This window comes from Ambystoma mexicanum, chromosome 2q (genome assembly GCF_040938575.1).
Source record: "Ambystoma mexicanum isolate Mex_15411 chromosome 2q, UKY_AmexF1_1, whole genome shotgun sequence".
Lineage (NCBI taxonomy): Eukaryota > Metazoa > Chordata > Amphibia > Caudata > Ambystomatidae > Ambystoma > Ambystoma mexicanum.
The window spans coordinates 737,062,282-737,134,370 of record NC_090924.1 but is presented as its reverse complement, the minus strand read 5'-3'; positions in this window follow the sequence as shown (position 1 = coordinate 737,134,370).

The following is a 72,089-nucleotide window of genomic DNA, read 5'->3' as shown; positions in this document are numbered from 1 at the left end:
GCCCCTCAACCTCCCACTTCAAAACAGATCCCTGATGGTCCAGTGATGTTGCTGGCCATGGATCGAGCGATCCGCAGCCAGGAACGCTTTAAGGCAGGTGCCGTTGGAAGGGGAGAGTCTCCCCTTCCAACGGCAGAGGAGCTGCAGAAAGGTGGTAGCCTGACCTGTAGTGGGCGTACCATCAGGTCAGACAACGGTGACGAGACTGCCTACCGCAGCCTACAGAGGAGCTGCTTAGGCAAATGTGTGGAGAGTACAAGAGACTGTGGTGGTGGCGTGGCCTTTTGTGGGTGGACAGAGGGGTCCAACAACTATACCAAGATCACCAGCGACCCCTAGATAAACCGGTGAAGAGTTCTCCAAGAAAAGGTAACAGGAACAGGTAGAAGTTTCGGTGGGGGCTAGGAAGATGTGAGACTGTAAGCTGTAAAAAAACAGATACAGTGAATCTCTTTGTAACCCAATTCCCTGGACAGTTCATCTAGAGTGTGCTGCTGGAGAGTTGAGAGGGACTCAGGGAACATCTTTGTCGTTCCAGTCATGGCAGAGTAAAGATAAAAAAGAAAGTAGAAAGCGTGAAAACCTCTGTAAAGGAATTACAAGTTTTGCTAAAAACACTATGAGGAACATTGGGGAACCAGCTAGGAGAAGGGAATTACTCTCCGAGCCCCATGAGGATCCTGTAGAGCTGTTTTGTTTGTATATCACGAAATCCTGGAAATGTATGGAACTTTTATTTTGAAACATCTTGATGTCTTTGGGGACACTTTACATCAGGAGAAGGGAGTCATTCTCCTGGGTCGTGAGCAAAACCAGAAATGTATTATTGTTTGCTGTAGTGACAGGGATAGCGTAGGAGTCTTTTTGACTGGGACAGTGCCTTTTGATTTGGATTTACACGTATTTCCTGACAAACACTCTAGTTTCTTTAGGTAGGGAAATCACACTAGAGTTAAGGACAGATAGGTTTAGCTTTCTTTTGAATACACGTCTATAGTCATCATCATTGCACCACTTGGTCAGTCTCTTCATCCCTTGTTTCCTTAATACCCATAGGTATGTATGCAAGGGGTATTTGTGAAAGTACACAAGAATTAAAGAATGCAGTGTGAATGGTGTGCATGGGTGCGTATGTGCGTGTGAATGAGAATGCAGTGTACATGTCTGGGTGCTCATGTAAATGGCAGAGAAGCTGTTACTAAGGCAAAGCCAACACGAGTATGTTGTTATGTGGGGATACTGGCATATTGGCAAAGCCAGCATGAACATGTTTTGATATAGTATTATCACTGGCATTATGGGCAAAGTCAACATTTAGACTATGCTTTTATGTGGAATAATGTCATATATAGGTGCAGCATGTACTTGTTGCTGTTATGTGTGCTAGGAAATAGATACTGGGCCTCATTACGAGTTTGACTGGCACAGTGCCTTTTGATTTCGAAATTACGAGTTTGGAGGCAGCCATGCCCTGAATAAGGGCATGGCTGCCTCCAAACTCGGGTCCGGATCCGGGTTCCCTGAATGGGGAATTACTACCAGGCCATTCTGACCTAGGAGGGCCCTGTAATTCCTCATTCAAGGAACCCATCCCCATTCCCATTCGAGCCCCCATTGGGCTCAATGGGAATGGGGATGATGCTAACAAAGGGCCCGTTAGTAACAGGCCTGCTGTTAGCATGCTGGTTCCCTTACGGGACCCACAAAGGACGTCTGGTCTGACCAGACATCCAGAGCAGGTCCCGCGAGGGAACCTCGGAATAGGGCCGAATGGGTTTAACGGCACCGGCATCTTTACCGGCGCCGTTAAACCCATTCTGCCAGGGTCGTAATGAGGCCCACTGTCTGATAGACGCGGAAAGCCGATCAAAGCTGCAGCTGAACCCGGTACGCAAGCTGGCACATAATTAAAGAAAACATTATGATGAGCCACAATTAAACCATGGGAATCTGCTTAACAGAAGTCAATAATCAGTTGTAGCCCAATAATTGGTATTTAAACAGACCACTGCCATAACACAATTAGAACAAATTGGCAACTTATGAGAACCACAAACTTCGACATAACATGCACCATAGCCGTGAGGAAGGTTGCATAGGTCAAAACAAGTGTTGGCTTATACTTTGCTAAGTTCTTCCGGCATAATTAAATGCGTTTTGGACACAAGGAAGAACTGCTTTCTATGTGAAGGATATCAAACACAGGTCATCTTGAGACTTAATGGGGCATATGCGCATATAGGCCCAATTACCCAATCAATATTAATTCACCATGTACAGTTATGGGCACAATCAGAATTAAAATCTTTTTACACTGGCAGAATACTGGCATGGAGTGGGCAAAGGCATCAACACAATACGTTGGAAAATACCCCAGTCCATTTTTTATGACTGGGCATCTATGGAATTTCTTCATTTCTTACCCTACAAAACTAATTGAAAACTGTGTAACTTTTCCTACTATGCTGCTCTCCAGGCCCCCGCTCACCACTCAGGCCTCCTCCAGCACACCAGCAAACCCACCTTGCAAAGATATGGGAATGCAGGTTGCATTCCTTGGGGGCCATATTATTTCTTTGCATCCACTGACTCCATGGCCTGTGATCTTACTACTGACCATGTTTCTTTTTCATTTTGATGGGAACACAGGAACTCAGGGGTTTGTAATATCAACAATGCCCCCCTCATCCTGCCATAGCAAGTGGTAATAACCCATGGACCTCTTTATAGGCTCTCACTGTACTCAGACCTATTACCTTAGCAATTGATCTGGTAATATCCAGTACAGACCTTAGCATGCAAAGTTATTGCCTAGTTACTCGGGGTACGTTGGCCAGCCAATACCCTACAGCGGAGCACAGGCTTTATCTACAGATCTGCTTAAGTTGGCTAATGTAACAGTATCTATAACGGTTTCTAGAAGAAAGACATTCAGCTACAACAATGATGTATAGCCAAGGCAGACCCCCTTCTGCGGAAAGCCATGATCAGAACTCTAAGGCGTTCCAAAAGTTAGACTGGTTCCCTTTCTAATAGACTTCAACACATTATGGAGCTTATTGTGGAATTGCCAAGCATGGCAAAAGGCAGATAGACCACGCATAAAAAGTTGGTTGCATGGTTTAACATCTCCTTTAACAGACAATTTACTAGCATTTCACAGGATCGAGAGGCCCACTGATTGACATTTACAATCCTGCCACCACCATCTGTTCTGCCTCAGAAATCTGGGAACAACTCCGCTGGCATTTGGTTTTTGATGCTGACACGGATGCTTTAGTTTCTAGTGGAATCCCCTAGCTATTTGCAGGTATCAGGTAATAATGTCCATATATATATATATATATATATATATATATATATATATATATATATATATATATATATATGGTTGCCGTACATCATGTTACTGGGAAAAGTTTGTGGCGACATTATATAGCTGACCATATATATAGGGACGGGGGGAGCAGGGGCTGTGGGGGTGTCCCCCTCTCCCCTTGAACAGAAAAAAGCTTTTGGGGGTTGCAGGGTGTCCCCTGCATGTTCCATGTAATAATGTTTCAGCAAATGTTTCCATGGCAACATTTTTGCCAGGACATTATCAGATGGGACCTATTTGCACCCGCTCGAAGCTGCAGATTCCATCGGAATCCAGGTAAATGTCTCCTGCCAGTCATGTACATGACGGGAGGTGCTTCCGATTGTATGCAATTCGTGGAAAATGCATGGAAATCTGTGGCTGCAAACCACCAGAATTGCACAGAGGGGACTGCACGCAAAGAAGTGTTAATGGATGCAGAGACCTCTGCAATTTACAGGGACTTCGAAACTTCTCAGCTGTGTTTGACCAGATAAGCTTACTGGCAAAGAGGACAACACATCAGGCCAGTAAGCTTAACAACTATACCACACAAACAATCCCCCACTCATATGCAGCGAAGAGACTGACCCAACTGTGTTACCAGAGGAATTTGTGGATACAGTGCTCTCTAGCCCAAAGTTTCGGAATAAGCTTCCTAATTAATTAGGTTTGTACCCGATGATACCAAAATCAGGAAGGCTTTGAAAATCGTACTCTTCCGAGAGGCCTTCCCTGGCTGAAAACATTAACCTCTTAAATTGTATTGGTTTTCACTGTTAAAATAGTGTGGAATTTCAATTTGATCAGCTTCTCCCATGACCCCCCATAACGCCACTCACATTCTGCATGCTCCTGTCCTCTTCCCCCTTTCACACTCTGAAGCGACTTTGAATGCATATGATGTATTACAGAACACCAAATAAATATAATTATTTTGTTTGTACTTTCATGGAGCTGATATCACTTTCTACAGTATCGACTGCCAATTGGCCGGCCCATACGTAATGCCATCCAAATCTCAATCCGGAATCTTTTAGAGTACAGCCATAAGGTCATGTTTTCTCCTTCCTGTATGCAATTTCCTTCCTGATCGCGCTTAATGTCCCAAATACTCTTACTGAGTGCATAAGTGTAAAGTGTGGCAATTAAAAGCATCTGAGAGTTCTGATACCCCATCACTGAGCACTTGACCTATGGTCGGCTGATCTGTGATGGCACTAATTCCTCCAGCGCCAATCAGCTAACAGCCTTTCTGTGCACATCCAATTTTCCATCCCATGTATTGTATATCTGCGCCAGCAGCTTGAACTCTAGCTCAAGGTAAAAGCACAAGGCTCTGAATATTCAGTTATATAGTCATGATTCCAAGGACAATGATAGCTAACAAGTTATATCACCTCAATAGCTAAGTAATAGTAGTATTATGTGTTGTTAATATGGCGGGGAGGACCCACCAATTCTTCAGAATTAGTTTATTCCCTTACTTAATACACAAGGTAAAAACGTGGACATGCGTTCCCTCCATCCCTGGTCCAGATTGTATTAATTGCTCTGGTGTCTGGAAAATGTTGCACCACTGTGAGGCAAATTGGCATTGACACATCTGTGATAACCGATTGCTGAGAACTGTTATTTTTTGGCCGGTCCGTTGATGCAAATGTTGTTTCTGAACTGGTGCATTGTTGGAAATGTCATTGCAAAACATGCATTCACCGATGCCTGACACAGGTGCTAAACTGCCTAGAGCCAACGCACTTTGTGCTATATGGTCCTGGGTGTAGGTCTTTAAGCACCCAAAACAAACATAGGTATCAGAAAATGTACAGCAGATGTACAATTAAACACGCCATACATCTGTGATGTAATTCTGAAATGTTTTAACTGTAACACCATTGAGGCGAACTTGCGGCATGGAACATGCATGGTTCCTAGATGTACCGCAATAAATACCCCATCTCATACTGCAATGCTGAATGCTTGTGTGGCCTACATGCACATAACACAAGTATGGTACACCACATTAGGAAAATAAGAAATATGCACATGATGGAGACTGAAGTCAATGCTACTCAAGCTGCTAAACTTGGGAAGCCAAAATACTTCTCATGAAAACTTTTTGTTTTGTTTTGTTTTGTTTTGCAGCTGAAATTGCAAGACTTATTACACAGCTGAGGAAGACAGGAGAACGCACAAATCTGCGTGCTTGCAAGAGTGTGAAGCTAGGAATATAAATACAAGCACATGTAATGACCCCAGAATGATGACAATATAAGAAAACAAACATCTTGTGAGTAGATGGTGTTACATTCGTTCGTCCTGCTCCCCCCACCCCCATACTAGTGCTCATCTAGCTCCCTCACACCGTCTCAGGCATCCCAGGCACTCCGCACCCGGCACTTGGACACAAATAATATGCAAAGCCAGAGGTTTGGGTGTAAAAGCTGTAATGTTAGCACACACACCAGGCTCTGGAGTGCTGCATCGACTCTAACCCCTCCCAGGCATGGCTCATACTTATGTACAATGCAAAGCTACATATTAATCTCCTCCCATTAGCCATGCGTATTCATAACAACAGGTCATTTCGCCTAGATGTACCGCAATAAATACCCATCTCATACTGCAATGCTGAATGCTTGTGTGGCCTACATGCACATAACACAAGTATGGTACACCACATTAGGAAAATAAGAAATATGCACATGATGGAGACTGAAGTCAATGCTACTCAAGCTGCTAAACTTGGGAAGCCAAAATACTTCTCATGAAAACTTTTTGTTTTGTTTTGTTTTGTTTTGCAGCTGAAATTGCAAGACTTATTACACAGCTGAGGAAGACAGGAGAACGCACAAATCTGCGTGCTTGCAAGAGTGTGAAGCTAGGAATATAAATACAAGCACATGTAATGACCCCAGAATGATGACAATATAAGAAAACAAACATCTTGTGAGTAGATGGTGTTACATTCGTTCGTCCTGCTCCCCCCACCCCCATACTAGTGCTCATCTAGCTCCCTCACACCGTCTCAGGCATCCCAGGCACTCCGCACCCGGCACTTGGACACAAATAATATGCAAAGCCAGAGGTTTGGGTGTAAAAGCTGTAATGTTAGCACACACACCAGGCTCTGGAGGGCTGCATCACCTCTAACCCCTCCCAGGCATGGCTCAAACTTATGTACAATGCAAAGCTACATATTAATCTCCTCCCATTAGCCATGCGTATTCATAACAACAGGTCATTTCGCCGTAGGGAGGGAATCAAGTACATTTCAGATTGTCTTTGCAAAGCAGGCTCTTATCGACCTTGGGACTTCAGCCAGCAGCTTCAGCTTCAGCGCTGTGTACTTCTCAGAAGGGAGGGCTGTTGATGCCCATCTGTGAGGCATGGCTGGCAGACATTCCACAGCTAGCTCAGCTGGTTGTGCTCTGGTGGTTCTCTGCAACATCTGCTTTCATGGCTGTTAGATGTTTAGGCCAGTCCGTATGCCAAATCAGTAGGCCAGCCTTCCTGCTTCAGATGTGATGTATCTCAAACCAAAAGTACAGAATCAAAAATGTGCCAGGTAACATGTGCCCACTTATTTTTCATCTCTTCTTATTTTATCTATGAATCGCTAACCAAAACCCTTGAACTACTTCTACATAAGCACATTGCAATAAAAACTATTCCTACTCCACAAGGAAGCAAGAAAAAATAAAAAACTTTACCAAACTAAGACAGCTTATTTATGTCTTTACTCATTTAAAGCCATTCACTTTACTATATTGCATAAAGAACCCCACCTATTAGCATCAGCCTCAATCTAGGTTGCATCTAAAACACCAAAAACAGGCATAACTACATGTCCCGCCCTTTTTAGCTCTGAGCATCCCTGTCACTCTCACATTCAGCAACACCCCATTCATGTGTCTATCATGTTTGCACTGTCCAAGTCAAAGGGGGTCATTACGAGTGAGGCGTTAAGGGGTTAACGGCGCCGGTAAAGGTGCCGGCTGTTAGGAAAGATTTCGTAATTGTAGGGAATTTTCCTTCCATGTGGCAACCCCTAAACTTTTTGCTATTGTTTTTAACCTTGTTCTTGACTTTGCCAGAGAAGTACAGCCTTCTGCCGCACTTCTCTGGGCTTTCGCTCCTTTCTTACGAGGAAACTGACATGCCCTTAAGACAGTCAGTACCGGGGAACGTGGTTTCCCGTAGTTTCTTTTATCGTGTCGCAGCTTTAGTGCAACACGACACAAGAGGGCACTGTAAGCTAAGTTACAGCTCTCTTGGGTCTCTAGCCTTCTACAGGCCCTAGATACTCTTTTAGGATGGTATTTGATCGGTGCAAGTCATTCAGGGACTGGAATGGTGGCAGCGATCGTTTTGTTTATTTTGAGCTCCTTTTGGCGTTCTGAGCACGTTTTTGCACTGAACCCAAAATGGTGGCCTGGCTCCCAAAATGGCCAGGCCGCGAGGCTCCTTTGTCCTGTCCACTGTCCGTCTTGCTCCCTTCACCTTCCCCAGGTCCGGCGACCCGGGGCCTTTCTTATTTGGGCATGTACTTTCCCGCGAAACGTGGTTGCTTTCGCGGGCTTCTACATGTCGTTTGCGTGCCTCCAGGGTGTGGGCTGGGATGTCTGGTCCCAATACACATCCTGGGTGCCAGAGAGTCTAGGGTGGTGTGAATGCCTGGGACCACCGTGGTCCGTGATTGGTCCACGTATGGTATGTGTTTTGATGAGCGGATCTCCCATTGGCTCCCCTCCGTTTTGGCGTGAAGGGAACCGTGGATAAGAGGGGGCTGGAAACACCACTACCATGTCGATCTCCTGAGTTCTCACGAACGAAGGAATACAGGAGCCAAGTATCCTGCAACTACGAGGCTGGACCGAGGAATCGCTGGTGACCCGCTGAAGGAATCCTCCTTTGCACTGCTGTCGTCCGGAGAGCCCCTGTCCTCCTTTGATCGAACCAGAAGGCCTGTACTGGTGCTTCGACCTTTGGAATAGCAGGAACAGCTATTCCCGGCATCTTCAACCATCTCCTGCCAAGTAAGCCTTCGGAAGCGTCTCTGGGCCATCCAGTTGACTGACCAGCTTACAAAGGAGTTTGGCTCTGCAACCGCCGCCAGGTTGTGTTGTATTGCGAGTCCTTGTCCCTCTCCCACGCTTCGTACGCTTGGCGTCCCCAGGTCTGAAGGGAGGAGGGTTCATTTGGCTCGAATACACACGGCCGCTCCGTTGTCCTCTGCGGCAACAAAACTGTGCCGGTTTCGTCGATTGGGACGTCTTTTTGCTCTACACGACTACAAAGCGTTCCCTGCTCTTCTGAACCTGCCAGCTGCTGAAACTATCGTGGAGAAGCCTGGGTCTGCTTGCTTCGGGGACCGGTGAGTAGTATATCTAGGATCTGGTCGCCCTCCTGCAGTATCCCATTGCTTTTCCCTGCTGTGTAAAAACAGCACCCTTTTGCCGCGCTCGCGCTCTGCTTCTGCCCGCTGTGGAGGCTGCGCTTGAGTTGCGGAACCTGTTCTTCTTCTGCTGTGCACTAACGTGAACCGCCTGACTTTCTCCAAAGAGCTTCCCCTTGTGCCCGTCGGCACCGGCGTGGCAGGTACTTTGAGCACAAGGCTCCACTCTTCGCAGGGCTCGGACTTCCATCTAGTTAGGTGCCTATGAAGGCGAACTGAGTCGAAAGCATTATCGCACTGCCTGTTTTCCTTCCCTGGCAGGTGGACTACATATTTCGTGCTTTAAACGCTTGCGACTGTGTATTTGTATATATATTGTGTTGATATGGTATGTGTTGGTTTAATATTGTGATATTGTGATTTTCTCGCTACGGTCATTATTTTAAAGGCCTTAAAATAAATGTGTATCTATTTTTGATATAACAACTGTTTGGAGTAGTTTGTCAGCGCTCTTGCTTTGTGTGCTCACTGCGGGCTTTCAGTCACCCTCACCCCTCTTGAGACCTAGTCTTGACCGCCGCGATCGCTACCTTGATTGGTCTGGCTTGTCCAGAGGTTACCCTGTTCCAAGTAATTAGGTTGGCCTTCTGAACTTCTGCGCCACCAGGACAGAGTTCAGAAATCCGTCTTAACAAATTGGTGTACAGCGGTGGGATACGACTGAAGGTATCCAGTGTTGCGCTCGAACTAGGGCATTTCAGGTTATTCCAAACAGTACACGTAGTGAATTGTTGTAATATAACTTTAAAAAGGCCATAGTCCTATCAAACATTATGGAAACAAGTACGTTGTTAACTTTAAATGCTTCCAAATCAGAAACGCTGAAAAAGATGTGTGCGGAGAGAGGTGTTTCCTCTCAAGGCACTAAATTGGAAATGATCCAGAGAATCGTGGCGTGGCAGGAAGCGCAGCTTGACGCTATAACTTCCGAGGACAGTGCAGAAGGTGGTGGGGCTGCTCTCACTGGTAGAACCGACGGTTCTGCCGCTGCACTGATCCATCGCGACCACGAGGACAGGGAGGACGAGCTGTCTAATGTTTCCTCTGCCAGTGCTGATGGGGAGGCTATGCTTGAATTCAAGAAGCAAGAGCTGCGGTTTAGGCAGCAGGAGCTTGAATTCAGCATAGCCAAACTAAAAATCGAACAGGCAGAAAAACAAAAAGACAGGGATCACCAGTTGGAACTGGCCAAGCTTCAGGTTGCAAATGGATCCAAGGGTCCTGGACATGGGTCTGGGGCCTCCTCTCATCCACGGTTTCCAAAAGATCTGCTCAGTGTGTATGAAGAGAGGAATGACATTATGGACTGGCTGAATGCGTTTGAGTATGCATGCGAGGTCCAGGAAGTTGACAATGCTGATAAGATTGCGTGGTTGCTCAGTAGACTGCCCCATTCTGGCTGTAGTGCCATTATGGAAATGTCGAAGGCTGAGCGGGCTGATTTCGCAATGTTAAAGCAGACTCTCATTTTAAAGTTTGGGAAGACTCCGGCCCAATATTTAAAGCGTTTTCGAGAGTATAAGAAAAAGGAAGGTGGTACTTGGATATCTTATGTCGCTGAATCTTTGAAAAACTTAACTGGCTGGGTCGAAGGCTATAAGGTTTCTACCTTCGACGGCATGATAAATCTTGTCATGCTGGAACACATTTTTGCTTCTTCTTCCCCGGAGCTTAAGCAGCATTTGGCCGATTCGAAGGAGATAGATCCTAAGAAGCTGGCCATTGCAGCAGACTTATGGGTGTCACATCGAGTGTCCCATAAGGACAAAACTCATCCTGGTAAGCAGGAGGAGGGGAAAAAGTCCAAAGATATGGAGGGTGGGGAATCTGCTAAATCTTCTTCCCAAAAGGGCCACAAAAAGAAAAACAAGGGTAAGACACAAGAGAACTCACAGAGTAGTGGAGGTGCGCCTCCGAAACAGAACTCTGGTTACAATAAGCCTCCCTACGTAAACAGACCCACTGGGGCTTGTTTTTCTTGTGGAGCAACTGACCATGTGAAGGGGGATCCCCGTTGTAAGGTTAGACCTTTGGGGGTCCACTCCGCTAATCTGGCCTTCTCCTCCTACGAGGAAGAAGAGATTACAGGAGCATCCTTCTCCTCGGACTCATTTCCCAGCGGAATAGAGGCCGAGGTAGTTTTAGTGTCCCTGGGTTCCTGGGAGCCTAAAGTCGCAGAGGCGTATGCTAGGATTCCGGATAATACCAAGCACTACTTTAAAGACAGTGTGCTGATCAATGGAGTGGATGCTCCAGCTCTTAGGGATAGTGGGTGCAGTCGCACTGTAGTGGATTCTACCTTGGTAGACTCAGAGGAAGTTGCCAGAGCTACTCTGATGCCCACTAAGTTGGCTGACGGCCCCCTCCGTATGTTTCCCGTGATCCCTGTAAATCTTACTTTAAATGGTACAGCAGTCAGGATTCCAGTGAGCATTCAGAGAAACGTCCCGGGAAAGGTCTTGTTGGGTAATGATCTCAGAGCTTTAGGGCTCGTAGGAGACACTGCCGAAAGACCCTACACACGGTCTCAAGCACGGGCAGCATTGGCCAAGTCCAATACGCCGCCCCAGCCGAAGGGGCAACCCAAGGCGAAAGGAGTCAACAAGTCAAGACGGGGGAAAGAGAATATTCCCCCGAGCTCGCCTACCACTGCGGTGGAGGAAGTTGGTCAATCGCCCGGGCCTGACGAGGAGGTGGCGATGCCTGAAGTATTCGACCCCAACGATCATCCTGAACTAAAAGACTTGTTAGTTGAAGGAGGTCCTGATAGGGACGAATTCAGTAAAGGCCAACGTGAGTGCCCATCTCTGGAAGGCCTAAGGAGACAGGCCTGCTCCCAGCTTGAGGGTGAACCTCCTGGGAAGCATAGGATTTATTGGGAAGGTGGACTCCTGTATAGTGAGCCCACAGAGTCTACAGAAGGAGACCATAGGAGGTTGGTGGTTCCCCTTGCTGTTAGACCCTTCCTCCTGCAGTTGGCGCATGAAGTTCCCCTTGCTGGTCACCTTGGTATGAAGAGGACCAAGCAAAGGTTATCCATGCACTTCTACTGGCCCAAGATGGGGGTGCAAGTAGAAAGTCACTGCAGGAGTTGCGCCTCCTGACAGTTGTCTGGTAAGGTTGGCGCGACAATCCAAGCTCCGTTGGTACCGCTCCCAGTTGTGGGGGTACCATTTGAAAGGGTAGGGATCGACATCGTTGGTCCCCTTGACCCGCAAACATCCTCGGGCAATAGGTTTATCCTGGTGCTGGTCGACCATGCAACCAGGTATCCTGAGGCCATCCCATTGAAAACTGTAACTGCCAAGTCAGTTGCAAAAGCTTTACTCGGCATATTTACTAGGGTTGGCTTCCCTAAAGAAGTTGTGTCAGATCGTGGCAGCAACTTTATGTCGAAGTATATGCAGGCTATGTGGAAAGAATGTGGGGTCACCTACAAGTTCTCTTCTGCATACCACCCCCAGACCAATGGTCTGGTGGAACGTTTCAACAGAACGTTAAAGAGCATGATTGGGGCTCTGGAGGAGCCTCAGAGAAGAAAATGGGATCTTCTTTTACCATGCTTGCTGTTTGCCTACCGAGAGGTACCACAGGAGGGTGTTGGCTTCAGCCCCTTCGAACTTCTGTTCGGTCATCCCGTACGGGGACCCTTAGCCATTGTCAAGGAGGGATTGGAGATGCCCACTCCCCCTGTTACTACCAATGTAGTTGACTATGTGCTAGGGCTCAGAAAACGGATGGTACTTCTGATGGGCTTGGCTAGTGATAAATTGAAGGCAGGGCAAGCGCTGGTGAAACATTGGTACGACCAGAAAGCTTCCCTCATCAACTTTACACCTGGTCAGCAAGTCCTGATCATGAATCCAATAAGGCCTCGCGCTTTACAGGACAAATGGTCAGGCCCTTACACAGTGGTGGAGCCCCTGGGTGAGGTAAACTATTTAGTGGACCTTGGAAGGCCTGGACAGGCTCCAAAAGTGTTCCACGTAAATAGGCTGAAGACTTTCGTCCCAAGAGTCGAAATCGCAGCACTGCTACTGGCGTCAGACGTTGAGGAAGAGGAGTCTGAACCTCTCCCCGACCTGTTCCAGAGCGGTCCTTCAGATAGCTCCGTTGAGGGTGTCCGAGTGGCCCCTCACCTGACTTCTGATCAGCAGGCGGAGGTGAAAAGTTTGCTTAGGCAGTTTTCCCCCCTGTTTTCACAGTCCCCTGGTTTGACACCTTGGTGCAAACATAACATTGACACAGGAGACAGTGTACCTACCAAAAGTAGGGGATACAGGATGTTGGATAAAGTACGGTCTTATATTAAGACCGAGGTCAACAAAATGTTAGACCTTGGGGTGATTGAACCCTCTAGTAGTCCTTGGTCCAGTCCTGTGGTTCTGGTTCCAAAGGCAGGCACTTCTGAATTGAGGTTCTGCGTGGATTACAGGGCTCTGAATGCTGTCACCAAGACAGATGCCTACCCCTTGCCTCGAACAGATGAGCTGGTGGATACTTTGGGTGCCTCCAAGTACCTCAGCACGTTTGACCTCACTGCTGGCTATTGGCAAATAGCTTTAGCAGAACATGCCAAGGAGAAGACAGCATTTTCTACTCCAGACGGCCTTTACCAATTCCGGGTAATGCCGTTCGGGTTGAAGAATGCACCTGCCACTTTCCAGAGGCTTGTGAATCATGTGTTGAATGGGTTGGACGAATTCTGTCTTGCATATCTGGACGATATAGCAGTTTTCAGTGCCACCTGGGAAGACCATGTGAAACACCTCGGGATTGTGCTCCAGGCTCTTCAGAAAGCCCACTTGACCATAAAGGCGAGTAAATGCCAGATTGGACAAGGCTCAGTGGTTTACCTTGGACATGAAGTAGGTGGAGGGAGGATACAGCCTCTACCCAGTAAAGTACAAGCAGTACAAGACTGGCCTACCCCCACTACGCAAACCCAAGTGAGAGCCTTTTTAGGACTCACGGGGTATTATCGCAATTTTGTGGCAGACTATGGCACCATAGCTGCTCCTCTGACTGCCCTCACAACTCCGAAGAAACCCAAGAAGGTAACTTGGACTGACGAGTGTGAGAAGGCCTTCAATGGCTTAAAAGACTCCTTGTGCCAGGCCCCTGTCCTAAGGGCCCCTGATTATCAAAGACCTTTTATCGTGCAGACGGATGCCTCTGACACTGGGATAGGAGCTGTACTATCACAAGTAGATGAGAAGGGTAAGGAACACCCTATCGGTTTTATTAGTCGCCAGCTTAAGGACAGAGAGCTCAGGTGGTCCACGGTAGAGAAAGAATGTTTCTCTGTTGTGTGGGCCCTAAGGAAGCTGAGGCCCTACCTCTATGGGACCCACTTCACTGTGCAGACTGACCATAAGCCGTTAAAGTGGCTAATGAACATGAAGGGGGAGAATCCAAAGTTGCTTAGGTGGTCCATAAGTCTACAAGGCTTCGACTTCACTATTGAGCATAGGCCAGGTGTCCAACATAGCAATGCTGATGGGTTGTCCAGAATGTTTTACCGACCTGAACAAGAGACTCATCCAGGGGTGGATTAGTTCCCCCTGTCCATAGTCTGGGAGGGGCGAGTGTTAGGAAAGATTTCGTAATTGTAGGGAATTTTCCTTCCATGTGGCAACCCCTAAACTTTTTGCTATTGTTTTTAACCTTGTTCTTGACTTTGCCAGAGAAGTACAGCCTTCTGCCGCACTTCTCTGGGCTTTCGCTCCTTTCTTACGGGGAAACTGACATGCCCTTAAGACAGTCAGTACCGGGGAACGTGGTTTCCCGTAGTTTCTTTTATCGTGTCGCAGCTTTAGTGCAACACGACACAAGAGGGCACTGTAAGCTAAGTTACAGCTCTCTTGGGTCTCTAGCCTTCTACAGGCCCTAGATACTCTTTTAGGATGGTATTTGATCGGTGCAAGTCATTCAGGGACTGGAATGGTGGCAGCGATCGTTTTGTTTATTTTGCGCTCCTTTTGGCGTTCTGAGCACGTTTTTGCACTGAACCCAAAATGGTGGCCTGGCTCCCAAAATGGCCAGGCCGCGAGGCTCCTTTGTCCTGTCCACTGTCCGTCTTGCTCCCTTCACCTTCCCCAGGTCCGGCGACCCGGGGCCTTCCTTATTTGGGCATGTACTTTCCCGCGAAACGTGGTTGCTTTCGCGGGCTTCTACATGTCGTTTGCGTGCCTCCAGGGTGTGGGCTGGGATGTCTGGTCCCAATACACATCCTGGGTGCCAGAGAGTCTAGGGTGGTGTGAATGCCTGGGACCACCGTGGTCCGTGATTGGTCCACGTATGGTATGTGTTTTGATGAGTGGATCTCCCATTGGCTCCCCTCCGTTTTGGCGCGAAGGGAACCGTGGATAAGAGGGGGCTGGAAACACCACTACCATGTCGATCTCCTGAGTTCTCACGAACGAAGGAATACAGGAGCCAAGTATCCTGCAACTACGAGGCTGGACCGAGGAATCGCTGGTGACCCGCTGAAGGAATCCTCCTTTGCACTGCTGTCGTCCGGAGAGCCCCTGTCCTCCTTTGATCGAACCAGAAGGCCTGTACTGGTGCTTCGACCTTTGGAATAGCAGGAACAGCTATTCCCGGCATCTTCAACCATCTCCTGCCAAGTAAGCCTTCGGAAGCGTCTCTGGGCCATCCAGTTGACTGACCAGCTTACAAAGGAGTTTGGCTCTGCAACCGCCGCCAGGTTGTGTTGTATTGCGAGTCCTTGTCCCTCTCCCACGCTTCGTACGCTTGGCGTCCCCAGGTCTGAAGGGAGGAGGGTTCATTTGGCTCGAATACACACTGCCGCTCCGTTGTCCTGTGCGGCAACAAAACTGTGCCGGTTTCGTCGATTGGGACGTCTTTTTGCTCTACACGACTACAAAGCGTTCCCTGCTCTTCTGAACCTGCCAGCTGCTGAAACTATCGTGGAGAAGCCTGGGTCTGCTTGCTTCGGGGACCGGTGAGTAGTATATCTAGGATCTGGTCGCCCTCCTGCAGTATCCCATTGCTTTTCCCTGCTGTGTAAAAACAGCACCCTTTTGCCGCGCTCGCGCTCTGCTTCTGCCCGCTGTGGAGGCTGCGCTTGAGTTGCGGAACCTGTTCTTCTTCTGCTGTGCACTAACGTGAACCGCCTGACTTCCTCCAAAGAGCTTCCCCTTGTGCCCGTCGGCACCGGCGTGGCAGGTACTTTGAGCACAAGGCTCCACTCTTCGCAGGGCTCGGACTTCCATCTAGTTAGGTGCCTATGAAGGCGAACTGAGTTGAAAGCATTATCGCACTGCCTGTTTTCCTTCCCTGGCAGGTGGACTACATATTTCGTGCTTTAAACGCTTGCGACTGTGTATTTGTATATATATTGTGTTGATATGGTATGTGTTGGTTTAATATTGTGATATTGTGATTTTCTCGCTACGGTCATTATTTTAAAGGCCTTAAAATAAATGTGTATCTATTTTTGATATAACAACTGTTTGGAGTAGTTTGTCAGCGCTCTTGCTTTGTGTGCTCACTGCGGGCTTTCAGTCACCCTCACCCCTCTTGAGACCTAGTCTTGACCGCCGCGATCGCTACCTTGATTGGTCTGGCTTGTCCAGAGGTTACCCTGTTCCAAGTAATTAGGTTGGCCTTCTGAACTTCTGCGCCACCAGGACAGAGTTCAGAAATCCGTCTTAACACCGGCGCCATCAACCCCTTAACACCTCATTACGACCCTGTTTGCAGGAACCCGCTAAGGACGCCTGGTTTTACCAGGTGCCCTTAACAGGTCCCGCAAGCAGACCAGAATGCTAACAACGGGCCCGTAATTAAGAGGCCCGTTAGTAGCACCCTCCCCATTCCCATTGAGCCCTACGGGGGCTAGAATGGGAATGGGGATGTACCGGGTCTTGTTTCCTTGAATGAGGAATTACCGGATCCTTCAAGGTTGGAATGGCCCGGTAATTCCTCATTCGAGGAACCCGGACCGGTAAGGGGGTAGCCATGCCACTAATAGCGGCATGGCTACCTCCAAACTTGTAATGACCCCCAAAGTCTCCCTTACTTTCCAGTATATAGTAACCCTCCAGTACCTCCCAGTCCCTAGGTGCACCCACAGTCAGTGTCAGCAGCAACCTGTCAGTGCTTGTCATATTTTTCCCAAGTAGAATTTTGCATGGTGAATACCTGGTCGCTGAAAACTTTCTCAGCTTTCCATGGAGAACGAATGACAGCCATTCTTCCCTCTGTGTGTCTTTCAAATCCATCTGTTTGAACTGCTCCTTTTTTGGCACCTCTTTCTGTAGATGGTGTTACATTCGTTCGGCCTGCCCCCCCCCGATACTAGTGCTCATCTAGTTCCCTCACACCGTCTCAGGCATCCCATGCACTCCGCACCCGGCACTTGGACACAAATAATATGCAAAGCCAGAGGTTTGGGTGTAAAAGCTGTAATGTTAACACACACACCAGGCTCTGGAGGGCTGCATCGACTCTACCCCCTCCCAGGCCTGGCTCATGCTTATGTACAATACAAAGCTACATATTAATCCCATGACTGTGTGTGCCAGCCCCCAGAACCCATGTAGAACAAAAAATGGGCCTGTATAAATACGTCATTTTATTCTCGATTGTCTGATGATTAAGAAATCAACATCAAGACAAATATGGAATTAAATCACTATCCATATGGCATCAACCTTTTAAAATTGTGATAAGTCACACGAAATGGAAGCAATAACATAAAAAAGTTACACATTGACTTCTGGGAGTAGTGTGCACCTTTTTTAGCAAATCAGCAAAGTAGTGAGAGAGGATAGGGCTAGATCTCTCTTCTATCCCCTAACCTTAGCAGGCGATGCACCAGCACACCACTAGGGCGAGAACATTCACTTGAGGGATAAAGAGAATTTCTGTAGGGACAGTGAGCTATCTGTAGGGAACCAAGTTTTCGGAATAATTGTAAAAAATATATTCTGTCTTTGTTGTGTTATAACGATGCATGGGTCGAGACAGGATTGCTAACCCATTGACTTTCGTTGTGATTTACTGGTCCTGTATGCTGTCATAGGTGGAGTATAATGGTGTGACCTGGGGTGATGCTGGGGGACTGGGTGTGTCAGGTATATCTGATGTGTCATCCTCCACAAGGACACACACCTGGCCTTGGCTCTGAGCATCCTCGTCCGTCTGGGGTGCCGTGGCTGCCACCTCCCCAACAGAGCTGCTTGTAGCTGAGAGGGCCCCATCGGCCACTGTCTCCTGTGCAGGCAACACAGAGGGTGTGGGGACTGTAGCTTTGGTGGTGGCCCTAAGATGCACCAGTGACGTGGCCTCCTCTGGTGCCTTCCCCTTCTGTGTCAGTCATGGCTTGCCTGGCCCTCTCGATGTTGAAGACCTGTTGCCTTCCTCCATGCCTCTGGCCCTCTTCCGGGGTGTTGTTGCCTGTGCGGCTGAGTCCCGGGCCTCGCTGTCAGGATCTGAGCCTGTGGGGGACTGAGAGAGGGACGGCATCAATGATGGTTCTACATGCATCATTCATACATTGGTCTTATTGCTGTTCTACACATTAGAGGGGAAATGAGTATTGGAGTCTTCGCAATCAGGTTGCTTGCTATATGGGTATCCCTCATGGGCATCCATCGGGGTCACACATGTTTGAGGTGGTGTATGCTGTGTGACATGCATTTCTGTTGTGGACTGCGTGCAGTGTGACTAATGCCGTTTCCATGTTTGTGGGGTGTGTGTCAGCTATGGCATTGGCATGCTGCATGCATGTGGATGTGTCAGTGCTGAGGACGGCATCTAGGCAGGGATGTGGCCATGTGTATTGGCCCATGCATTGCCTCATGGCACGGTTGAATTGGTGTACTATCATCATACAATGCATTACAGTGTTTTCTTAGGGCACTCACCTCCCTCTGCCGATGATGTGGCTCCATGTTCCATCTCCCCAACACCTTCGATTTACTCGATGCCAATGGTGGTGGTGCAGATTTCTTCCCACCGGCTTAGTTTGATAGGGGAGCTAGGGCCACCACCTGTAGCCAGGCCCTGGCTCCGGTTGGCCGACATTATGTTTCGGACTCTGAGGCGCAGGTCATCCCATCTCTTGCGCACGTCCTTAACTGTGCGGGGGGTGTTTCCGATTGCACTCACTTTTTGGACAACAAGTTGCAGATCTCTTTTTTTTGTAACTGAGCTTCTCGCTTGAGGTTGTTGGCAAAGACAACTTCAGCATTTTCTGCCAGTGTCTCAGGGAGCATTGTTAGCTTGTCCTCCGTAAAGCGCTCTTTACGCTGCCTGGCTGCGCCTTTTTTGACTTGTTTTGGCATGATGCTGGTTGTGATGTTATATTTCTGCTCTCGCAATGTGGCTCCAAGTCCTGTGTAGTGAGGATGGCAATGGATTGTGTTTTTCAAGATGGCCGCCAGTGCCCTTTCCTCTTATTACTGGGCACGATATTAGCAGACACCGCTAATAGCGGTGCCCACTAATGCTGTTTCTATTGATGCCGGTCAGGTTATTTAGGAGTAGACGGTGGCGGTAGTGCTGTCAGCGCTTTCCATGATGCCGCTAAGGGGCATTTTTGGGACTTTTGCAGCATGCCGGTACTGTCGATACCGGCATGCTGCAACACTCATGCCCGTGTACTCGTAATAGCCCACTGTTAGAGGTCCCTTTGCTACACGGACACAGTATTTGCTCCATGCCGGTAAATACTGTTTTTTACCTCCAACCTTGTAATGACCCCCTGTGTTTTATATCCAAGTTCTGTATAAAACTGGGCCTCATTACCCGGTAGGCGGTGAGCCATGGCGCTATTAGCGCCATGGCTCATGCCGGTAAAATACCGGCACCGCCTTGGCGGAAAGGGGATTTACCACCCCATTCCAAGGTTGGAGGGGCGGTAAATCCCCTTTCCGCCATTGCCCTTCCCCATTCCCATTTCTGCCCCATAGGGCTCTATGGGAATGGGGAAGGCGCTAATTACGGCACCGCAATTTTGCGGTGCCGTAATTAGCTCCGAGGTACCTTAGCGGGTTGGATTTTAACGCCTGCAAAAAGCAGGCGTTAAATCCCCCAACCCGCAAAGGGACCTCGTAGTAAGGCGGTAGGGATTTACCGGTACCGGTATTTTAGCGGTACCGGTAAATCCCTACCGCCATCGTGTAAGGAGGCCCACTGTGTTGAGAGTTAAATAGAGTTTTCAGTTTAGCAAGACATAAAAAGTCACATAGGCAAACATTTGTTCAAAACTAATAACAAAATAAGCCATGCCAGTTAAATAGAATGTAATGTAGTTTCTATCTAAACATAATAATTAAATTACGATCTTGTATTGATAAAGCCAATATCTGTAATATGCATGCCAACCCTATACCTGAGATGCCATCCAAAAAGCTGATGATGCAGTTCAATGGATTATCCCATTCTTTTTATATTCTTTCTAAAACTACATTTGAAATACATAAACTAATAGCTAATCACTCTTTCTTAAATAAATGACTTCAACTTCAATAATAATTAACGTTAAATTACTTACAGGTAGTAATCCTCTATACCGCCGAAGTTCTACAGCGATCTCTGCTCTGCTTGAGTTTATATGTTGTCCAGAAGGCAAAATGGCCACTACCCAGCAAGCATTATGATGCTCCAATCAACAAAAACAAACATCAATTGAATCAACCTGTCAGGGTCATTCATATTGTTCGCCTTCCAATGCGACATCCTAACCAATGACTGGATAAGGCACACTATAATTGTTGTTAATATTAATGTTAAAGGTATTTGTACTGTGCACCGTCACCACCGGAATACTGCCATTTTCTCCAATCCATTGGAATAAAATATGCAATGCCATAGCCCATTTCTCGGGAGACAATTTTAATAATGCATTACAGCTTCCGTCTGGGCCGACTGCTCTGAAAATACCCAAATTCTTTATCAGACTGATCAGGTCATCAAGTGTATATTTGCTCTTCCAAGTAGTGTAATTACAGAGAGTATCAATGTCTCCTGCCGTATTTGTACTAGGTGTGCTCTACACATATGACATCCAATCTTTCTCTGGAACCCCATTCACCGGCAGGTCTTTTTTCTTGGTGCTATTAATTACAGCCCAGATACCTTCACTATTACTGTTCTTCGCAAACATAGCCACTGTTCGCCATGTCTCATTTGCTTTCTTATTACGGTGAACCTGTACCCAGGCACGGTAAGCTTCTTTTTTCTACTTTGATTTTCTTTGTATCTTCTTTACTGCCACTTTTCTTAATTTCTCTTATTACAAATCTAAGTTGTTTTTTAGTCTTTTGTACCGCTGCGTCATATGGGCTCTTTTTATCATGCATGATTTCTATCTCTCATGATCACTTTGATATTTACGACGCTGAGAGGTTACAATTTTAATGGCTACGACTATTTCCTCAGATGCTGCTATCGTTTTATTACTGTCCACTTCTCGTACAGTAGACATACGATAAATACATTTCACTAGCTCTAGGTCAGCAATAATTTTACCTTTTTCTAATTTAGCTGGGTTCCAGTTTAGCCGGTTCCCACCATTATTTACGGCTATGCTACCACTCAATCGATGATCGCACATTGAATGCTTCGTTGGTATCAAAAGGAACAAGGGAAGATGATCACTTTCTCCCGGCAACCTCATGCCATATCTACAATCACAGTGTGTGCACTTTCGTTAGTGAAGATGTAATCTATGGTTGACGGACTAGCGCCGCTTACCCTAGTTCCACTCCGGTTAGGGTCACTTTTTGTACTGTCATTTAGCATTTTAAACTGATATTTAAGAAAAAGCTTAGCCCAGGATTTACCAATGGAATCGGGGCAGAAGTTTGTATGTCTGTTGATACTTTGACTTACATTCTAATTTGAGCGTTAAAATCTCCAAAAATGATAATTGGGATAGAGGAGTTATGTACCTCTAATATGCTTGTTATTGTAGCTACATTTATTTGTTATACGATCCATTAGGAGGATTATAGATGTTAACTATCATGATACTATTAACCATCAATTGAGTTGTATTCACCACTACTGCAAGAACCATGGAAGTGGACCAGGCAGTGTTCTGTGCTGTCCATGGATGCCTAACCAATGTCAGCAGTCCCCCTTTAGGTCTACCTCTTTCACCCTTAGTAGCTAGGCTTTGTATGGTAGTGCACCCGTCAATTTCGCATTCAGTATAAAGCCATGTTTCCTGTAGGGTTATTATACTGACATGCAGAATAAACTCAAGTAGGCCATTTTCTGACACGTAATGTGAATTTCCATGTGTATTCCGTGATACAATTATATCTGTATCATCGAGGCAGCGGGTCTCATTATGAGTTTGGAGGCAGCCATGCCCTTAATAAGGGCATGGCTGTCTCCAAACGCGGGTCCGGGTCCGTGGTCCCTGAATGGGGAAATACCGGGCCATGCTGACTTTGGAGGGCCCGGTATTTCCCCATTCAGGGAACCCAGACCTGGACCATCCCAGTTCCCATTTGAGCCCCCATAGGGCTCAATGGGAATGGGGAGCATGCTAACAATGGGCCCGTTAATGACGGGCCTGTTGTTAGCATGCTTGTCCCCTCGCGGGACCCGCAAAGGACATCTGGTAAAACCAGATGTCCAGAGAAGGTCCCTCCTCATAATGAGGCCCAGCATCTCCAAATAGCTCTTGAATTCTAGCGGTGACCACTGCCAGTATCCCTCAAGGGGAATTACTCCCTCTTCCGATGGTTTGGGAGTATTTTTAGAGTTTGACTATACCAGTGAACTGTTTTAGGCTCTTTATGATGAGGTAACACTCTACAGAGTGGATGGGGATGGCGAAATTACACAGCATTCGAATGCATGGGGCTAAACTCGAATGCATGAGCGCGTCGAGCGGGCCGAGGGTGTAGAGCCATCTGGGGTGCACAAAGGTGAATGAAATGCGTGACATATATATTATGGTCTGGAATGCAGAGAATGTTCAAAAGTACTTATATCACATCATAACATACCACCACGCTTACTCTCTCCTCACACCACCACTCAACTAGAACACAGAGATACTATGACACCATTCAGTATAACTGTTCTCATACCAACAGTCTGCCTCATACTCCCCATCACTGTAAATAAACACTGCTGGTTACCCACCCCCCAGCCAGGCGTTCTCTTCAGGCCTAACGCAGCCACAATCGATTTTGGATAAATCTTGCCAGAACGAACGCATACTCCTGACCTCTCAACCACCACCCCTACCGCTAAGAAGCAGCTATTACACTAATACCGCACCAGCTGCAGACATATCCGGTGCTCACACGCACCTTGAACCTCTCTACTTTCTGTATTGACCTGAACTTCGGTTCCCAAGGGCGTTCAACCTACCAGCGCCTTCAGACCATACCAATGGTATATAAGGCGCTATATAAATGCAAAGTAACATAACACCAATAATTCAATCGATTCAGGAAGTTGGCGAAAAACGTTGTCTGTTTTAATATCAATGATCTAAAACAGGGAGTACAACGGACATCATCCAACGTCTGACAGTAAGGTCTCTCGTTCGCATTTCATAAAAAACATGATTATATAGTAAATATTTGTCATTAGTGACGTCATCCTACATGGCAAACTAAGAAAATTATGGAGGGTTGTGGTTGTGTAACGGGAAACATCTAGCTGTATTTTCTATGAGGGTTGGTGTTGTGATTGGATCTCTACTGTCATGGGGAAAACTCTGCCCTCCTCTAGTGCAAGTCATTGTGAGCATCATAAAATACACAACGTCTTATTGGGTCTCTAAACTATAGGGCTCTTTGGTGCATGGCCGTTTATAATTGGTTGGCACGCATGTACCATTCTGAAATATTTCACTCGTGAGCAGCATGCATGCTGGTACCCCAGGTGCCATGGGGTCGGGCTTGACCATGCCTCCCCACCCAATTAGCCCATCATTCATCATCACTCTGCCATGAGAATAGTCTTGTGCACTGCCTTGTGAAGTAACACTGCTCCTGGGAATAAACGGAAGTGTGGATATGACTTTATCTTCATGTCTCGGTGTAGCTGTCCAAGAGTCTATTTTCATCTGACCATGTCACTGGAGACCACGTTTCAGCTTCCTCGCCGCATTTAATGGTATTAAACAAATAAAACTTGCCACCCAATGTCCTTCCGTTACACCTTAACAGGAACTCAGCTTCTTGCCTTCACGTACATTGTATCATTCCATTGTAATTGACTAGTTTCTTGGCTGCTTCACCCCTTGACACTTGGCCAAGCAGGCCTCTTGATGCCCCTTCTATTCTCAGCTGAGTTTATCTTGCTGTGCCACACTTTTCGAGCCCTTCTATTCATGGGGTCCAGTTTGCTCAAATACGATGTAGAACTTCCAGATTCCTATGCACATATATACCTTGGCGCATTGCCGCAATCTATTCATTACGTGTAGCCAGCTTTATGATTACTTCGTCTACTACCGTTACTGCATCTGTACAATTATAAAACGATTGTCATTTTCTTCTGTGCTTTTCACATGTGTGGTCCTCATTTCACACGTGAATGTTTCCTTGGTTCCTACTTCGTCATCAGATTCTATATGGTCTATACATCTTTTCTCTTGTCATCTCTTCTGGGGTGCGTCACTTTCTTCATGTGACATCACCAACCTCTTCTTTCATCCGTCTTTACATGCTCTTCAGGGATATTTCCCAAAAGGCTGTCAGTTCTTTGTGGGTACATAAAGAAAGGTCTTCTCAATGGATACTTTGCTTCAAAGGCTGCTCGTGTTATAGGCATCATTACAGGTGTCTTGCTTGTCACTATTTCCGGTTCCCAACATATGGGCAATTTAGGGGCGGGACTTCCGGTGGAGGCTTTTGGCTCCTCCTCTACACCATTTTTAATGCTTATGTATTATCTATACAAGAGAATAAATATATATAAATGATAAATCAAAGGGTTAAAGCTTACTTTATGCATTTCTATTTCTGAGTATAAACAAGAACTATATTGCAAGTATGAATGCTAGTTAATTTAGTGATAAAACTGTGTAGGCAAGTTATTGATGATAGCTCATGTTAATCATTTATACAAGGGTAATACAAACTGGTCCGTATGGGTAGGCTCACAACAACAATGCTCTCCAATAGTAAACCTGTCTGGTGTTCAGGGGTAGAGGTTTCCCTTGCACAAGCACAGACATGCAATGTAATGTTTGTAATGTTTATTTATATAGCGCCTACACACAGGAAGTGAACATGTTGCTTTCTGATTTCATTGACCATGCTTAGCATACGCTTGCAAAGGCCAAACACTCCTGCATTCAAGGCAATGACAGAGTCTGTGCTCCCACAGATACGTCAGCACACGGGGTGTATTCCACTGAAGGGCTTCCTGTGCCATCTAATGGATATGGTTAGCAAAGCCCAAGATATCTATGGCCTCCCTAGAAATTATCAAGGTGAAATGCACCTGTTGTTCATTTGCCATTCATTCTTTTTTGTCCTTCTTTCCTTCTTTTTTTTCTTTTGTGTTTTTTAATTTTTTCTTTCTTTCTTTTTTTCTTTTTTTGTTGTGTTACTTTGCCTCCTCAAGAGACAGGCCCCCAGGTAATGAAAAAGAGGGAATTGACCCACTCTATATCAAAAGGATTGTATGGGGTGTGTGGCCCATTGTGCACCCACTGTCCAGCATTTCAAAGGAGAGCATATGTATGAGCTAATCATAAACAACATTGATGGGCATATTCCTGGGGCTTCACCCCAAACCAGAAATGGCCAAGTCACTGGCGACTGCCCCTTAAATCCCAGATGTTTGCCCTCATGTGTCCCTTAAAGAAACACAATACCTGGAGCCAGACACAGAACTTTTTCACCAATGTAAGTGCAAAGTTAAACGGTAAAAGCACTAGGGAAAAGTTTGCATTAGAGCAAAAAACATAAGGTCCATTTTAGAAAACCTTTGCAACATGACAAGTGAAAATGGTTTCCTGGTATGAGCACTAGGGAAAGAAATTGCCCTACGCAAAAAACATACACTTTCGATGAATTTTTGTTTCAGCACAAAGTTTGCCCTAATGCTCATACCATCCGGTTTTAGCAATTAGGAAAACTTTGCCCTGGTGCAAAATAGGATCTAACGTTTTTATCTTTTGTTTTTGCCATAATACTTACACCTTGTAAAATTACACTTATCATGGTGCAAAGGCTTTCTGATATTCTAATATGGCGCCATTGTTTTTTGCACTATGGCAAACTTTGCCCTAGTGCTAATACCATGCAACTTTGCCCGTACTGTGCAAGGTTTCTGTAATCTGGCTCCTGTGTTGTGTCCTCGCCCCCTCCTCGCCGTGTTTTCTCCCTCAAACTAAAACAATTTCATGGGTATGTTATGTTATGTTATTTTGCATTTATATAGCGCCTTTTGTACCATTGGTATGATCTCAAGGCACTGGTAGATTGAACGCCCTCGGAAACCGAAATTGAAGTCAGTAGAGAGAGAGAGAGAGAGAGAGAGAGAGAGAGTCACAAGGTGCGTGTGAGCACCGGATATGTGTGCAGCAGGTGTGGCATTCATGTGATAGCTGCTTCTTAGCGGTAGGTGTGGTGGTTGGGAGATCAGGAGTATGTGTTTGTTCTAGCCGGTTGTTATCCAGACCGATTCTGGCTGCGTTAGGCCTGAGGAGATCGCCTAGGCTGGACGGTGTGTAACCAGCTGTGTTTAGTTAGGATGATGGGGAGTATGAGGCAAGTGATGGTATGAGAACAGCCATACCGAATGGTGTCATAGTACTGATGTGTTCTAGTTGAGTGGTGGTGTAAGGAACAGAGTAAGCGTGGAGATGAGATATGGTGGTTTACCTTAGGTGCTTGAGATCGAGTACACTCCAATAGTTCCATGCATTCCAACAATTCAATGTACTCTGACCGTTCCATGCATTCCAACCGTTATACCCACTTCACCCGTTTCGTCCACACACTTCATTCGCTTCATCCGCTTCATGCATTCCACCCACTCCACCCGTTCCACCCACTCCACCCGTTCCAACCACTCCACACGTTCCACCCAGTTCATCCGTTACACCCACCTACTTCCCAGTTCCAACCCCATACTTCGTCCGTTCCATCCACATACTTCATCCGTTCCATCCATATACTTCACCCGTTCCATCCACATACTTCACCTGTTCCATCCACATACTTCACCTGTTCCATCCAAATACTTCACCAGTTCCATTCATCCATTTCCTCGATTCATCCTCATATTTCACCCGTCCTTCCACATACTTGACCCGTTCCATCCACATACTTGACCCGTTCCATCCACATACTTCACACGTTCCATCCACATTCATCACTGTTCGCTCCACACTCTACACCCGCTCCACACTCTACATCCGTTCCATTCAACATACTTGAGCCGTTCCGTCTACCTACATCACTCGTTCCTTCCACCTGCATCACCCGTTCCTTCTACCAACATCACCCATTCCGTCACATACATCACCCATACGCTCCACACTCTACGCTCGCTCCACACTCTACGACTGCTCCACACTCTATGCCCGCTCCACACTCTACAGCCGCTCCACACTCTACAGACATCTCTATTGCCATCCTCCCCTGTCTACCTCATGTTAGCACCACCCTCAAGATGCAGAACAGTACCTGCCATTCTGCAGACCACGGCATGGTTGCCTGATGGTACAAGTGTCATGAGCCTGCCACTTTTCATCCTGTCACAGAGATCAGCGCTCGTTCTTGACAACGTGGGAGGCCCGACTCGCAGCTCCGGAACTGTCAGGGTTACGCTGTGAACATTGCGGGAGGGCACAGGACGCCTGCTTCCCTGGGTCTGAGGACATTTGGACGAAGCAAAGAAAATGCTTCATTCCACTGTGTTGATGGCATAGTGGAAGGATATAGCATTTTAGGAAAAACTATATATTTGCTCAGCCATATGCACCCAAGCGGATATTTCATCCCCCAGCTTCACCCCACTCTACCATGTCATGTCAGGCTATGTTCTGTTATATCATGTGATGCTTCGTGAATTTATATTCATATGCTCACCAGCTTGGTTTGTGAGCCAGTGGGATTTAAACTGAAATGGCTCAATGTCTCTCAATAGCTAAGGGGTTAATTATGAGCATGGCAGTTATTCCAACAAAACAAGTGGCATTTCAAATGTCACCTATTTCTTACAAATCACTTTTATTATGAGGAGTATTTCCGTATGCACTATTTGGGAAATACCACATATTGGTGAATATTGCAGTATTAGGGTATGACGCACTTCCTAGAAATCTGAGGTTATCCATGTGGACATATTATTACTATTTTGCCCACCCACTGCTTGTCAACGTTTTCTTGCCCCTTAAGTAAGAGTGTGCTAGTGACTTCTTGGTTAACAAAGTGACATGATATGATATGGCATTTATATCACGCCAATACACAAGTGTTTCAAGGCGCGACTCCTTTGGGTAAGCCTCAGTGTAACCTGCTCCTGTGGCCTCAGTGCGACGCCCCACTTGAAAGTCGCTCTGACTGAATAATTTCTCTCAGGCGCTTCTCTTGCGTCTTTGAGGGCCCGGCTACTTCAATACACCCGGAGCTTCTTATCTCAAAACGTGCAAGGGACCTGAAAGATTTCATCAACTCCCAGTTTAAATGCTGAAAGACCGCAACATTCATTAGCCACTCAGCGAGAACAATATTTGCTCGAGATTACACATATGTCTCTAGTTGCCCTGCTTTTGACTTTGGGAATGAAAAATGATTATGGTGTATGACATGATTCTAAGTGTACCTGGAGGTCAGGAAATGTAGTAGGCAATTACTCAAACCTCCACTTAATTTCAAGAGCTGTTTGTAAGTGAGGTCAACACGAGTCTGACTGCATTGCTGAATGCCTTATTTGAAGTAGGGGTGTATTATCTTTTAACAAAGTTATTAATGGTGTGACAAAACGCTCACAGAGTACACATTTCAAGAGCAGTCAGAAGGAGGCATGTAATGACACGTGAAGTATTAAACACAGTTGCCAGGATTAGAGTTTTATGCTGATGAATATGAATTGAGAATAACAGCGCATCAAAAAAAGAATACATCGCATTTGTGGAATCAGACTAAGTAAATGTAAATGTATTTAGCAGTTCAGCATGCAAGATCATGATCACTTATCCATTTTATAATGATCTATAGTTTTCGATGTGTACAGTAAGCATTTGTATCGATCAATGCACAAACGATCAAACTGGAATGTATTAGTTTAACCATGAACGTTGTATTACATATTTGTCCTTTTGCCTCCTCTTCAATTCCATAACAAACCCTGGATAGCCATCACTGACAAAGCAAATAGCTGCCTGACTAGGGCGCTTAACATTGATTTAGATTAAATAAATCAAGGTGCACTATAGTTGCATTCTTGGTTCAAAGGGCATCTCACTATAAAGAAACAAATGAACTGAAAAAATGGCAGAGAGCACTTATATTTGCACAAGGTAAATCAATGTGGTAGTTTCTTCCATGTGGTTTAAAGTGACCATTACTGGCATAGATAGGTTGTGGCAGCAGCCTCATGCAATCGATTTACACTGACCATCACTGGCCTAGATACATTTTGGCAGCAAACTCATGCAAGTGGTTTATACTGGCCACTACCGGGCTAGATAGATTGTGTCAGCCACCTCATAAATGCGATTTACACTGTCGACTAATGTCAAGGGTACGTTATGGAAGCAGCTTCCTGCATGCAATTTACACTGACCATTACTGACATAGATAGGTTGTGGTGCAGCCTTATGAGCGTTGTTTAAAGTGCTCATAGTTAGTGTACTATTGGTGAGATGGCATTTACTGAATTGTTTCATGTGTCACCCTAGAGAACCATCAGTAAATTGTATGGCTGCTTTACCTTGATTTTGTGAAACATTGTGCTGCAAAAAGCATAATTTTATCCAGGCTCAGACTGGTCTGTAGGGCAATAGGGCATTGCCCGAACCAAAAATGCAAAATGCTGATGTGTGGGCGTTTTTTTTTTTTTGGCCAATGTGTCCAGTTTGATGAGTTAAAATGCGGCTATTAGATTTGACCTGTATTGCTGAATAAATATCTTTAAAATGCACAATTTGCAGCACATTTTATCAAAGAACTCCCCCTTGGGTACTACTCAGTCAGTCACAAAAGAAATGATTTGCCATTTGCAACTGTGGGCCACTTTTTCATTGGGGCCCGATACAAGTGTATACCCCAGTTCGACCCTGATTTCATCACACTATTTTAAATAGTTTTCCCCTCTTAATTATTTTGGGCTCTCTCACTACCCTACACTCAGGGCCATTTTAAGCATTTTTGGGGCCCTGGGCATGGACATCTTTGGGGCCCACCTCCACCAAACCAAAGGAATGAAGTGATCAAGAGTATCTGGTGGCACCCCCCAACCATCATAGTGATCATAACGTATAGGTTGATATGCTGCCTCGCAACATTCGAAATAAGAATGTTTACTCCTTACCCTCATTTGAAGGCCAACATTAGCAATCTCCGAAGAGGTTACTTTTCTTCTAGTATAGAAACAGGATACTTTTTATCAATAGCATCAGGGAAGGTATGCAGCCTCTTGTATTAATGCCAGACTGTATGTAAAGGTACATGTAACCCAAAATAGGCAGAGAACTCACATCAGCTGCCTCAGATAATGCAAACGTGCTCAAGCATGGATAGAGTAGACCAATTGTAAGGAAGGAGAAATCTACACATAGCATAGAATGGATAGTGAATGCATATTAGAAGCTACCAGGAAGGTGTCTCTATCCAGACAGACCGAGATTAGAAGTGAGACGTGGTTGGTGTTCAGTATATCAATGCTCACTATTCTAGTGTAAGCAACCCTACAGCCAGTGAAACCATGAGTGAGGCTTTTATGAAGATCATAACCTGATAAGGAAATCACTCTGAAGGGCTGACAATTTTGAAAGGTTTAGGGACTGGCAATTTTGAGAGGTTAGGCAATAAAAGATTAAATGAGATGCCAAGGATCACACATTGCTTAAGGGGTGAAGCTGGGATGTGTGCTAATTATCTCATTTCATAAAACTGACTTGCAAAGTACACAAATCACATTTCCAGCATACCGATTGATGTGATTCAACAGATTTAATATAGGTGTGTCTCTTTTTACTTTTAAGCTTTAAATACTTCCAAAACAATGACTTGTGAAATTGTCATTCATAAACATGCAGAAAAACTTTTGACTTTTATACAAAAAAACAAAACGTTTTTTGTGTCAAATTAGTAGACCTTAAAATCTGCTTGCATAAGGCCTACAACATCTGGTCTGCTCTCTCCTGTCTACCACGCCTTCCACTCAAATGGCCTACATAAGAAGAAATATCAAGTAATGAGCTAAACGATGCCACCAGCATGCCAGACGACAGCACAGTAATGCAAGAGAGATTATATGATTTGTCCAGGATCACTGTATCATCTGTTGGCAAAGCCAGGCTACAAGCATGAACACTTTGGTTCCATAGTCTTGAATTTGGATACTTATTCACTTCTTGGAATAATAGTTTATGCTCTTCTTTGGTGTGGATTGCCTAGGTTTTAGAACGCCCCATCTGTACAAACCAATTTGTAGATCTTCACCATATGAATGACATGTTAGTTTTTATAGCAAACCCTATCTGGTGCAGAACATTGCTGATAATAGCACCTCTTATGCTGCAAAACCAAGTACGTATGCAGGCAGGTTTATAAACTTCAGACATAGGAAAGGTTCAGCCAGCCTTGCTGGAATGTGCTCTTCTAATCTTTCATATTAATACATATCTCTGCAATGAGTGCTTAACACACTGAGCTAACGTCTGAACCATTGTGGCACTCAATTTATCAATATGTATTTCGACTTTGGCTATTGCACATGATCAACATAATTCACACAGGAAGGAAAAAATGCTGCAGAAGTTGTGCCGTACGGAACACACAAACTATGTATTCCACAGTGAACACAGAAAGCATTACATCATTAATTGATCACTGGAGAATGAACAGAGGTTTAGTGCCTCAGCAGTATGTCATGAAATATCATGGCATGTGCTATTTAAGACTGATGAACAATGGAATCTTACTTTAGAACAAGCAGCCTTGAGGGGGCCCCCTCAAATGTGGGGCCCTGTGCAAGTGCCCCTTTTGCCCTCCCATAAAGACGTCTCTGCCTACACTGAAAATATATTCCAGGTATGACTGTCCATGAATCATGAAACACTCCAAGGGGGGAAGCTACAATAACAACACCAGCGATCAATTGAGAATATCCACCTCTGGCATTAATATTGCAGCACACAGGCTAGATGAGGAAGCCTCTTTTAACATTGGGAGAGTCATTGACGACTTTGATGAAATGTACTGCATAGCTTTCATGTTTTCCTAGAGAAACAATTGTCAATGGTAGTAATTTCAGCACATTATTATAAGTGTTCAAGAGGGGAAACCTCTGGAACCTTCCTTAATTATTTTGGGCTCTCTTGCGATGTTCGGTCGCACGTGCTAATTTGACGAATAATTTATGACCCTCCACTGAAAATATTCACCACCACAAGCTCACTCATGAATCATTTAGAAACTTGATGCCCCTTCTGGAGATGTCTGCCCCTCTGGCACAAAAAGGTGCCAGCCCCACTGTGAACCACCCATGATAAAGCAATCCACCTGCATTCTCCAGAATCTCCTTTTATTGAACCTGGATTTCGATAGAATTTGTGTGTCATAAAAAGGGCCTCCAAATAACGATTGCCTCAATAGGCCTTAGTAATGGCAATAGCCAGTCTGTAAAATTTCATTTATCATACCATGACATCCTCATCTAAACATTTGAAAAATTACACCTACACAAACAGAATTCACAGCTAGTGTTCTCCAGGCCCACTTGTAAAATTGTGTTACAATAGCTTCTTATAAATCAGGAAATAGATTTCACCTATCTTGGCAAACATTTTAGGACAACACCTGCAGCTCCAAACGGTTATCTAGCAGAGCTATGCACTCTAGCGCTGCACAGCCTCTGTCTGTGAGGGGCAGAGTTGACAAACAGGCTTACCATTCCTGCTCTTACCCCAATCTTCTTCCCCAGCTGTGAAGAGGAGTACCCCATTGGGCACTCCAGCACCTTCCTGCCCACCACCTGCATCCTTCAGTCCTTTTCGCCTAGATGTGAAGAGGAAATCCCCACATGTTTGTGATCCAACCTGCAGGTCATGCAGAGTGCCACTTATGCCATCCTCAGGCAGCCCCCATCATCCAATTTAGACAGATGGTCGACACCACAATTAATGAATAATGTTTTACTAATTTCTACGTATCCCTTCTTTCAAGAAATATGTGCCACCTTTCGCCGGCATCTTAATAACATTGGATTAAAGGTGGCCAATCTAATCATTTCCCCCACGGCTGAACACTTATTAAAGAACAGAACTGCTGTTTGGGACACTGATCATAGTTTATATAGACTTCATTTGAAAAATAATTGCAGTCAGTTCTCCATCCAAGGTTTCTCACCGAATACACTGTGTTCATACTTGACTAAACCTTGTAGTACTAAATTAAAATGATCCATTGTCTATCTGAAATTCAATATTCTCCCTACCAGGGAATACTTTGGTAGCTGGAATGGGACCTTATATGAGGACAGAGTCTGTCGACTATGCCATGGTGCTGTTGAAACTTCCTGCCCCATTCTTACTAATTGTCTGATCCTATTTGATGCCTACAGCAAGGGACACTCTTCTATGTGGTCCCACATGGCACTTGTTGAATCTGATTAATTTTGGAATGACATTTACTGTGCTAATTCACTTGTTGTGAGCTCCTCGGATTTTTTTTATTTGGAAAAAGTCCTTACTCTGGATCACACAAACTGCTATGCGGTATCTGACAGTAAATTGTGTATATTTTCCCATCTTATTTATGGTTTCTTCTTTTGCTCCTTTTTGATACTGTGTCTTAGATTGTATGTGATTGTATGCATTTCATTTTAGATGCTGATGGTACCGATCATGTTACCCCTTTTGTTGATGTTGCACTACTTTATTGATTTTGTGTGGTGTTGTGGTGTTTAGTGTGCTGAAGGTTTTGATGTTCAACCAATACACAATAAAATAAAAAAAGACAGTTAAGGTCAGTATTTGCGAGTTCAAGGCCTTTATTTTAAAGAGACCACAATGGGCATCATTATGACTCTGGCGGTAGCTGTGCTGGTAAAAACAGCACGGCTGCCGCCAGAGTAATTTTTTTCCCCGGCGCACGGCAATGGGGACTTACCAGGGCATTACAGCCCCGGCGGTCCCGGTAAATCCCCAATGCCGGGTGCTGGAAAATATTACTCCCCATTCCCATTCGAGTCCCATTGGACTCAATGGGAATGGGGAGGACGGTAGCACCGGCACCATTCATTCATGCTACCGTCAAGGGGCCTGAATAGGTGTTTTATAATGGCGCAATCCAATAGGAAAATGTTCCATGAATCAGGCCCAAGGTCTGTGAGCAGGGGCTGAAAGGCACCCACTCGCAGAGCTCGGAGTATGCCGGTCCGGTAACCACGGTGCCGGTAGCTTACCAGCACCGTTGTTACTGGACCGGCATACTTATAATGAGGCTCAATGTGTCTGTTTTGAAAATGTGCAAAGCCAGACCTTGCATGTAATTGTGTAGAATAGGTAAATGATTTTTATTGGCACTGAATTTTTAAGGATATACAAAAAATGCCAAAAGTATGCATAGACTTCAACTAACACAAAAGGTAAAGTCATTTATTCAATGGGTTGTCCCCTAAATGGGACCTCAGCCAGTTGCGCTGGCTTTTCAAATGTAGAGGCCAAAATCTTTTTCTTCATGTGTTGGATTTACAAACATACCTTAGCTTTTGCATTTACAGATCCATACATGCTGGCTTTGTCCATGCGTGTCTGCTTCTTCGCAGATGTGATGCTTCAGCTCATTGTCATAGGTCCTCCTCAAACCTTTCCAGATATTCTAGGTTGGTGTGGACGGCGAGGCTCGGTGCTTGCTTTATTGGCTCAATAAATGCGTTTTCAGTGTTTAGCTGTGCAACATGAAGCTGTTTGTTTAGTTTACACCAAAAATATGCAGAATGCATATAAATGCAGCACATTGGTGTAAAAATCAATGCGCTAAGTAGAGTGGACAAAGGGAGTAGTTCTGGATCATACAAAATGGCTGATCCTGTGACAGAGACTTCACCATGATGCACTCGGCAGCTGATCTGCTCATTTTCAGGGAGAATTCATGCTTCTCTTCTGTGATGCAGGTCCCCCTTTAACTTTAACCGGTGCAGTGTGTGAATGCTTCATCATTTTTCTTACCCATAAAACATTGTCATCATTTTAGCCACGCATCATCAAACAACCTGCTGCCTTTACAAAATAATTGGAAGGATACATAAAAATGTAGCTCGTATGTAGAAAAACGAATGAATGAATTCACTATGATGCATTTCAGAGGGCATGTGATTGGTACATGGGTCTCCCTACATTCAGAACAAAAGCTCTGGCAGCTGTTCCTTCTGGCCAGTACATAAAATTAACATCGTATGGTTGATATCTTGGAGATCTGTGCTGTATATCCTACATGGCACATTGCCAATTGTAGGCATTGTAGCCAGAATGCTTGCCCCGTTTATTTTAGTGATTATTATATTTACAATGTCTATTGCTTCGTTGCCTAGATCAGGGTATACACACCAGGACCAAATGCTTTGCAACTGCCATATACTAAGACTAATCAAATGAGCTGACCGTTGTAGAGAGACCGATTGTGCATGGAAAGCCACCCGAGCGTGTAACACGTTGCAACTCTTTTGTACTTATTTTGAGGCACATCTTCAAACAACGACTTGGAAATACAATGGCATGTGCCATAGATTTGGATAGCCTTACAACATCCGAAAGACTAGAGGAAATATTTCTCTAGACCATGTGTGAACAGCCCTCTACAATTTGGTACAATACTTTATGTTCACAAGGTCACTTGTTTCCCCTGTACCATTTGTGTCACTTTGCTTATTCTACATTAAATCATCACATACTAGTTAATATGTATGAAAAATATCTTTATTTTTAGTTTTGCTCTAAAAAATATATTTTCATAAAACAATGTATACATTCCTATTTTGTCTTAAGTATGTATACAAACATTTAAAACAAGACTCACTCTTTTTAGTTATTAACACTGTATTATAACAATTCTCTGTGGTCTTTAAACTCGTCAATTCTTTACTTCTTCTATTAAATAAATTCACAAATGGATCATTGATGAGGAAACCTTCTTCAAATAAGAAGGCCCACCTTAATCCATATCACTTAACTTTCTCAGTGCTCACTCAACTCATTCCAATCATTCGCACTGCATTCAACCACACTCCCAACATGTTTCTTTCCTTAACCTGTAGTTATTATTTTTCGGAAATTCATCAGGGGTAAAAACCATATACAGTAGTCTATTGTCTTGTTGGACCCAATGTGGGATCCGCATCTGGCCCCTTTCTTTGTTCCTATCTTCAAGCTAAGACACCGAATGGATATCCGGGTGTTCAAAAAATTCAATTGCTTGGTGTCCACTTTGTTAGTTTCTCATATTCTCAATCACTGAAAGTTCTCATCTTTTTCAGATTGTATGCTTTTACCAATCTCCTTATTGCATCTTTAAGCAGTTCCAGGACCAGGTGTTGTTCCCTACGTCTCGCTGTGCTATGGACTATAGTTCCTCCTCTAGTTTGAAAAACACATGTCTTCAAAGTTGTCACTATCCCAACTGTAATGGTTGGTCAACGTTTTTTGTATGATTCAGAACCAGGGTTTGTTGCATCTGGCTGGGTTATGGACTGTAACTCCTCCTTCAATCAAGGGGCACACAACAGCGGACTATTGCTGTCCCAATCGCAGTGGCTAATTAACTTTCTGTCCTGGCCACGTCCTTAGTATGTCGTCCTTCCTTCCGTGTGACGATCGCGTTCCAAATAGATTTGGATAGAACAGACTTGTAAATGTATTTACAGTATGCACAATCATGTTCACAGATAATAGAATACATTGATCGGCGATTGATAGTGCATCCATGCCGGTCCCCCCTAATGAGTCTAAGAAGAAGAGCATGTACTGTGCTCCCAACTGCTCATTTAGTGTTAATTGATGAATCACAACATGCTGAGTCAGAAGGAAACCAAGATTGGGCCTCATGATACAGCCACTGATCTATGGAAGAGATTTTTCAAGACCAGGAGAAATTGCACTATGACAATTATCTTGTTCTCTGCTTTCAGTCACCAGAAAACGCCCTAAGGCAGTTCAGCACTGTCACGCCTGCAATACAAGTATAACCTTAAAGTATTTTAAAAAAACAAAACCTACCACAACATGACAAGAGGGCAAATCCATGTGTAGAGAGTAAAAAGATGGTAAAAAGCTAATAGTGTTAATTATGGCTGCTGTCGTCTGGTCTAAGTTATATGTGAAAATGGAGGCATACACGGTGCAGCATTACAAAAGCTTTATGTATGGCCTGGCTCATATTTATAGATTGACTGACACAAGGATTTCAGAAGACAAGCTGTCCCACGAGATGCCTCTTCTCTTTGTCCTGTACTCCAGGCGATGACACCGATCACACTCTTCCATTTTACACACTCAGCCTCCCACTCATTCCCTAATCTGCACTCCGCTGACAGATCCTCCATGATGGGAGCTCTCCTCAATGTCAGCCTAGCAGTCAAAATTGAAGCAAATGTCCATGAACTCGTCATCATTACTGGTGCTCCACCACCTATATTCACCTACAATTACCTACCTGGCTCAAAGTTCCATCATTGGCATCAATCTTTGACCCTTGAAGGAGGGTAGGGACAACAATGATTTCCTCTTTGTGCAAAACACTCCTTTGTCCTACATATGCGTCCTTGGATCATTTGCTAATAAAATGCATCATCAGTCGAACGCTTTCATAGAGCTGCCCATTGCATATCTTCCACCCAAGAAATTATTTGAATCCTTCAAACCAGATGCCCTTTATTTCTTGCAGCAAATGAGCATTTAATTTGAGTCACGTCAATATGTTATTTGTATTTCTAAAACATGTGTCTTAAACAGAAACACAGAGAATCAAACTGCATCAAGCAGTCCAGAAGGCAGGTGGCCTATGACAAAATCACAAATATTGGCCATTTGTCAGATAACCTAGTACTGATGTGGTTTATTTAAGTACCTAGACTGGATCAAATACAGAGCAGTACATCTTGGGCAAGGCAGGGATTCTGCATGAAATAAGTCTATTTGCTTATCCCATCGTGGGGAGATGATCCCCCTTGTCTTTCACTGACGACAGTAGAAGGAAGCCATTGGATGACAAACTCAGACTCCATTTTGTGCTATTACAGGCTCCCTCTTTATATTAGGCCACACATTGATCTATAAGGAGCCTTCTCTCCCCTTGCCCAGCGCTGCGCACCGCTGGCTCCGGCAGCCCCGACCACCTTCTCCCCTGTCTGCGCCACACCAGCCCAGTTCTCACGGAAGCCCAAGCGCGAATTGTTGAAAACTGAAAACTGTATTCTTTCTCTTCCTCTCTGCCCTGTGTGTGACCTGGGCGAACCATGACTTGTGTATTCATCCGTCTCCACAAACCTGCTCCTGCTACTTCGCCCCCCACCTTTAGAAATTATTGCCTGCACAACCTTTTGCCCCTATATTCTCCTTTCATGTAGCAGTTGGTGAGACCCTTCCCCACTGGCCATCCTAGATTGCCCCCATATAACTAATCTCGTGTGATCATATATTCTCCATGGGTTAACACCTATCAATCCATTCATTTGAACCATGAGGCACCAAGGTGAATACATCTCCGATCGAAACCTTTAGATAGGCTACCTGGCAAAAAGGACCACTGCACCCCTGCCCCACAAATGCCTAGGTTAAGAATGTGTATATTTTTGCTCACGATTTACAGGCAACCCCACATTCTGGTGTAAGTATTATGTTTTGCATTATTTATAGCATGTCACGGATTACTGTGTAGTTTAGATTAGTTAGGACAATTACATCTTGTGGACCCAGCCAAACCTTCACCCCTCCCAGATGAGCCCAGCTGACCCACGTGCTGCGAGAACCAACAGCTCCACACCAACCAATCCAGCTGCACCATCCTAGTATGGCCTATACTGTAACATTGTAATCCACCAATGGGCTTGCACTGTTCATCCCCTATACCGTTCGTCACCGATGATGACATTTGTGTATGAAGATATGGAGTTTTTGTATTGTCGGCAGAGCACTCTCAGAGCAGCAGTGTCCTCTGCATGCATCATTTACTTTATACAACTTTATTCAACTTGCAATCTTTCTCCTGGTCTCATTCCCGACTGGGATGTGTCCATTTATTCTGAGTTTGGGATTTGCATTTTGGGGAATGACAATCTTCACTTAGTGACCCTGACAAAGTGATTGCTCCGAGAAGACCACCTTGCTCTGCAGTGTGATCCGGGGAGCCCCCATCAAGACCACCGCCACCTATGGCTGACCAATATTAAAACGCATACGCCCATGAGCAGGTTCCACGGTTCCCTGCTTTCCGAATACCCAACTGCTCGCTGAAGCTGGGCACGGCTTGATTGGGGGGCGGCACCCCAATTGTGGATAGACCGTGAATGGAGGCTCTCGGATCACCATGAACATGTGAGTATTGATTGCAAGGAGAATTAAAGGAGGGAAAATTAATGGAAGAAGTGTCAGATTAAAACGGGAGGGGAACAGCCTGTGGGGAGAGTTTGGTGTGAGCAAGAGAGAGTGATTGTTGACGAAAGTGTTTTTCTTTTTCATATGGCCATTCGGTTTTTATATAAGGTGACCAAATAAGAGGAGATACAGGAACCTAGCTCTGACAGGGGATGGAAGACGGCGCCACATAGTACTGTCTCGACCAGTGCAGTAATATAAGTGAGGAGAAAGGAACAAGTAGGAGTCTTGTATATTGAGTAGACTCGGAAAATATTAGTAATTTCTTTTCTTTTTTTAGTGTTGGTAAATACTCTTTAGAGGTCGGCCCAGAAGGGCCCAGGGTGGTGTGACTGTGAGCTGTGAATGAAGGGGAGAATTTAGTACTGTTGAAAAAGGGATTGGGACCTAAAAAGTTAACCTAAAAAATACATGTTTTATGTTCTTTGTTGTCAGTAATGTTTTTCGTTATTAGTAAGGTGCGTCAGTCTGTCTGGTTCATCTGTTCAGTGGTTAATGTTTCCATGTTTTTTGTTCTCTCTATGATATGGTCAAAGCAAAGTAAGGTGTAAGTGAAATGTTTTGAAATGCAATTTTGAAAATGTTATGCTAGAAGATATAAGGTTATTGAAGAACTAACAGTGACAACTGACACATACACACATGCACATGCACGCACCCAGACAGTGGAAAGAAATCATGGGAGTGGATTCACCATTCCTGCATATTTGTCAACACCTCCACTTATACAGTGAGAAAATAAAAAAGTATCATGACCAATGGCTGACCGAGATTAAGGGGAAGGATCGTCTCAGATATGACCATATGGAGGGTCGATTGATAAGATGGTGTTCGATCTAGTAGCGACATACTTAATGGCCAAGTATAAAGGAAAACAGCTTCAAATTGGAAGGGAGGTACTGGATCTCTGGAGGATGTTTGAAGAAACTCTTCCTGTGAATAACAAAGAAAAGGAGTCACCATCTGAAGTGGCCACAACACAGGAGGGAACAGGGGGAGGAAAGGAAGGAGAAGAACCAGAAAAGCTGTACCCCTTTACTGACTAAACCTGCCGAAGGATATAGTGACCCATTGTATTTACCCCGACCAAGTGCACCTACCACACTGGCAACAGTCCCCCCTCCCCCGTATGACCCGAAAAGCCTGTATGGCCCAACAAGCTCATGACCAGCCAACCTCGCACGCCTCACCCGAAATATAGAATATCACATTATCAATAACGAAACAGAATTGTCTCGACTAACAGCCCTGTGTGAAGTGCCGACACCACTACCAGGGGGAGGAGGGCAGACACCGCCACTGCCACCATCCAGAAGCACATTCATTATAGCGGAGGATGAATAGAAGTCAGGGGATTTCCTCTTCTGCATTGATTGTACCCTAACGTAGTGCGAGTAGGGCAAGAAGAGGATCAGGTACGTGCGGGACAAGGTATTGTGATATCCGTCAGAGAAGAAGAATGTTGGAGCGATATCGATGAGTATGAGGAAGGAGCAGTAGGAGAGGTCTACAAGTACAGTGAGGGGAAGAAGCAGGGTGGCAGGGAAGTCTAAGGAACAGATGGGGAGAATGGCACTGGCAAAAAGGAAAGGAACAAAGGTAGGTAAAGGAAGAGGGAAGATACATCTGCAGATGCCTCTCATCCACAAAGGGGCGGGAAGGCCTCACTATGTGCCGTGGGTACTGATGGACAAAACAAATGTGTTGGAATTGCTACTCCCACTCTCTGGAGGTGCAAGAAAATTGATACATGCCTTTGAGAAAAATACTGCAGGGGTCCCATTAGCAATAGGAGACGTAAAGAGATTACTAGTGTCTGCAGTGGGTGACCTTGTTTGTGTGGACTCCCTCCCACCCCTCTGCTACCCCTTGTATGTGTGGACTCCACCCCACCCCATCTTAGTCGCATGTGCCACCCATTCTCCCCCCACCCCAGTAAATGTCTGTAGCTGCCCGCTAATACCTGAGATTTGCTCCATGTTGTTGCCCGTTGATTGGAAACCTATCTACTAGTATGTACTTGCCATCATCCAATACGGGACTGGCCTCATGCTATTTTATGTTGACACTAACCTTGCACCCATGTGTAGCCTACCTCCTCTGTATTCTATGCCGGACACCACACATTTACCCATTGACCTGACCACGCATGTATGTGTTGTTGCCGCCTTGTAACCTTTGGCTGGCAACTGTATATTGCATACTAATGTTGACCACACAACTGTTTGTAGCTGCCGCCATGCAACATGTGGCTGGCACCATGCTCTTGCCCACCAATGCTATCCTCGCACCTTTATGTAGCTGCCGGCCGCGTAAGATGTGGCTGGCACCATATACTTGCCCACCATTCTATGCAAACACTGTTTAAGCACTTACTGGAATTATATGAAGCAGCATGTATGTATGTATGCCCCAAATGCACTTATGTAACTAAGTAAGCCTTCTAAACAGCACCACAAATTCAAATAAAAAAAAAAATCAAATGAATAAATCAGGCAGACGGGGTGTGGGTGAAGGCGGGGTTCCCGGGAGTAACAATAGATTGTGACCACCATGATGGGGCATCATTTAATAACGTGAGAGCACAGATGTGGGATGCACTGCAGAGAACCTTCCTTGACACCCCCGATTTACATTCAGTAATGCAATGCACAATGGGTGACGATGAAGATGCTGCGCAGTACCATTTTTGGGTGCAGGTAATGTGGAGGGCGTAGACGGGCATGGCCTGGGACCAATCAAGCTTGCTCTTTTACTTTATAATCAAGAGAGGCTTCCTGAAGGAGATGCAGAAGGCATTAGATAAAATTGCTGGGATAGAAGCCAAGGGTTGGCCAGAAATACAAAGCATCATAGTACACCACTGTAGGAGTATCAAAGAAAGGGAGAAAGAAATTACACAGAAAAGATTGGCAGATGAGGCGAAACTCATACAAAATAAGTTGGTGAAGGTCGCAGCAGTAACAGCCGCCCTCCCCGCAGACCGGCAGGGAGACAGGGAGGAGTGGCCAATAGCAATACAGGCTAGGATGGCAGCCACCTGGGCAGCAAATGGGCAAGAACAATGGGCCGGAGAGGAGCAGTACGGAGGGCCCCAGTGGCAAGGAAGACCTGGAAGAGGAAGAGGTGGGTACCGGGGACAGAGAGAGGATACAGAGGAAAAGGACCCCGAGGAGGGGACAGGGGACTTGTTGGTCATGTGGGAGGTCGGGCCACTTTGTGAGGGAATGTCGCACCCGTCCCATGGCATATTACCAGAATGCACAGCGGTTCAATAATGAGCAACAGTATGGCCACCCCCACCCTGGCAGCCCCTATGTGTTACCCATGGGAGGATACAGACAAGGGGAACAGGTTGACGCTCGCCTCACACAAGAGCACAGAGCACCACCACAGGGGACACAACAATGAGTAACATGCCAAAATCAGATGGGGAACACACACAACAATCCTTTCGCCACCACAGCCAATGGCGCACCAGCACCGTTCCGGGGGAACAGCCAGGGTTGGGGAAAATGTCTTTTTGTTCCTGGGGACAAACACACACCTAGACTAGGACAGCCCACAGAGAGCACTTGCGTGTCCAGTCCTATCAACTACCCTACGTCTAGATGAGGAACCACTGGTGGGGCGAAGATAGGAAACAGACTGTTCATCTTCATGGTGGACTCAGGAGCGGATAAACCGTGCCTAATGGAAAGCCGGTTTCCACTGTCAGGGAAAAAATTTGGAAACGCAGGGATTCTCTGGGGCAGTGGTCGCGGTTCCATACACTAAGGATTTGGAAATAACGATGGGGGGGGGGAATGGTGCGAGCACCCGTACTGTACCACAAAGACTCGCAGATAAACCTGCTGGCGAGGGACCTCCTTGGTAAGCTCAGCATCACCATCTCTTTTACTGAAAGGGGCATAGTATGCTCAACTGCGGGAATATGCCCCCTCTGGGCCATGCTGTTAATAAACACAATCGCAAACAAAATAGCCATACGACGGATGCCTACCAATGCAGACATGTTTGTATATGGAATACAGGTCTTGCCAAGAGCGGTGCCCGAAATAACACGGGCAGAGTGGCGAGTACCTTCTGACGTTATTTTCTGCCCCGTGGTCGCCTCTGAAATACTACCAGGTACCATCATCTCCCTAGATTTACAGAGAGTACAAGTATCAGCTGAACACATTGTGGTGATTGGTCTAGACATGCACGGGTGTGAGTGGTGAAGCGTATTATGCATAAATCCAAACGTAGCACTGCACGATCTGACAGATGAGGAGCTGTTCACTGACAATGACAGTAATAGGGAGATAATAATGGAAATATACATGCCCTGTGACATAATGGTCCAAAACAGATGAGTGACAAACCCCCTCGTGGCCAGTATCAGTGCACCGCCATCATTTTTCAATGAAGACATGCAACAGGTACCCACGAAACTATGGACAACTAACCCCCATGACGTAGGGCTCCTGCAAGAAGTGACACCAGTTAAGATCAAACATAAGCCTGGTGCAGTACTACCCCGCGTAAAGCAATATCCCCTGTCAAGAGAAGCAGAGGAGGGAATAAAAGAAACAGGGGCCCTCATTCCGAGGTTGGAGGTAAGTACAGGTACTTTCCGGCATGGCAGAAAGTGCGATACCGACCTGGTGACAGACTGCTAATTGCGGCCCATTACGACCTTGTGGGCATGAGCTTTTCGCCATGCCGGAAAAGTACCTAGCGGCATGCCGGTAAATGACCCATAAAACCCCCTACCGGCATCCTGCAAGAGCTACTTAACCACACCGCCGCGGAAGCAGCAACGTCTGTAAATAACGGTGACTGTAATTTACGGGAACCGTAAATTACGGTCACTGCAAAATAACGGAACCGGAAATTTCATCATCGTACAGGAACGGGAAGGAGCACGGCGGACATCTTTAAAAACACAATCCATTGCCATCCTCTTCAGGCAGCAGCCTTGGGAGCAATCCAGTGTTTGTCAAAGGACCACACACCCAGGACCAATGCCTAAAGCCCCAAAGAAGTCTGAGGACCGGCTTCGCAAGAAGTGATTCAGCCCAGAAGAACTGCAGGCCATGGTGGACAACCTGGCTGAGCACACTGATGTTGTGTTCAGCACCAACATGCAGCGAGAGGCAATAATCAGAAAAAAACATCTGGGAACAAACCGCCCAAAGGGTGAGCACAGTCGGCACCACCCCCGCGCCCTCAAGGACTGCCGCAAGCAGTGGGATGACTTGCGGGTGCGGAGCCTCCTCTCCACCAACCGGATTCAGGCACTGTAGACCGGCGGGGGCCCAAGTTCCCCAGTAAGACTGGAGCCATGGGAGGAGACATGCGCATCATTGATCGGGACTGAATCGATAGAGGGCGTCGGCGATATGGAGTGCAGGGCTACGTCGTCTGCCGATGGAGGTGAGTGTCCAAAGTCAACACTGCCAATGGCATTCACATGATGTATACTCCCCCAAGGGCCGTCAAAGGCACCTTGTCATGCTGCCTTCCCCCCATCCAAATAATGCAGAGCCAACTGCCACACAATCAAGGGCCAAGTGCTAGTACATAACACACATCAACCATTGTGCACTAACTTGCACATCCCATTATGCACACTGTGCAGCAGGTTCAGCAGTGTGCGAGCCAGACTGCACATTACAAGGGCAGGATGAGTTACTCTGACACCTGCGTACATACTGTACACATGCATATGTACTAGTGCTGTTGCAACGCCCAAAAGGCCACAAACCCCAAATGACTGACATGTGAATGCAGCCATCAATGTAATTTGCGTCTCAACCAAACACTCATGTCGGCCCTCTTTTCTACACCCACAGGCACTGAGCATGAGAGCGGGGACCCCCAGACGAGCCGTCCAACCACCTCCATGGGCAGAGGCAGGGTCCGCCGCATACCAGCCTGGACAAAAACGCCATCCCCGGCTCCCCAAAGGTCAGTGGAGGATGCACCACCCCAGTCCCTCCCTGCATCGGCACCTGCCACAATGGCCACCCCAAGGTCAGAGGAGTCTAGCATTGCTGGGGAGGTGGAAGCTACGGGCCCCCAGGAGAATGTGGACAGCCCCTTGTCCATCTTTGGGGCATCCGAGGAGGAGTTCTACCCCACAGTCCACACCCCGGAGCCCAGCAATGTCCCCCTGGCGTTGTGCAGTGACTCTGGGGAGCCTGAAATACCTGACTTTAGTGCACCTGCCAATGCACAGGGTGACGGCGATCCTGGCCCCAGTTCCCCAGTTGAGGCCATGCCAGGGCATGTAGGCCCAACACCCTCCAGGGATGAACAACCATCTATGGATGCACTTCATGCAACACAGCTGACTGCCCTCATCACTGGGTTGATGGAGGACAACCGCCAGGCCAAGGTGGAGTGGCTAGATGAACTCAGGGAATTGCATCAGGCAGTCACAGAGAGCACAAAAAGGTTGTGCGACGTCCTAGGATGCATCGCAGATGCCCTTGAGGCTGCGCATACCAACCAGCAGCCTCAGCAGGAGGACACGGCCTCATCAAGTCGATCCACCCCGGCAAGCCCACCGCGACACACTCTGCGTTCAATGCGGTGCCGGGACATGTATCCCCCGGGCCCCGGGAGCATGGATTAATCAGCATTTCTGCCGCATGTGGCCTTAATGGACTGCATGGGACTACTGTTGTGGAGATGGGGGGGAGAGGGGTGGGGTGTGAGGGTTTGTTGTGGAGTTGGGGGGAGGTGGTTGGGGTTGAGGGTTTGTTGTGAAGTTGGGGGGAGGTGGGTGGAGGTGAGGGTTTGTTGCGGTATGGGGAGGGGCGTGGGGGTGGAGGGAATGTTTACACTCATCAATTTATATTTTCAATACACCATTGGAGTTGCAAAGTTTAACCTGTGTGGACATTCATCATTGAGCATGTGTATTATGACGTCTGACAGCGCATGGTCTACAAGTATACACACACCCAGTGCCCTGTGTGCCCATGTAATGCCACCCTCTGCAGACTTGTGTTTTGGTTATTATGTCAATCGTTGTTTGCCACACGACTTGTCCCTCCCGTGCACCGCCTCCATGATGCTGTCTTGCCCCTTCCTCCCCCTCCTTCACTCCATCTTCATCTGCTGATAGCAGTCCCATGTCAGGGGACAGAGCCACATTCCAAGGGATGCACATTTTGTTAATCTTTACACATGACATGGGGCTCTTGGACACCACATTGCAGTAGATGGGTCCCCCACCCGTCCAGCTTCGGCAACTCATATGTGCCTTATGGAAGCCAGGTGACTGCTTCATCTCCACGCATGCATGGGTATGGCCAGTATTTTAGGGCTCCCTGGGCCTGTCATGTGGGTTACCGACAGTGGTCCCATACCATGGTGTCAAGGGACAGCCACCAACACCTGCATGTCTAGCCAATTAAGGTAAGTGTTTGGACTTTCATGGTGGAGAAGTGAACTTGTCTGACATGGCAGCAGGTCATTGATGCCCATACACACATGTCCATGGATGCATTAAGCCCATTCATGGCCACAATATGTGTCCAGTGCAATGGAATGCTCTAGGGGGGTGCGTCTCCAAGATGGTCCATGAACAATGGCACACAGATCTCGTGGTACGTGCTTCATTGATGCATGCAGCAGTCTTGATCCATGAAGTGCTGTGTGCTGTGTGAATCCGTAGTTGGGTGTGTTGGCTGTAGTCAGTGGCTCATAATCATCATACTGCTCTGATCCATACTATGGTGAATTCCACCACTCCTATGGGTGTGCCAAACCGGTGACGTGGTGTGGTATCCCTGCTGCCCTCAGTTCAATACACTCATAGGGATGACTCTCTGGTGTGGTGACATGCTGGAGGCAGCCACATTCTGCATATGCAGTGTGTCTTCCTATATGCCCTTACGGTTGTGGGGGGTGCCAGTGAGTGGTGCATGTGTTGTGGCATTTGGCCTTGTCAGATGTTGGCAATGTTGCGTTTGGTGTGTGCCTTACTCCATCGATGTGGGAATCTGTACTCATGTGCCATTACACTGGTTCTGTGGCACGTTGTTTGGTGGGGTGAACATCGTGCACTGGCTTCATCATTTCGACCCAGTTTGTTTATGCAGGCACCCACCTCATGGCACCAATGCACTGGCATGACACAGTCAGACGACTCACCAAGCAGCCAGGTACGTCATCCTGCATGTCGCCCCATGTGGCACGGTAACGTGGAGTTCAGCTGGCCCATTGAGTCATGAGTTCTTCATGGATGTCGGGCCCACCCATGTGTGATGTTCTTGCTTGAGTTGCATTCCGTCTGCACGTTGGGGGGGGTGGTATTGCTTGCGGTTGCGATCCACCACCTGCATGCCATGCAAGTCCACCTAATCCACGTGGGTGCTGTCAGGGGTACCCATGGTTTTTAGCATGCTTGCCTGCTAATGCATGGGGGCCAACTTTTGTGTCGTATATCTCCTGGGTAGTCCATGTTAGGGATTTGTAGCCCTTTATGTGCTTGCGGAGGTGATCCAGCACTTGGTTCTGCGTCCGTGTAATGGACGGTTTTGACATGCCATGCATGGGCCCCACTGTGTGCTGATAGGTGCCTGTGGCATGGGTGTGGGGCACAGGCACCACCTTCAGTTGTGCCGGGAGAGCGGTGTGTATTTGTATGCTGCTCGCTTATCTGTTAATTTCGCGGCCCAACTATGGTGGTGATGGTATAACATTGAAGCTGGTAGGGGGCATGTATCTGCTCAGGGGTTTCCTTGAGGGACCGGACCTGCTGCATGGGAATGGGGGCTGCTGGGGTGGTGACGGAGGCTGCACACGTGCTGCATGTTGGGCCTGTCTCCTCTCATTCTCCCCCTGTGTCTCCTCAGTGGGGGGGCCTAGTGTTGTTGGTGTAGTTCTTGAGGTTGTGCCCTTGCTGGCAGGGCCTCCTGCTCCATGTACTGCTACCACTATTGGTCTCATTTTGGTGTGGGAGAGAGTGTGGTGTGTAGGTGTGATCCTTTTCTGCTGTGGCAGACTACATTGCCTACACCTGTGCTTATTGTGTAGACCTGTGGCTCTGGGAACCACTGCTCAGGGTTCTTTACTCCCTCTCTGAGATGCCTGTATGTACTCCATGCCGGTAAGGTACTTTACTGCCTTAAGGAGGCTGTTATTTACGTGTGCTCCTTACTTTTGATCAGCTCAGGTTTACGCCATGCCGCTAATTTCGGTATGTGGGGCGCGCGCATGACCCAAGACCGATAATTATGGCATCGTAGTTTATGTTGCCGTAAATAGCAGTCTGACAAGTCAGAATAGCCCATAGCGGTAAGCGATGCGGTATTCCTTTACCATTAAGTACAGGGGGGTAGTCCTGACCACATACATTTAAGCTACAGTAGATTGCTGTAGTGAAAAATTCGAACACATCTCCATATTATGTTTAATCCATCTTCATAAGTATGCATATAATAGGTATTCCTTTACCGGCATCGTTTTTCCCTTACCTCCAACCTCGGAATGAGGGCCAGGGTATCATTGTACCATCAAATGTGCCATGCAATACAGTGATTTATCCGATAAAGAAAGCGAAGGGCATGGCTTGTAGGATGATACAGGATTTATGCCCACTTAATGACGTCATACAGAAGGAGTTTCCCCTTGTCCCAAATCCTGCATCCATTTTGTGCAGCATCCCAAAATCAGCCACATGCTTCATGGTGGTAGACTTGAAAAACTTGTTTTTCTCTGTACCACTCGATCCAGGCTCACGATACCTAACTGATACAAACATTGCAGGTTACCACAGGGATACTGTGAAAGGCAGAGTATTTTTAACAGAATACTGCATGAAGATCTTGGCAATATTGATGTCAAAAGCACAGTGATACAGTACGTAGACGATCTGTTGATTTGTGGAGAGAGTGATGAACAGTGTAGAGCTGACTCGATCATATTACTAAATTTGTTGCCCAACAAGGGGTACAAGGTGGACAGAGGGAAGTTGTAATACTGCCTAACAGAAGTACTGTATCTGGGACAATTGATATCAAAGGATCGCAAAATAATACTCACAGACAAAGCAGCAGCTGTGCATGCAACAATTAGGCCCCACACAGTGAGAGACATGCAGAAATTCCTCGGCATATGTAACTATTGCCGAACATGGATACTTGACTATGCAGCATACACAAGGCAACTACTACAGGCACTAAAGGAAAACACAGCCATCACATGGACACAAGAGATGAACGCTGCCTTCAACACACTGAAATAACTTATTTGCACAGCACCCGTTCTAGCGACCCCAGATTACGATCGAGAATTCTACCTGTTTTCACACTGCAATGGAACACTCATGACAGCTGTCCTACAGAAAACCTCTTTAGGGCACAAACCGTTGGCCTACGACAGCGGCACCTTAGACTATGTGATGTTGGGGCACTTCGCATGTGAAAAAGTCCTCGCAGCAGCCGCCTTGGCAATTGAAAAAAGCGCAACTATAGTGATGGGATGCTCAGTGATACTATTTGTAGAAAATTCCTTATTTGCAATTCTAGAATGGTCCAAATCCACACTCATAACACATAGAGCAACAGCGTATGAAATAACACTGTCTAGTTCTAAAATTCACATTGCAAATCCAGCCACATTCATCACTGAGCCAAGCACAGTAGAAGACATACAAAACCACGATTGTGCTACATACGAGGGGGAGGGTAACGACATTCCCAAAACAAACGAGAGTGCCCTAGATGAAGGTGAGGTGTACTTTGTGGACAGGTCAGCATCTATCTGCCCGGATACAGGAGAGAAGCATGGGGGTGTAGCAGTGGTAAAATTGGAAGAAGGGGAGTATGAGATTCTTGTGCAAAAAGATTCCCTATGCATTATTCAGCGCAAGGTGCAGAACTTGTAGCGCTAATTGAAGCATTGCACGCAACAAAGGGATGCACAGTAACAATTTTTTCAGACTCGGCATACATAACCACAATGTTGCATTCCGGGTTGTCCAGGTGGAGGAGGAGGGGCTTCAGGAGGGCAGACGGGTCACCATTACAAAATGCAGAACTTTTAAGTGAGCTGATAGAAGCCTTAGCAGAACTATCAGCAGTGTTTTTGGTAAAATGGCAAGCCCATACTAATAACAGTGATGTAATTGTATTAGGAAACGTAGCAGCAGATGCTGCTGCAAGACACGCAGCTTGTTTTCAAAAGCCCAAAGCAACAAAATATTTGTTAAAAGGTAATGCCCAAGAGGAAAAGGAAGCGGGATATAATTCACTACCCATAACACAGGTAATTGACCTGTTAAAAAGGGCCCCACTTGAAGAATAAGAGATGTGGTCAAAGAGAGGTTGCACGCAGTCGCCCACTGATCTCCTCTGGTGTCAGGATAATACAGGAAACATAGTAATGCCTGTAGACTAAATACCTGCTCGCATTCCAACAATTACATTTTCCGGCACAGACAGCAAAACAACACATAGCTGCGGACATCCAGGAAGACCGGTTTGTCCCAAAATTGCAGGAATATCTCGCTAAAATGACAATTGAATGCGTAACGTGTCAAACATATAGTTCTGGAATGACCTTCAGAACACTACGAGGAACGCTGGCCCACCCCGTCAGACCTTTCCTGGTGCTGCATATCGATTATGCAGACATGGGAGAAAGCTGCAATGGAGCATGATACTTAATTTTGGTGGTCTGCCCCTTTTCACGTTGGGTAGAAGCAGGACCATGTGCCCACCCAGATGCGAAATGTGCGGTAACATTTTTGGTGAGGGAAGTGTTTCCGCGTTGGGGCATTTGTGATGTCATACTCTCTGAATGACCTATTTAAAGAAGTAACATCCCTGCTAGGAATAAAACACAAGTTATGTTCAATTTACCACCCACGAGTGAACGGGATGGTCGAGAAAATCAACAGCCTCCTTAAAAGCAGACTATCCAAATTATGCCACACCCTCAAAAATAATTGGGTGTACTGCCTGTCCTTAGCATTGTTTCAATTGCGGACACAACCAAGCAAAGACCACCACTTGTCCCTGCACGAGATAGTAACAGGAAGGCGTATGCAAACCCAATTATCCTCGATGAGAAGAGCATCAGATGCTCATAGGACTGCCACAATTTTGGGATAGAATTTAGAGAATATCTAACACAGCTCGCACGGGCGGTGAGGAGTATAGCTAAGCAGGTTGCCCCACCCTTCACAAGGTAAAACGAAACTGATACAAACACTGCAGCAACGTACAACCCCACAACACAATGGGGCATAGTATGCTCGACTCCAGCAATATGCCCCCTCTGGGTACAGAGCTTTGTAAGGAGATGGAACTCTCCAATATTTCATGGCCCTTATGAGGTGATATTCTGCACCCCTTCTGCAGTAAAGGTTAAGGGCCTGGAATATTGGATATACCTCTCCAACTTTAGAAAAGCACATTACGGCATAATACCAGAAGCGGAAGAGCCAAATGAGCAAGAGGCGGCTGTACCCTGATGAGATTAAATGATCAGAAAAGAAAATACTTGAAATTATCATCAATATGTAACAGTGCAAATGTATGTACAGCCAAATGATTAATGAATAGATAAAATTGAGTATTGATTGTTTATATATATAAACATCTCTCTCTCCCTCTCTGCATATCACTCAACCGCTATACGTCTTCCACACACACTCACCTTCCTCTACCTATCCCTCTACCACTATCTATTTTTCAACATCTATCTCTCTTTCTCTCGCTCTGCCTACCTATCGGTATGCCTCTATGTCTCTCTTCCTCTTGATATAAAAGAGAAGTATGTTTTGCATAACTGAAAAGTGCACCTAACCCTTTGGGCCTCATCACGAGTTTGGCGGTAACCCTTAAATGCGGCACTAACGCTATTACCACCGCATTTAAGGGTCCGCCCAATCACAGGCTTGGTGGACTTACCCCCAGCTCTGAGCATTCGGACCTGATGGTGATTCCGGAGAGCCATGTCCAGGGGGCGAAGGGCCGCCAGATTGTCTCCAGCACCCCAGTCAACAACTGAAGAACCCCCCACATATGATGTACTGTCGGAGGATAAGCTGCAAGACATCTCTAAAGACTCTTCTGAACTTTTGGCAAAGATACCGGACCAGTTTAAGTTCTTCAATTCAGCAGAGAAATGTTGTGCATTACTCATACCAAGCATCCAGGCACGAGCGAATGCCACGTCGTTGCAGATCGTGCTCTGGGAGCTGACCGAGCTAGGCAACGACACTGAAGATGAGTTCAACGTTATCAAGGTGGAATTAAGAGCCCTGCGGTTGATGACCAGTCAAAATGGATATGTGCTAGACCTCCTCACAACAACGGAAGGCAGTGTTTGCCGAAAAATCAGGAGTGCCTTCTGCAGATGGTGACAACGGGGCACTATCACACGTGATAACTGCAGTACACAACCTCAGAGAAAGAATGAAGAAGGAAAGTGCTGTGTAGACAAATGACTGGTTCGACACGGTTTTGACTGGGTACCATCCTGGTTAAGGACTGTAATGAAGCTACTGGTACCCATCATTGTATTTTTGCTGCTGTTTTTTTGTGTGTGCCAGGTAGTGGTTCGGTGCTGTGCAAAATCTATGCCTAGCAGTGCAATTATGATGGTGACAGTGGGCAACCCAGCAAACGTGCCTCATGATGTGAAAGATGTCCATGTCCAAACAGGGGATACCCAAGAGCCCAAATACCGCATGACAGCAATATAAAACCCCGGGGACAGAGTGGATAATCTGTATCCTACAACCATCAAAGAACCCTATGAATTAGAATGGTATAAGAAGGTATGAGTGGATCTCTCAGGGTATGGTGGGTGTATTTATATGACCTGTACTCCTGACGAATACGCAAGAAGGGATCAAAGCCTGAGATCTGTGTGTAGTGCGTGAATGCCAATAAAGGGAACTCCAGCTTGGGATGTAGCGGTAATGGAGGCAGAGGAACCTAGACATACTAACACCCAAGGTTATTCGATACTTTAGAAGTAACGAAAGGGGGGAATGTAAAGGAGGAAGGGTCCATATGCCCCCCACTGTGCATTCTGCATGATATAAGTCTATTTGCTCATCCCATCATGGGGAGACGTCCCCCTTGTCTTTCACTGATGACAGTAGAAGGAAGCCATTGGATGACACACTCAGACTCCATTTTGTGCCATTACAGGCTCCTTCTTTTTACTAGGCCACACACTGATCTCTAAGAAGCCTTCTCTCCCCTTGGCCAGAACCGCACAACGCTGGCTCCGACAGCCCCCACCACCTCCTCCCCTGTCTTCGCCGTACCCGCCCAGTTCTCCCGGAAGCCCAGGCACAAACTGTTGCAAACTGAAAACTGTATTCTTTCTCTTCCTCTGAGCTCACTGCCCTGTGTGTGACGGGGGTGATCTTGACTTGTGTATTCACCCGTCTCCATAAACCTGCTCCTGCTCCTTCGCCCCCACCTTTAGATATTATTACCTGTACAACCTTTTGCCCCTATATTCTCCTTTCATGTAGTAGTTGGTGAGACCATTCCTCACTGGCCACCCTAGAGTGCCCCCATATAACTAATCTTGGGTGATCATGTATTCTCCATGGATTAACACCTATCAATCCATTCATTTGAACTATGAGGCACCAGGCTGAATAAATATCAGATCGAAACCTTTAGATAAGCTACCTGGCAAAAAGGACCACTGCACCTCTGCCCGCTAAAGGCCTAGGTTAAAAATGTGTATATGTTTGCTCACTGTTTACAGGAAACCCCGCATTCTGGTATATGTTTTATGTTTTGCATTACTTATAGCATGTCAATGATTACTGTGTAGTTTAGATTAGTTAGGACAATTGCATCTTGTGGACCCAGCCCGACCTTCACCCCTCCGAGATGAGCCCAGCTGACCCATGTGCTGTGAGAAGCAACAGCTCCACACCAACCAATCCAGCTGCACCATCCCAGTGTGGCCTATATTGTAACATTGTAATGCACCAATGGGCTCGCACTGTTCATCCCCTATACCATTTGTTATCAATGACGAAATTTGTGTATTAAGATATGTAGTTTTGTATTGTCGGCAGAGCGCTCTAAGAGCAGCAGAGTCCTCTGCATGCATCATTTACTTTATAAAACTTTATTCAACTTGCAATCTTTCTGCTGGTCTCATTCCCTACTGAGTTGTGTCCATTTATTCTGAGTTTTTTGGGGAATTACCACATTCAACAGTAAATGAAGCACTATAAGGTAGGGAGGATTTAGCCAAACTAGTGAAGCCATTTCAACAAACTTTCTCCCAAAGCTAGGGGAATCAGACATGTCCAGTTCTTTCTACCAATCTCCCAGAGAAGCCATGGAAGTGATATGTGGATGGTGTCTATGTAAGGGTTATATTTTGGGGGCTACCTGACCACACACCATACACCCATTGGCTCTTGTGGAAATCTCAGAGTTTTAGTTTAGGCTAGGGTGGTGGCAGAGCTGCTCAGTACATCACCCATTTAAGATATTGTATGACCATAGTGGAAGTACTCCTGCTGGGGGTAGACAAAATGTCTTCATAATGTGAACTATGGAATGCATCTGGTTCTCACTATACAGGTCTTCCAATGTTTGTGCAGCACACTTCACACATTGAGCCCATTTAGGAGTTTTACCCCCTATTTGCAGGTCTGGGTTCCCCCACAACAAGGCAAAAAGAGAATGGTTTGTGCCATATAGCAAATCATGACCACCTTGTCAAACAGCAAACCTAGTGTTGTGAAGCTCTGGGTTGGGAGTAGTCTAAAGGGGTTTGACCTTCATTAGAGGAACTGCCAGACAATAAAGTAAAATTAGTTGTTGTTCCACGTGCCACAACTTCTGTCCCTCCTCCGTCACATCGTGCTGACACGATACTATAGGCCTCATATGAGTTTGATGGTATTTTGGCAGTAAATCCACTGAAATAACACTAAATGGATTTACTGGTACAACCACTCGGTCCGACGGAATTACTGCTGTATTACAAGTGGCTGTAGGTAATGTTAGTCACCATTAATTGGAGTACATAGGAACCCATGGGGATTTTGGCAGTAATTTCACCGATTTATGGCGGTAAACTGTAAGATTTACATCCAGCTTTTTGTTGGAGGTGAATCCTCCACTTCACCTCCTAACTTTTAGTACAGCTGTGTGTTAATGCTCTGTCACTGCTGTTTTTTACCGCACCACCATGCTTGCAATGAGGCTGTATGCTTCATGGTCTGGAAAAGCTATATGATAAAGTCAAAAGTCTGGGATCTGCAGCCTACATCAGTCATTAGTAGCCCTAAGGTAATGGAGGAGGACTGTGCATTGCTTACACTGCTGGAAGAAATTGCCACAGGGTACATGCAGGAGGTTCCGACCGTAGACTTTTGAGGGCTTCAACTCTACCCCACCCATTCAGAAAAATGGGGATCTATTCAAATCATTATAAATGTTTTCCATAACACCTCTAGTATTAACCTTAGTATACACATTTTTTGCTTAAAGATACAAGCAAATGCTTCAGTGGTTTATGATTCCATGAAGCACCAGTGCGTCCCAAAATGCCAGGTTTGCTAGTTGGCCCAGGTAGAAAACATTACATTTTTGATGTATTCAGAGTTCAAAGCAGAGTAATGACTGATGGTGACAAAAAAATGCCATATGAATGGACATATAAATAAAGATATTATCAGTTAATGCTGACAGCATACCCTCTGTTATTAGCCACAGTACTGCCTTTAATCATTTGTGAAGCTCTAGCAGCACAAAGCAATGGTTCTAAGTTTAAAAGAATTAGACACGTGTGTCAAGGGATAACCCTGCATAGTGATGTACATCAAAGAAAAAGGACTCGATACAATTAACCATGACAACCACTTGGGTAGGGGAATAGAGGAATAGAGAATAGAGAGTGTGTACCTTCCTGAACATGTAGTCACAGACTACAAAGGCTTCCCATTCAAAACCTGCAATGTCTTTCTCAAGCTCTTTTACCACCTAGGAGTGTAGGAGTATGGGCTCTGAATTTTAACAGTTATATTCATCTTTTCAGCATGCGTATTTTAGAGTGGGTTTGAACTGCAACTGGGGCCCAGGGTGTGAAACTACTTACTGGACTCAAGAGTGTGAGTCTCAGGCAGAATTAAATAGATGCTAATGCACAGAGCACATGCTTGAAATTGCATTTTGATCCATCATGCTGTTTCAATGAACTGAGCTTCACTAACATAAATTAACATACTAATTAAGCCAACCCCAGTTAACATGTAACTGAATCCCATAATAATTTTTAGTTCAAATTAGTCCATGATGAAATAATCTGGGTGTAGATTTAGAAAAATGCATGCTGCTTTGAAAATGGGAATTTAAACGTGCAGACTGAATCTGCCCAGGGTGGTAAACTAAAAAGAAGTGACGTTCCGTTCTGCTGAAACATAGCTTTGTTTTAAAGCAGGAAGTGCAAGAGAAACAGCAATGCATTTAGTACAATGAGGAAAATACACAGAGGCAGATTGCGTGATTTTTAGTGGGATGATCTGGCCAAGGGGAGGTGTCTTTCTAGATTTACAAAAGGGTTTGTTAAAAAGGGTTTTAAAACAGAGTAGGAAGCAGTTCCTTTTCAGGCTGCTGGGAAGGAGCAAAGTGCTGGCTGGGCAGACCGAGTTTAGTGCTGCCAAGCTGATTGATGCAGAACTGTCCTTATCTGGGTTGATCCTGTGTGTGGCAGGCAGAAAGACTGGGGAAGATGTCCCTGCCAAATTGAGTCGGAAATACCGCCAATAAATCTAGGTAAAAATGAGGTTAAGCGAGAGGATGGTGATGTGAATTATAACAGGTAGTTTTGGTTAAGTAGTTCAATTCATTTTAGGTGCTGTGTTAGGGATTCTATTTTTAACGTGCATTTAATGCTGTGTTTATATTTCTCAAAGTTTAGTCTCATGATATGTATTCCGTATTCAATCCCTTTTATTTGACATGCATAAGGAGACATGCATAAGGAGACATAGGTTTGGTAAGAAATATCTCAAACTAAAGTAGCTGCCGCGGGCTGTTTATCTAGAGAGATTGAATGAATTAGCAGTATTTCAATTGCATGCTTTACAATTGTTGAAACACAGCCAAAATAGTGTAGTGTAGTATTGTACATAAGGTAGCACAGGAGGGCATGAGCCAGCTATCCAGAGTGTATCAAGTCCATATTTTCTTTGTTGTTAGGGACCCTGGTAAAAATAATGATTAGGCAGTATCCTGAAATCATTCTCACCACTATAAAAATAGCCTAATGGATTACCACAATATATTGTCATGTACTATAAAATACCACCAAATACCACCATAATAAAAAATATCACAAGGTAATAGACATAACCCCAGAATATATCCAACAGTGTTAAACAGCTTATGGTCTTGTGCCCCAATCACTGCCATTATCCCTCTGGTGATGGGTTTGAAGACAACCCAATTAATATCTAGGAATTTGACATTAGGATAATTGAGTAAGAACAATTATTGTATGGCCTTTCACATTTTGGATTCTTGTATCAGTAATAGGGTTTTAACAATCATATGCCATCTGGTGATATTATCCTTAAACAATAAGGTATGAAATCCACATGAAACTGTCTCTGAGAATCGTAATCTAGATACTACAGTTCTAGGCAGATGTAGTCCAGCTGCAACGCAATACTCAGGCCTCTGGTAAAAAAAAAGAAAATTTGTGACACAGAACGGGAAAGTCTTCTTTAGACATGAGAGAGATACAATGCCCGGATATAGGATGAAAGGTGATGTAAACGGTTGCACTAGGCTTGGGAAGCATTCCATAGTCATTGATAATATTCATGAAAGGAGTAAAGTTAGACACAATGATGGCAACAATATATAGTATACAATCTAAATGCTGTTTGAAAAGGAAGTGCAGTATATTGTACTAAGATACACATGCTATTGGCAAGGCAATTGTTAAGAATATTAACCATGTATCAATTCAGATCTGGAGAATAATGTTTGGATGCCCAATAAGTCATTGGAAGATGAAACCCAAGGAGGAAGAGTTTACAGCTCAAATTAGCAGTTCCATTTGTTACTAAAAAAACATTTTAAGGGAATATGCTTAGTTCTTCTGGGTTCAAGACAGTCTTGCAGGCATCATTCACACATACTTTCACTATGGCCAGTTCCATTAGACAATGCTCAAGTGAAGCCTTTCAGTCTGTAGTGCAAGTTTAGTAACCTTTTGCAAAGTAATCCATTTACTTTGCGAATTTTTGATGAATGAGTACTGAATTGGCCAGATATTTGTTTTTCTGAAGCAGTCCTGCCTGCTTCGCTTGTTATCACCGGCCAAGAGAGCTGTTGCCTTACACATACAAAAATAAGACTTCAAGTTCATCTTCCAGGCAAATAATATGTGTATTTCAAAAACATCACTGCTAGAGGGAGCTGTTGACTTACATATACAACAATAAGACTTCAAGTTCATATTCTAGGCAAACAAAATGTGTATTTGATAGCACTTAAACAGCATACTTCAAGTTGCATAAAGAAAATACATACATTTAAAAAAAAACAAATTCATTTGATTAAGCACTATTTCGCTACAAAATAAGATGTTTTTTTAATATACTATATTATGTAATTATTGATTGTAATATTTCTTGATATGAATTGTTCTATCAATAATATCCTTGATGTATGTTTTAAACTTTATTTGACTTCAATTTACTTTATTTTATGATCTCATGTCTACTTAGAATCATGCTGAACGTGAATCTATTGGCTGTATGTACTTTGTTGAACTTTCAATGGATTCAGTGAGATTTTGCTTCAGGTTACTTCCCCTCCACCAAAAAGGAGCAAGTTATTTTGTTAAAATACACCACCTAATGTATTTACATTCTGAAAATGTCTTCCTTCATGCACATTAGCTTGTGTACACAGGCTTTTCCACTACTATTTTATATTTGGCAATTTCCTTTTCCTTCAAACACCCAGCGCAGCTGTAGGCATGACATTTGCCGCACGGTATTGTGATGTCATGATGGGACATTGGGAATAGACATTTATTTCAATACTAACATATGGAAAGATAATGTTGCGTTATAGATTAGATACATATATGTCCAGTTTATCATTTACAAAGTAAATGTTAAAAACCGACAAAATTATATCTTTTTCCTAATCACCAATGGTAAAAAATAAAAATGTGCATCCTATTTTGTGCTATAGCAACAAACAGGTCAGATGGCTGTCAATGAGATTAAAACATTTAGGAAAGAGACAGCTTCCATTTACATTGTTAATCCTCTTTCTGCAAGTCCAACTACCAACATCATAACGGTGCCTTATGACAGTTTCTAAGGGCACAAATTAACTCTTTACTTTCTCTAGATTATGTGATACAATGTGAAGATGCCATGGGCAGGTTTCATTATAGACAATACCTGCAGCAAACTATTGAGAACGCACTTTTTAAAAGCAGAGGTGGTAATGAGAGGTAGTGCTCAACATCTGCATCGGCAAGCATCAGATAAATCAAGATATGATGAGATTCATGCTGAGGTAGGGGAGACAAGGTAAAAGGTGACACATTGGGACTCAGTACAACCCTGGCGGTAGCCATGCCTGTAAAACAGGCACGGCTGCCGCCTGGAGTTGCATTTTTTCCGACACCCAGGAATGGGCAAGAACTGGGTCATGCCGAGTTAGGCGGACCCAGTACTTGCCCATTTTCGGGTGCCGGAATCAAGGGCCTCCTCATCCCCATTCTGCCCCATAGGGCTGAATGGGGATGGGAACGTCAGATGCACCGGCACAGTCAGAGTTGTGCCGGTGCATCCGACGTGCTGTGCTCGCGGATGCCAGATAGCCCGCCAGGAAAAACCTGGTGGGCTGACAGGCACCCGCGAACACAACACGTAGTATGGCAGTCTGGGAACTGCGATACCGGCATGCTTACCGGTACCGTAATTCCCGAACCACCAGGGTCGTAATGAGGCCCATTGTAATTATATATATTATTATTATTACTATTATTATATTTACTGCGCTCAATTATTGCTTCAGAAAGCAAAGGAGTGCTTTACAAGTCATTATTAAATTGCAAGTGGGTCACAACCCTATTAACGTGGTGAATGTCGCAAGAGAATCAATCACTTTAAAATGAACATCAATTGGCATCAGTATAGCAGAGATTGAATTGTAACAAGGATTATGTTGAATATGGTGCAAGGTGCCCCAGCAAAGAAAAATATCCGTAACTAGAACAATATTAGAAAGTTCATTGTAGGAATTTTGGAACATTTCAGAGACATAAGAAATATGCAAAGAACTGTCCAAAGGTTTTACATTTTCAGAAATCCCATTATAGTGACTCTTTTACATTAAAATAAATTGATCCAATATAAGGGGCAATAGGCAAAGGACACTGCACCTAAGGGAGTCCAAATTGAATATAACATGTAGAAATAAAGCTACACAATTCTTACTACTAGTGAAGGATACCACATGTTTATATAATTCAATTTAGGAAAAATATATCTGCAATTACTGCAAGCGTTGGCATATAAATTATTTTATGGTTAGGTTCTGCAATCCAATAAATTCACATCATAGATATTCCCCTTGTTTTTGGTGTTGATGATGTTATTATCGCTTTGGTATAACAAATGTGACCTATATGGTGTATATAAAATGAGTTGATTATTTTTTATGAATTTCTACGCCTCAACACCTAGTCTATCACTTTTCCACTTGCACCACCTGACTCGCAAGACACCACCCTCCCCTCCTCCCTGTCACCTGGTACAGCTGTACCCCTTCTCTGTGCCCCCCTGTATCCCACCCCCGCTGTATATCTGTTCTGTTGTTACCTCTGAAAAGCGCTATGTTTTGCATCTTTACTGTTGTATATCTCTGTAAAGCGCTCCTTTGTGTAACTGTATTGTTGTATACCTCGGTAAAGCACTCTGTTGCTTCTCGAAGCCAGGTCTGCGCTCAATAAATACAATAATAATAATACTTGAATTTGCACTTTGAAATAATTGATCATTAGAGTCTTTGGCACCTGTGGAATACTGATGGATTTTTCATCATTGATCAAACGCAAGTTTTATATTTGCGTGTTACTATTTAGAGATTGAAGAAATTTAAATGTGTCCTATTAGTAAAAATTGTTTTCAGTGGTATCGTTTATTCATCCATTCAACTAAGTAGCGTGTGTTCCTTATTGTTTGTTCATTTTTTGAATTGTAAAGATTTATGTTGATTTTTTTTATATAATATTTTATTGGTTTTTCCTAAACACATAGTAAACATTCACTTCACCATTGCATAACATTCAAATCCACTTGTTATTTCATCACTTCTTGTTACTCCCATTCCACCCACCGCATGTAATATAGTTGTGCCAAGGCTCGGTCTAATTTGCCTCTTCCCATTTCTGCCAGATCTTTTTTGCTTTACCGGAGTAGCCTCTGGCCGTGTATATATATTGTTCCATTACCATACACACATTTACATCTGCTACCCATTGTACAAAAAGCTGGGCGTTTCCGAATCCCCACAGTCTAGCTATGTTAGGTTTAATCAGCCCTGTAGTTGTGGAGAGAAACAGTTTCTCGAAGTGTGTATTGGTTCCATCCTCCCCAATACCCAACAGCATCATTTTAGGGTCCATTGGTACATCGTGTCCCAACACTTTCATTAGTTTCCTATAGCATTGGTGCCAATATCTTTGAATCAGGGGGCAGTCCCATAGGATATGGAAGAATGTACCTTCCTCTTGCTGACATCGTAGGCAGTTGGGTTTGGGGGCTCGATTCCAGCGGTACAGTGCAACTCTAGGGTAGTACAATCTATGGAGGATTTTAAGATGGATTAACCAGAGTCTCAAAGAGATCGGCATCTCGCGGGGGTACATCAGTGCCATTACCCAGTCCTCTGATTGTATTGTCCCAACATCTGTTTCCAATTTTGTTTTGAGGCTCGAAAATTCCAGTGTTGCGAAGGAGGTAATGACACTGTACATTGTGGAGGTGACCTTAGTAAGTATGCGCTCTGAAACAACGTTTCTCTCCAGTGGTGTGTATTCTGGCATGTCTGAAAGTGCAGGGAGATGTGCATGCGCATCATGAGTTGGTTGGAGGTAGCAGTAGTGTTCTGTGTCAGGGAGGCCAAACCTGTTGGCCAGCTCTTTGAACAAGGCTAGTTTGCTTTCTGTGACTATAGCACCAATTGTTTAAATCCCAGCCGACACCCATCCCCGCCATGTTGGTAATTTATTTATATTGGACAAGTTACTGTTCTTCCACAGATCAGGGTCACCTTTTTGTCACAGCCAATGTATTTATGGGCTTCCCGCCATATCAGTGTTGTGTGGGCTGCCATTGTTTTGGGGGGGTTCTGACCAGGGTTCGATAAAGATTCATGAGTGGAGACATGTCCTGCAGAGCGCTGACTTCCGCCCGGATATGAGGTACATTCCTATCTCCATGCAGGATGTCATTGACCACCGTCATCTGGCTTGCCTAATAGTGTGATTGGAGACGTGGCAGTCTGATTCCCCGTTCCCAGATGGATGAATACAGTGTGTGTAGTGCAATCCGTGCATGTCCCCCACCCCACAGCAGACCTCTGAGGACACTTTCTATCTTATGGAATTCCAGATCTGGTACCTTGAGAGGGGCGCTTTGAAGGATGTATAAGAAGCGCAGTAGTGCCAACATCTTGAAGAGAGCAGGTCTTCCTAGCCGGGTCAGCGGGAGCAGTAGCCAGTGTCGGGCATCTGCAATAAACCTTTCCGTAATCGGATGTAGATTGCGGGGTACGTACTCAAGAAGGTTTGTTGCCACTTGGACCCTTAAATAGAGGAAGTGTTCAAGTTCTATGTGGTATGGGAGGTGAGGGGGGATTTTCTGGGCTACCCCCATAACTGAGAAAAATATAGACTCATTCCAAATTACCTTCAGTCCACTAAATGCCCCATATTGTTCAAGAATTCCTGGGACCACCGGGCAAGAGCAGATCGGGTCGCCCAGGTATATTAAGAGATCATCAGCATACGGTAAAACATTGTCCTCCGTGCCTTTGGGCCAGCTGTATCCCTTCCAGGAGTTCGTATGATGCAATAGTATGCCCAGGGGTTCTATGATTATCGAGAAGAGCAATGGGGACAGAGGACATCCCAGGCAGATTCCCCTTTCTAATTGGAAGGTCTTAGAAGGCCATACATTGATCCTGACCTCCGATACAGGCGACTCAAAGAGGAAGTGAACCCTCTCATGAAGATCTCAACAAATCCCACCCGTCTCATGTCGAAAGCCTTCTCAAAGTCAACGGCCAGCACTGCAAGGGGCTCTTGGAAGGTCAGGGCTCTCTCCAGCATCAGATGTAACCTGCAGATGTTCATAAATGCTGTATTGATCTGGGTGGATCAATGAAGAGATCACTGTTTGTAGTCTGTTCGCGAGCACCTTTGCAAGAATTTTGGTCTCGCTGTTGATTAGTGAGATTGGCCTATATGAGCTGCAGGGTTCTGGGGGATTTCCCTGTTTTTTTTTAATTACTATTATGTGGCCTTACGGAGATCTGGGGAGAGGATCCCTTGTTATTTACAGTGGAGAAACATGCGGACGAGGGGGGTGGTTATTTAATTCCCACCCAATTTTGTCCATGTCTCTATGGGAAAGCCGTTAGGGCCAGGCAGGGAAGTCATTTCATCAAAATGCCAGGGGTAGCGGAAGTGACATCACATGACCCTTGACCCCTGATGACAACACAGGAAGTGATGTCATTTGACCCCACCCCGAAGTGATATCGCGGGAAATGATGGAACACGACCTTTCACCCATTGACAAAACAGGAAGTAGCATCACATAGCATTGTACAGTACGAAAAATACGGTTACGATATCACTATAATGTGATGTACATTTCATACAAGAATGGATCGCCATATGTATCGTTAAGATCAGTGTGTATAGGCCCATATTACCAAATTACTGTGAATGCAAGCAGACGTCCAGGACCAAATGATAATGATGTGTTATGATATAGCACTTACGCTTAAGCGCTTTATATAGAAAAAATATACACCCAATATCACCCAACCTGTTTGGTACTCATTTATCAACCTCAGAAGGATGAAAGGCTGAGTTGAGGCATTTAAGAACAGACTAAATCAGTGACTCACCCCCTGAAGTGTGCCTGAAATAAACCTTTAATGAGTCTAGCAATTATTGTATAGAATTCCAGAAAGACACATTATTTGGTATTCCTCTTGTTTCTTATTTAGGGTCAGTGCTGAAAGTGTTAGACTTGTGGCACTCCTGTTCTTATTTTTCTTCTTTTTTTTAAGGGGCCTGAACAAGAAAGCCAGCCACTCCAGAAGAGCCACATGGTGCTGGCCACAGCCCAGGAGTTTACATGACAAAAAAAAAAAATTTTCTTTTTTTTTAGAGGTCGCAAGGGAGACCACAGAGGTCGCAAGGGAGACCACAGAGGTCGCAAAAAGTAGGTAGATGTTTTACCACAAATATGATCTATACATTCTGGGAAGCCAAGGTAGTAGCTGTTTAATCGCCACAACAGGGGAGCGGTCGGACTATTTGTCTTCAGCTCCATCACTAGGGGCGAGTGGTCAGATATTCCCCAGGGGAGCAGGTTTTCAGTGATCACCCTGTGCACATCCATTGCTGGGAGAAAGAAATAGTCCAGCCTTGAGAGAGAGGTGTGGAGTCCAGAGTGAAAAGAGTATTCCCACTCCGTAGGGTTAAATTCACGCCAAATATCACTCAGACCAATTGCCGAAGCAAAGGCAGCTAATTTTGTACGTGTTTTAGGGTTTCTACCACGTTAAGTGCGTGCGATCTAGCGTCACATCCATGACATCATTGAAGTCCCCACCTAGAACCCAGAGGTCTGACCTATGAGCTGCGATTATGGATGTTATGTCCTCTATAATCCCAGTAATAATTGATGGAGGGGCGTATATTGCGAGTATCTCTAATGTTGCACCCCATAGCGCACGCTGCAACAATACAAATCTACCCCGGGGATCCTGCACAACCTGAGAAAGGGTGAAGGGAAGCCTTTTGTGAAGCAGAATCAAAACCCTTCTAGAACACATGGAGAAGCCTGCGTGCATCGCTGGGCGATAGTTTGAGCGCTGGAAGAGATTACAGGTCGTGCCGGCTAGGTTTCAGTGAGGAGAGCAATGTCGGGGGAGTGTCTATAAAGATGTTGCATGACTAGACGTTGCTTGATCCCAGTGCCCAAGCCATTAACATTCAATGTGAGGATTCAGGGATTTTACACTATGTATGGTCATTACCGATCTGGAGATTCGGTGTATGTCTATTTACCAGGCTTTGCAGGGAGAGAGTCTTGTTCATATGCATTGTGGTGCTGGTGAGTGAGTGCTTGGTTAGTTCAAACAGGTGGATTCGGAAACAAAACAACATTGACAAAAATCTCTTCCCCCCTCCCTATACTCCATCCCAACTTGAAGCATCTGTCGCCCGACCCTTGCTGATAGGCGAAACAGTTAGCTATCAGAAACCAAGCAAACCATACAAGCAACGCTTCCAATCGTAACAAAACCAGGTGCGCCTGGCAGCGCAAGCAATCAAACTTCCAGGAGGGGTGTGCCGGGCCGCACAGCAGTGACCAAGATCATGGCTGCTGCTATTGCTCCTTCATTCCAGGGTTCTAGGAGACACCCTTAAGGTGGTGTGTACTCAGTTGACGGCACTATCATCCTGGTCTTCCAGGCTATGTTCCGTTAGTCATTATCCATGGGTGGTGGTAATTCAAGTTCCTGCTTGTGCAGTGAAAAGGCCTTTTGAGTTGAGCTCCTGGTCTGTTATTCATTCTGTTCCCCCTGTTTGGACTCCAGTCGCCCTCGAGGTGTAGTTTCGCCCATCTCCAGGCGTCCTTAGGATTCGTAAAGTGTACTGTTGTGCCTTTATGGTATATCTTGAGCTGCGATGGGAATAACAGATCGTATTTGACATTCAGGGATTGTAGATGTCTCTTGAGCTGGTCAAAGGATTGTCTAGCGCACTGCACCTCTCTGGTATAGTCCAGGAAAAAGCAATTTCGGGACCCATTGTATGTAATCGATCCCTTGGAGCGAGCCATTTGGAGCAGCATGTCGCGGTCTCTGTAGTTCAAGAATTTGGCAATTATTGGCACGGCGGCGCACTTGGAGTAGCACGTCCAGTGGGCATACAGTGGGCCTGTTCAATAGAGATGAAGTTAGAGAATGTTTTAGGTGCAAACATGTCTGCAAGTCATTGCTCCAGGAATAATTCCATGTGTGACCCCTCTGTCTTCTCAGGCAATCCCAGGATGCAGACATTATTGCGCCGTGATCTGCCCTCTCCTTCATCCACTCGTTCTTCCAACGTCTTCAGACGGTGCGAGACGTCCGTTTTTGGAGGTTGTGGCGCAGAAGTGTCATTTCTGCACTTATAGCATCCATTTTCTTTTCCACGCAAGCGTGAGAATTAGCAATGGCAATCATTACGTCTCTCAGGGAGTTGGCATCTTCTACTTCTGCCGTATTATTGGGTTGTGTTTGTACGGCGGGAGGGTCTGCTGCCGGAGTTGTATATTGTTCCATCTTTGGGTGGATGTCTTCTTGAACTTGTTTTTGACCATGAAGAGTTGTCTTTAGAAGCCGCCCAGTTTACTGTGGTCAAGGTCTCAATGTGAGTGTTTGTGAAGGCAGTACGGTTTTATTTGTTGGCACGGTACGTTCTCTGAAAGTATTGTTGGCGTGACAGGACTCCTGTGCCCAGTCAGCTTTGCTGCAAGCCTCTGGATGTGTGAGGAATCTCAGCGTGTGTCGTCAAGTTAACCAAGATCTCGAGCGGGGAGATTTCACTTCCAAGTGGGTGCACCAGATGCTATCACCGTGGCGGGTTTGTATTTTGCATAACCTACACGAGCCCCGCCGCTCACCCCCTCACAGCAACGGTTCAAGCCAGCGACAGCTCAGTGCCTGTGGACCTGAGGGGGGTGTCAGCAAAGAGGATCAGGGGTCTTGGCGTAGAGCTATTCCAATTTCTAGCATGTATGTATCATGCTTATTTTGTCTCGTCTTGGCAGCGGCTACCTTATTTTCTGTGGCTCCCCATTAGCTTTGGCGGGCCACCAGAAGTCTCATTACCTCTGCCCAGGTAGTGCCCGCCCATCTGCCATGATTGTATGTCTGTTTTGGCAATGGGCTGTATCTCGCAAGAGGTTCTGGTACGTACTCAGGGCACCAGCACCAGGCAAGCATCCTGCTGTGTCATGACTGTGCCACCTTTTGTCATGCGTCATGTTGCCCGGTGACAAGAGATGTTTCTGTTTATCTGTGCCTCCACAATATCACATCTGGGTCACCCCTGCAAATTTGGCAGTAGTATTTCGCACAGGCCAGAGCGGTCAGTTTGTTTCTTGCCCAGGTCTGTGTCAGTTGGCGAGCATTTCAGACGGCGAAGAAGAGAGAGTGAGCCCCACCCTGTGTTTCCCAGCAAAGGTGTTTTGGTCTAAGTGGCGGCAGTACAGCTGCCTATCTGCTTAGGATGCAATATGGCACCAGATGGTTACCCACCTTGCAACCCAGATGTGGATTGCTGCTTCAGTAGCACATATCCACATGTGGATATAGCGTATTAGCAGTATTCAGTAGGGCGTGGTCAGGGTATTTGCATAAAAGTAAAGCTGTGCCGGGATGTCGGTATCTGTCACTGACTCACCGTCGCGTGATCCGAAGTCTGTACACCACTGCAGACCCCAGCTGTGCTCCGCTGGTCCATTCCGCTATGTCGGGTGTGTTTCCTTGTTGCTTGCTTTGTGTGGCACCACACATGGGTACCCAGAATCCCAGAGGCACCCAGGTAGCAAAGAAGGTACTCATACTGCTCATTAAGCCTGCAATGTATATTTTGGACCTAGGTACTCCATGACCCCAGTTTAAATGCCTACTGTCGCAGGCACTGCACTGCATATCTCAACACTAGGTGCTTTTATTTATGAAGAATGATTATCACCGTACATGAGATGCATATACATTGTCCCTTACTGTGGATGGCAAACTTTTGAATTTAATGGTACCATTGCTTATGCACACTGTATTTTGCCTCATCCGCATTGCCCGTTAGCTTGCACTGTATATCCTGAATTTAATAGCCCTCTGACTGGGCAAATTGCATATTGACACATACATCGTTGTTTTTTAATTCCTGGTGTTACACTGACTGTGAATATTGCATACCGAATCCATGAGAGCTTTTGACTTTAAACATTGAGACGTGTCACGCCTTCCATAGTTTACCAAACTTCATTGATACCCAGTCTCATACAAACTACCAATACCTTACGGTATCAGCATCAGCATGCCCCTATCTGCTATTAACCAGACTCTCTACTTGATATCCCTTGCCCTAATTATCACGCTCTACACCATGGCACCTATCACTACTAAGAAGACATTGCCATCCATGACACCTACCACCTCAACAAGCTCGATTACCGCGTCCCTCCCTAACCCGACAGATGCCATAAATCACCTATCTTACAAGCCATGGCCAACCTCAGACAGAAATGTACGCCTCAGAGAGAGACTTGCCAAAATATATGAGCCTCTTACTAGGTCGCTAAACATATCCTATGCTTCCAGGACCCATAGCACGCCCCTGGAACCCTTGTGCTGGCCCAATCCTTCTAAAAAAAACTCAATAAAGCACAGCAAACCTAAAATCTTACACACACCCTTGCCCCCCATTCTCAATTCCACGAGCCCCCAGATAAAAGGCACCATAATTAACGCCAGATCGTTGGTAGCACATGCTACTGATGTAGCCGATCTGATCCTGAATGAGGATCTAGACTTTCTCGCCATTACCGAGACATGGTTACACCCTGCGGCAGGCCCTATGATCATGCTAGCAGTCCCTGAGGGATTCTCCATCCTAAGACAGGACAGACAGAATGCCAGAGGCGGAGGTATCGCTTTTATCTACAAATGCAGTCTTAACATGAGACTGGCCACCCAGTCCAACCTCCAGTCTGTGAATCACTCTCAGTTAAAGTTCTCCTATCTAATGACCAAACCTTAAACGTCCACCTGATATACCGTCCACCAGGCCCTCCTGGAACCTTCATTGATGACATTAATTCTATCCTAACCAATAACCTTAAACGCTCCTCACAAGTACTTCTTCTTGGAGACTTGAACATGAGCTTCAATGACCAATCAGACCAGCTTGTCACAACTGTAGCTAACACCTTATCAGACCTTGAATTTACCAAAGGAAGTAACACTGCCACCCATGAGAAAGGAAGGATTATTGATTGGGTGGCAGACCATAACTGCCAGGCCAACATCCTATCCATCTCTCCTCTAGCCTTCATGGACCACCACTTTGTGTCCTTCTTGCTCTCTACCAAAAAACCTCCACCTACTGTGGCCATTAGGGCCCCTCCCACTCTAACCAGAAACAAAAAAAACATTACAGTGGATAGGCTCCTACCGATACTACTCCCTACTCTCAACTCTCTCCATGATAACTCCGACCCTGAGAGCTTGGTTAAAGAATATAATAAAATCATGACGACCTCCTTGAACCAGATTGCCCCTGTGAAACTAAGACCAAGCAAGCAAAAAACTCACCAGAATAACTGGTTTACACTATTCCTAAAAAGCCTAGGACAAGAAAAAAGAAAATGCGAGGCCACATGGATTAAACATCCATCTGAATCCAATAAACTTAAACTTACTAAACTGTCCTCCTTGTATAAAAAAGAAATCTACCTTGGAAAACGTACATCCTTTGATACACGCCTATCTAATTTCAAGTGTAACATAAAGGAATTGTTGACCATTCTTAAAGAAGTAGAGACCCCAATAGCACCTCCTGACACTTGCATAAAAGACAAAAAATGGTGTGCTGTCATTTAATTTGCCTTAACTAATAAAATAGCCACTCTACAAAATAAAATTTCTTGCAAACAAATTGGCTTAACTGATCCCTCTGCCTCCAATACTATGGGTAAAGCCAGTAGAGGCGATGCCACGCAATTTGACTTCACCAAGGTCTCTATCATTGAAGTGGAAAGAATAATTCTATCCCTTAAACCGTCGAACTGTCAGGGGGATATATGCCTGGCACAACTTATCAAGGATGCGGCCCGTGACCTATCACCATTCATCACCAAACTCCTTAATGCATCCTTCACCACTGGCATCATTCCCACCAACCTGAAACAGTCGTGGGTACTCCCACTGCTAAAAAAACCTACTCTTGACCCATCTATACCCACCAATTATAGGCCCATTACTACGGTGCCTTTTCTTCTAAATATTTTGGACAAGGTAGCATATACCCAAATTCAAAAACACATCATCTGCTAGGAGCTAGACAATCAGGCTTCCGTCTCCAGCATGGCACTGAAACAACCCTCATTGATTTGAAGACCCAAATCGACGAGCTCAAAAACAAGGGGAAATCAGCACTACTCCTCCTCCTAGATCTCTCAGCTGCCTTCGATCTTGTCAACCACTCCATCTTATGTAACCATCTAAATACAGCAGCACACTTCTCCGGTCAAGCCATCACCTGGATTAGATCCTTCTTAAATGGCAGAACATGAGGGTCTTCTCGCCGCTAGCAGCCGCTGACCCCATACCCATCACCTGTGGTGTGCCTCAGGCATCCTGTGTCTCGCCAACACTCTACAACATCTTCACTAAGCCCCTTTTCGATGATCTGGATCATCTTGGTATCACCTACACTAACTATGCAGATGATACCCAGATCCTCCTCCCGCTTTCCGGGGATTACGAAAAGGATTTGGCCTTGGTGAATAGAGTGTATATCATCATCCAGGCATGGATGACCACTCATGGTCTATGCCTGAATGATGATAAGACTGAACTCATCATCCTGGGCACCCAATCTAACTTAAAAAACTAGGACCCAAATACTCATCGTTCACAATCGATGGCAACATCATAAAAGTAGAGCCTGAGGTAAAAGCACTCGGCTTCTACCTCGACTCTCAATTATCATTCACTAAACAGGTTAACTCCCTAGCATCTTCCACAGCCTACACGTGTAAATTGATATGCACTGGTAAACCATTCCTCTCAGATAATAGTTGCATTACTCTAACCAGAGCCCTCATCCTCTCACGTCTGGACTACTGTAATGCCCTCTACTTAGAATCACCCAAAGCCATCATCAAACAAATCCAAATCCTTCAAAATGCCCTGAGAGCTGCCCTAGGCATGTCCCGAAAAGACAACATTTCCAAGATCAGTCGACAGAATAACTGGCTCCCAACTCACGACAAAGTCCTCCTAAAAACTCTATCACTGACATACAAATCTCTCAATAATGCCGCACCAATTTATCTAGCAGAGGGATTTCACAAGCAGACGTCTACTAGACCTCTAAGACTTGCCAATAAAGACCGTCTTGTCATACCCAGCTTCAAACAGTCCACAATT